This window comes from Callionymus lyra, chromosome 4 (genome assembly GCF_982586985.1).
Source record: "Callionymus lyra chromosome 4, fCalLyr1.hap1.1, whole genome shotgun sequence".
NCBI classification, from domain to species: domain Eukaryota; kingdom Metazoa; phylum Chordata; class Actinopteri; order Syngnathiformes; family Callionymidae; genus Callionymus; species Callionymus lyra.
In genome coordinates, this window is record NC_141821.1 from 38,028,017 (window position 1) to 38,100,105 (window position 72,089).

At 41.8% G+C, this 72,089-nt stretch overlaps 1 pseudogene; it reads right to left on the bottom strand.

Annotated features, from left to right (window-relative positions):
* Positions 1-7,103: 7,103 nt before the first annotated feature.
* LOC148082930 (uncharacterized) lies at positions 7,104-7,868 on the bottom strand (annotated as a pseudogene).
* Positions 7,869-72,089: the final 64,221 nt, after the last annotated feature.

Consider the following 72,089-nt stretch of genomic DNA (forward strand, 5'->3'; position numbering starts at 1 on the left):
CTAATACCCTGGGGTCTTGTCTCAAGTGAGGGAAACAAGACTTCACGAGTCACTCTGAGGGTTCAGATACTACTCTATCATTATTAGAGCAGAGAACAACTTTCAGAATATCTGTATAACACAACTTAAGTAACATAAAAACACAATACAGTAAAGATAAGATGAGGAACTTCATGCATCTGATCATATTTAAAACAGTGTAAATAATGTTCAAAGCAAGAAATAATCAATTGCAAATAAAAACACAGGGAATGTTCATGGAGAGGGAATGGGTATAATATAAGGGGAGATGTAAACTTGAAAACAAGCATATGTGTATCGAGCTGATAAATCACTTTGTGGGACAGTCTGGAGACATAAATAAAACAAAGTCCAATTATAAATGTTTAACAAAGTTTACTAAATATTTCTAAATCAATATATGGAAGAATAAGTGTTACGATAATGTTGATGGTTATATTTAAATATTACATTTAAAGTTGGTATATATAGCATATATGTACAGAGATAATAATAACAAATGTAGAGTGCTAGTGTGTATATTATGTATTTATTTGCCAAGTATATGAATATATATTATAGTATATATTATAGTATACCATGCAGAAGGGTGGGATCCCGAAGGTTCCAGGATGCATCAAGCATACAGGAGTTGTCACTCAGCTGATCCGGGAGGCACGTGAAGTTAAGGAAACCTGGCAGTCCTTTGGCCGGATCTTGCCAACGCCCATGGGTCTATCCCACACAAACTGTAGGAAACCTCACTACAACGACACCACATTCCAGGCAAGATCATGGACCTCATACTGAACTACTGTAGCTGCTTCAGCTTGAGAGTCACCTCTGGGACAGTAACAGCGACATTTCATTATCAGGGACATTATCACCAGATGCACTATTTCGGTGATATTGTTTGCCTTGGTGTATGGTGGTGAAGTCAGCAGAAGTTGAGTGCAGAGGCCCACTCACCAACTTCGTCATGCGGCAGCCCCCCATCAGAGCATTTATGGATGACCTGACAGTGACTACAACATCCCGGGCTGTAGATGGATCCTGCAAGGCCTTGAGCATCTTATCAGCTGGGCATGGATGGACTCAAGCCAGCCAAGTCCAGGTCCCAGGTGGTGATGAGGGGGAATGTAACAGACAAGTTTCCCTTTGTGGTAGGAGGTGTCTGTGAGAGAGAAGCCAGTAAAGAGCCTGGGCAAGATCACCTTAAGCAGCTTAAACGGCAGCGCAGCACTCTGATCCACAACAGAGGAGTTGGGAACCTGGCTCACAGCGGTGGATAAGCCGTGGCTTCCAGGCAAGTTTAAAGGCATCTTGCCACGACTCCCCTGGCCACTGCTGGTGTATGACGTGCCAATGACTACCGTTGAGTGCTTCCGGAGGAAGGTCAGCTGTTTCCTCAGGAAGTGGTTGAGCCTACCACGAAGCCTCAGCAGCACTGCCCTGTACAGGAGAAACAGCAAACTAAAACTGCCATCAGTAGTCTGACGGAGGAGTTTATGGTTACCCGAGCTAGAGAGGTGCTGCTGTACAGGGACTCCACCGACAACAAGGTCTCCTCGGCAGGCATAGAAGTGAGGACTGGCAGGAAGTGGAAGGCTCAGAAGGCTGTCAACCAGGCTGAGGCACGGTTGCGACACAGTGAGCTGGACGGGCAAGTCTCGTAAGTAACCAATTACCTCGCTACAACAAGTTCCAGGGAAAGGAGAGGCGACAGCTGATCCAGGATGAGCTCCGAGCAAGGGTGGAGGAAGCCCGTTGCAGTAGGACAGTAGGGATGCAGCAGCATGGCGCATGAACCCGATTGGAAGAGGCAGCCGACCAGAAGATCTAATGGACAGAGCAATGGTGATCTGAGCCAAATCAGATCAAGATCCTCATACAGTCGGTGTATGATGTACTCCAGAGCCCATCCAACCTCTTCCGCTGGTGCTTAGCCGAGACCCCACTTTGCTCTCTCTGCCAGAAAGCCGGATCGTTGGAGCACATCCTAAGCTGCTGCCCACGTGCAATTAGAGATGGGCGTTACCGTTGGCGCCATGACCAGGTGCTGCGGTTCATTGCAGAGGTCATCAGCACTGGCATCTCCACCAGCAAACATCAACAACCAAAAAGGCAATCCATCGCCTTTGTCAGAGCTGGGGAAACTCCACAGCAGCGCAGGACTCAAGCAGGGGGGCTGCTGGCAACAGCTCGGGACTGGCAGCTGAAGGTGGACCTAGGAAGACAGCGCAAGTCCCCTGATAACATCGCTGTGACCAAACTCAGGCCAGACATAGTCCTGGTGTGAAACAACAAAGCAAGTGGTCCTGCTGGAGCTGACTGTCCCCTGGGAAGACTGGATGGAGGAGGCCTTCGAGAGGAAGAGGGCCAAGTTAGAGGAGCTGGCAGGTGAATGCCGAAGCAGGGGATGGAGGACCGGTGCAACCCAATCGAGGTTGGGTGCAGAGGGATTGTCTGCCAGTCTCTCATCAGGGCACTCAAAATGTTGGGAGTGAAGGGACTGCAGATAAGGAAAGCCACCAGAGACATCACCGACGCAGCAGAAAAGGCATCAAGGTGGCTGTGGATCAAGCAGGGGGATCCGTTGGCTAAACAAGCTACTTAGACACAAGCCGGGGCCTGATCAAACCTGGCTGGGTCACCTGGGCAAGAGTGTCTGTTATGAGACCCGAAACACCCCCAGGATACAACACTAATGATATGTTTGCTGTAACTATATATTTTCTATGATAGATAACATAAGACCAGACAGTTTATTTTCTTGCATGATTGGAATATTTTTTATTAATCTTCTAAAGATTTCGATTTTTTTAAACTAAAAAAAACCATTAAATAACATAAGTAATAAAGAGTTTGTCATACATAAAAACAAAAACAGTCATAAGTGAAAGACAAATATTTTTACTTTTTCCAAAACTTTTGAAGGTTTATTGTGCTATAAGTGCTTGTATCTTTTTATTGGATGGTACTTTTATGGATGTGAAGAACAATTAAAAGTGGTAGCTCAATTAAAAACTTTTTACTTCTTACTACTTTTTCAACAGTATTTACTTGTTTCTTCTTTATATGTATTTATTTGTTTTGTATATTCAAATATTTAAACATTTTATACATAAATAAAATTCATGAATTATTTGTTGTTTCTCTTAGTCGAGGGGAGAATTCCCAGGTCACTTTTTTCATGGCCCGAGTCCAGACGCCCCTCCTGTCCAGTAAGCCTGGCCCAGCCACCTCTTCTCCCCCTGGGCACAAGCGTTCGTGTGGAGTCCATCTGTGGAGTCTGAGCTGGTGGAACTAACCCATCAGTCAATGAGGTCGCTTATGAACACACCCGCCGAACAGCTTGAGAGACTCTGTGTGTGATTGTGTGCTACTGAAGTCACTTATCGATCCGCAGAGCCCCTCGAGGCAACTAATCAAATGAGCCAACACTGAGGGACCTTAAGAAGCCGTTGAAAGTTTCTTAAGTTACACACCAGTGTAACAAACACACAATTAAGTCCAACTGTCAATCATCCACGTGTGAATGGGTCATTCTGTCTAAGATGCTGTGAGTTATTTTTGTGTTTTAATGTGGTTCAGATATGATGAACACACTCCATCTGTCTGATGTGTGTTTGTGTGTATGTGTGTGTCAGTGCCAATTAGTTCATGTTACCAATTTAGTCTCATGACCATAAGCATCCTCATTCGGGTCAGAATCTTCCCAAATGTATCCAAAATGTTTCACCAATGGAAGATATTTTGGCTTAAGGTTGCTTTGACATTATAGGGGGTTGGGGGGTTGTTTATCATCTGGACTGTCTCCAGTGGTCTGGTAATTAGAGCAGTCGGAACGAAAGGACCATTAGAAGACCACCTGCAGCTTCGCCAAGTCGATGAAAGACGTCCAAGAGTGTATCCACCCCAGATCTGTGTCACAAACTTCATTAACTGAAACAAAGACAAGCATTAAATTGAATTTCATCCTAAAATCAAGCAATAAATATGACAAGTTCATAATTTTTACATTTACACAACATCCAAGGGGGGTCATGCAGCACAGCAGATATTTTGGATACCATTTATCAAAACTCAGTGTTTTTTATAAGAAATAAGATTTGGACTTGGACTATCAACCAGTGTTGCTCAAACAAACTTATGAGACTTTTTATATTGACTTGTTCTAGTCTTGAAATAAACAAAAATCAAATTATAATTATTTTTGATAGCCCTGGACAGAAAAGCATTTTATAACCAAATTTACCTAAATTGGATCTATACAAACCGAATTGATTTGATTTAAATTTTTGATTGACTATTAAAAATGTAATTATACTATCAAAACAAATATAACCATAATCATACATAAATAAGTAATCCAGCTCATTTTATTAACCCAAATTGTTTTGAAATCTATTGGCTGTTGCTTAAAGAACCCATTTAACCGTATTCAATTACCCATCATGCTCTTTTCATGGTGTCCCTACTTTTCTCCTTGTGATAAAGGCTGCTTTATATGACAACAGACCAGAATAAGAATATATATAAAGAATTGGACAAAAAAAATGCAAATTAAATTTAACTAAATTTGCAATCTGTTGGTATTACTCCTTGTACTACACACAACATTACGAGTGATGGAGAAACAGCCTGGGATCTTCTCCAGAATAGGATGTTCAGTAAGTATTTTCCTTTCATGTCTCAGATTTAATTGGTTTAATAAGAGGAATATTTTACCTAATTGTAGATAAGTGGGACTTCAAGAAGGGCATTTGTCTTTTGACCACAGAAAATTAAAGATTTGACTGGGCAGGTCTCAAATGACATCTATGTAGACCAGGCACATAATTCATCTCAAGAATTCAGATTTTGAAAAGTCAAAAAGTTGACCACATTAAAGCGTCAATGAAGTTCATGGCGACACTTAACGAAAATATTTCTCTGCCCTAATAGTGTTTTCTTTCTATACACGATTGCCTTAAACTGAAAATCGACCACACAGTAAACACACACACAGTGAAACTGGAAAACAGTCCTAAACTCAATCTGATGAAGCCCATAAGGTCCATATCAAAATATAATACAAATAAACCAGAGTTGAAGATAATATATTATGAATGTCATGATATTATGAACACAGATAATTAAGATAATTTGAGCCTTCAAATATTTAAAGACAACATCACTATTAAGACTGAGATATTTTGGTAAATATACATTTTGTTTGGCCCCTGACCTCGACTTTTAACAGATTCCCTTCTGTGATTTAGTCTGACATCTTTATTCAAGGATATCAGCACCCAATAACTGAAAGTGATCAATTACCCCAAATTCAATCATTTTTTACTCACCCTCAAGTCAACTAAGGGTTGGGATTATTTTCAGAGCAATCCGTTCCTTTTGAGAGAAAGACAAAAACATATGTAAATTTTAATGTAATGACTGGAGCTCAGTCGTCTTTGCTTCTTCTTGATTCAAATTGACCCATGTGGTGCTAGACTGTAACGTAGAATGAAGAACGACAAGTGGGCTCCAGTCCTACATTAAAATGATCACACATTTTTGCTAATAAATCTAAAAAAGCATGTATTACTCAGAAAATAATCCCAACCCTTAGTCGCAATGAGGATAAGTAGAACATGAGTGGAATTTAAATTTTGAGTGAACTATCGCTTTAATATGTATTTTAATAAACAAGCTATTACATTGTTAAGAACAGGTAAGATCATATTGATTTTTAACTTTTTTTAATTTTTTTTTGTCAGCAAATAAACCCCCCAAACTTTCAATTAAATACAGAAGTTTGAATCAAACTTTCTCATCTAAAGGGTGGAGTTGAGAATCCTTTGATCCTGATGCATTAATAATGGAAATATATAGATAATATTAATTTAGAATTTAGCAGATGTTCTCCAACAGCTGATGACAAGCAAGGATGAGAAACAAAAGTAAGAAACCAAGTAAGATAATTGGCGGATGGTTAGAAAGAAAACAAAGCAAGGACGCGTCACCAGATGGTATTTAGTGGATGACTCAGTCCCTCATTCTTCCTCCACATCTCGGCTGCACAGCACAGATTTACAATAGTCCTCAGAAAACAGCCAAGAGTCGCGGAGAATGGCGACACAATCACCGGTGCCACTCTGCCGCCGGGCTAATCAATGACTATACACAGACAGCGAATGAAGCAATGATTCCATATGCCGGCCAAAGAATAGACAATCATTGACTAATCAGGACTTGAAGGAAGCCACTTGGGGGTCGAGGGGGGAGACAGCTGCTGCAGCCCACTGAGCTCCACTGTAATCACATTATATATTATTGATCTACTAAATTGAGGATTATAGCTTCTGATACATCCTTGGAAACAGCGGCAGTTTTCAAGGTCAACGCTGCCTACTGTCAGTGTACACGGGCAAGACTCTTGTTCGGTCTCAACAACCATCTTTGTTTTAGATATCAAATAATAAGAAACCATTAACAACTAGAAATCATTCATTCATTAATTCAATAATTCAGCCTTAAGGGGTCACAAGCCAGTTTCTGGAAGGACATCAGACCTAAATTCGGTGCAAAAACCAAATATGCAAATCATTACCATGACTTGCATATCGGATCAGCCGAGGCCCGGATTAACAACGACCACCATTGGTGCCTATAACATACAGGGCAACAATGGAAATTGGGCTACTGTGGGTAGAAGTCGAAGAAGGAGAGGAGGGAGTTGTGTTTCAGAATCAGAGAGAAAAGAGGAAAGGCAAAGGACTGGGACTTAACTTAACTTGGGAAGCTAGAGAGTTGCTTGACATGATGCAGAGGAGGAAGGTAGATATACTGTGTGTCCAGGAGACCAGGTAGAAAGGTAGCAAGGCGAGGAGCTTAGGTGCAGGTTTTAAGTTGTACTACTATGGTATTGATAAGAGAAATGGGGGTTATCCTAAAAGAGTAGTTCATGAGGGATGTCCTAGAAGTGAAAAATTGTTAGATAGACCGATGAGTCTAAAGCTGGAAATTGAAGGTCTGAAGTTAAATGTATATACTTTGCAAAAAAGGATGCAAATGTCTTTAGTGAATACTTTTTTCCAGAAGAGGAATGAACATAGGGTAACTCACAAGAGTGGAGGTAGGAGCACACGGGTAGACCAAATCTTGTATAGACGATGTAATCGGAAGGAGATCAGTAACTGCAAAGTAGTGGTGGGTGAGCGTGTAGCAAGTCAGCATAGGATGGTGGTTGGCAGCATGAATCTCGTGACAAGGAAGACGAAGAGGACAGAGGCAGAACAAAGGACAGAGTGGTGGAAGCTGAAATGAAAGGATTGTTCTATGGTTTTCAGGGAGGAGTTGAGAAAGAATCTAGGTGGTCAGGGAGAGCTCCCAGATGACTAACCAACTACATCTAATGTAATCAGGGAGACAGGTAGGAGAGTACTTGGTGTGTCATCTAAAAGTAAGTAGATAAGGAGACTTGGTGGTCGAATGGGGAATTAAAGGAGTACTCAAAGAAAAAGAGGTTGGCAAAGAAAAAGTGGGACACTGAGAAGACTGAAGAGAGCAGACAGGAGAACAGGGAGATTCAGCACAAGGTAAAGGTGGAGGTGGCAAAGGCCAAACAAAGGGCGTATGATGACTTGTATGCTGGGTTGGAAAGTACAAGAGAAAACAGAGAGATAGAGATGTGAAGGCAGGTTATTAAGGATAGAGAGGGACATGTTTTGACAGGTGCCACAGAAGTAATAGGAAGATGGAAAGAGTACTTTGAAAGTACTTTTGGTTAGACTATTCAACAACCCCAGGGCTCCACCTCCAGAGCTGCTGCTGATCCAGGATCTTCACCACGTCATCAGATCCCGAGTTCTCTCCAGCACCTCCATTGACTCTCATACACTCTCTTTTTTTTTTTTCTCACTATAATTTCCCTTACTCCTCTCCTTATCCATCTGTCTACCCCCCCATCCTTCCTCCCAACCGGTCAAAGTGGCAGGCCGTCAACAATGAGTCAGGTTCCGCTCGAGGTTTCTGCCTTCTAAAAGGAAGTCTTGAGATAACTTTGTTATGATAAGACACTTTAAATAAAATTGAATTGAATTGAACAAGATCTTAGAGAGTGAGGAGATGCCTGAGGAATGGTAGTGTGGCGGTGGACATTTTACGAATAAGTGAGATGTTCAGAATTGTAGCAACTATAGAGGAATAAATAGAAGGATGTAGAAGGATGCTGGGGTTGGAACTGCCAGGCAGGAGGTCTAAAGGAAGACCAAAGAGAAGGTTTATCGATGTAGTGAAAGAGGACATGAAGTTGGTTGTTGTGACAGAATACAAGGTAAGATGGAAGGGGTTGATTCACTGTGGCGACCCCTGAAGGGAGCTGCAGAAAGAACAACTAGAAATGTATATTTTAGTCATCTATTTGAAGCTGCATAGACTTTGATAAAGGCTAAATGTGGTCTTTTCACCTGCAAAAATCTCAAAATCTCATCTCAGGAGAAAAAAATAAATATGTTAAACAGCTCTGGATTATTAGTAAAAATTCTATTTTCAATGTTTTTTTTCCAACTCCCCCCCCCCTTTCTTCTTATGATATATTTCCATTTAATAAATAAATTAATACGGTAAGTTATTTAACTAAACATTTTTTTTCTCTTTCATCCTCTTTCTATCTGTACACTTACTACTAAAGACATTTAAGATTTAATGGTCATCCAGAGTACCAGGAGGAAACCCTCGCAAGCAGAGATCAACGCATTCACCTGTAAAAGCCAACCAGTCTTACTTTGACTAAAATCTCTAATGCTGTTATAAGTACATGATATGTGTTTATTGGTTTCATATATGAAAGGATGTCGAATTGATCCCCAACTAGTTTATATTTTTAATATTATTATTATTATTGTTATTTGTTTTCCTGTATTGAATACATTTTCCTTTAAGTACATTATTCTTTCATTTAAATATCATTACTTTGTTACATTACATTAGAATTAGAAAAGTTAAACTTTTGATGAAAAAAATACATGCACAAGTCAAATGGAACCCATTTTTACTATATAAAAGTTTCAGAGAGACCAATTAAGACCAACAAGTTTTCATTACAAACATAAACTATTTTCTTGTCATACTGAGTAGTGCTTTGTACATTCTTTACACAAACATATGTTCAATCAAAATCAACACATGCTGAAAATAATTACAAAAAAGGCTCACCAAACTATCCAGAAAAATATATTTTTTTGCCTTAATTATCAAAAGTATTTTATAATTATTTAATCATTTAAGTCAGTTATGTATAGTTCCCTTTTAATTTATAAAAGAAGAAGTATTAAAGGAAAGTAATAAAAAGTCAAAAAGAAAAATGACTGTTCTCACTTTCGCTTTTAATGTTTGATTTATTTCATTTATTAAAATGTCAGATTTGGAAACCACAGGTGTAGAAATGGGTTTAAGAATACACATCCTTAAAAAATTCACACTTTTTTTAAGCATTAGTGAAACATAAATTTGAATTCTCAATGTTTGCATTCTATTGCTGACCATAAACTGATCGTGGGAAGGACATTAATGCAGATTCTAATTTATTTCCATAAATCCTCTTGTTTTATTGTGACAATGCATCTCTTGTCCTATTCAACACATTTTATTTCACTTCCTCTAAAATTATACCCGGGGAAAAACACTAATGGCTGTTAGCCAGTTTTTAGAGGTAGTAAACACCTTCTATGTCTGGGGCCTGTCAGTGATAACCATGGATATTCTGTTCAGCTAGAGTGCTGCTGCCAACTGTCGGGAATCTCTCATTGGTCTATATTTGTTTCCACAATTTTCAGGAGATCAGGCAGTGTGTATGCAGGTGATTGTTATAGCATGTCTGTTTTCTTGGTAGAGCCTTAAAGAGGAGAAACCCGTCCGTACTTTGGATAAGACTGGGCCCTTAATAATGAGACAAAGATGCCCAGACTAGCCTCCAACATTTCTAATTAAGAACAGTGATCAAAAACGTTGATCATTGTTCTGTTGGAAACTGTTTAGTGTGAATGCTATCTTTGTTTTTTATCCAGTGACAGATGTTTTTTTGTCCACGCTAACATACATGGGACTTTTGGAGCTTATCAATGAAAGCCGCTGTTGTAAATAAGTCCTTATGGCACGTAACAGAGATTACGAGTTTGAGAAGTGGCAATAAAGTTTGAGAAGTCCAAAATTTTGAAAAATGTGTCTGTTGATGCAGTTGATATTTAAAAAAGAAAAAACTAGACTCAATACTCAAGGGCTCAATTTACCATATTGTGCTTTTCACCAAGTATTATGTCTTATTAAATCCCTAATGTCTGTATAATAGATTGAATTCCATTTTAGTTCTTGTACTTGCACACAAAACTCAGTGGAATCAAAGAAATGAATGTCATTGTTGGAATGATGGACACTACATTTGGAACAGTAGAATAATCTCTTCCTTGTACTGGTGCATGGTTGCATGGTTAGAGCTTCACAGCAACAAGGTTTAAGGTTCGCTTATGTATTCTCCCTATGCCCTTAGTCCAATACCATGCAGAGAATGATTGAGTACTGTCAATCACTGACCTCAAATTATGAAGTCAGAACGGGTGCATAAGTCCCTCATACCCATAACATGAGTGTGTTCTCTTACTATTAAGTTTAAGCATTGACGTAGCTACTCGTAATCGAGAAGGCACGCACGACCTCTTCAATCTGCATGTGTGAGACACAGATTTTTTGGGTGCATATGTTCCACACACTTGTAGAATGTGATCAGTAGCCATACTTCAAATCTGCATACACGTAAGTAAATATTTGTACGCATAAAACACAAGGCACTTGTACGCATGTGTAATTGAGGACTTGTAGTCGTAAAATACGTTTAAACAATTAAGACTATATTTTTTTAAGTTCATGTATGCTTAAATCTGCTGTCCTCAATCACAGCGAGAAAAAAGACGAAGACGCGTGCACAGTATTGCACTTCTTCAATCGCCACTGCTACTTCTTAGTCGTGTTCAGTAACTTGTACTCGTACACTTGGAAAATATAGTTAATGTTTTTTTTTCTCTTTTTACAACTACAAGTCTTCAATTACGCATCCGTGCCTTCTTGATTACTAGTATGAATATGTAGCTACGTCTATGCATCTTAATAATACGAGTTCACATCTCATGTCACCCGTTCTGACTTCATATATAAATCCCTGGTCCATGTACCGGAATCGTTCATTAAGGAATTTGTTACTGGGCAGTACAGAAAGAAAATTTAATTCATATCATTTCAGTTCTAATAATCAATAGAACAGAAATTATACTGTTTATTACAATCTAAAAGGTGTTTTATTTTGAATAGTAAGTAGTATTTTCTCTGAAGTAACATTATTCTACACGTGATTCTTACCTGTGTGGAAAAGATTGGGGACCCCTGCTCTACATTGTAGGAGTAGAGAATTTTTGTTTGTATCTTTGTACCCTGTGATTGGTTGGCCTCCTATTTACGGTGTCCCCTGCCTCTCATTGTAGGAAACCAGCTGTAAAAGAGTGTCCCTATCCCATTAGCACAATTTCCTGTTAATGTCTTCAACATCTTTTCTGCTGCTTATAAACTTTATAAAAAAACATCCAATAAAACATCCAAAAGGTAACAGAAGGTAAACGCTAATCAATTCTATCTTCTCAAACATTTCCCACACGGTTCAGATTGGGAAATTGCAAATGTTTGATATAAAAAAACTAAAAAAAAACTAAAAAGGTTTTAAGCACACCACAAAATACACAAACACACATAAACACACCAGCAACCCTCCTCCATTTTCGTAGTTGTCGGAGTGAGAAATTACATTTTTCTGATGAGAAATTTCCACCTCCACCCTGACCCCTCTCATTCAATTCATTGTTTTATTTACTTATTTATCAACAATTAGTTTGTGCAGAGAAAGCTAGCTGGTGCGCATCGGAATATTCACAGTGGACTATGATCACAGAAGACACATACAGAGATCCATGGGCCACACGATGCTCTATCGTAAGTGTGAGATGTAGCTTGGATTGGGAGTCTTGTTTTATATGAGGGGTAATAATTGCTCCCGCGACACACACACACACACACACATGTGTGCAGGCACATCGATTAAGATCTGCTGACTGTGTGTGTTCAAGTACTCTCAAAGCTGAGATGTGCAGAAATAAAAATGCTCTGCCAACACTTCAAGGGTGTGTAAAGATGGAGAGTTTGTGTGTAGAAATGTGTGCCGTAGTGACGTATTGCACATTGCAAGATATTAGCAATTAGCTTAGGCAGCAATGTGTTGAGTGGCTGGTGTCGCAATCCTAGAGACGTGATGATGGTGATCCGTTTTCCTTAAAGGGAACCTAATGTGATAATTTAAGTGTCTCATACATTGTTCTAGGACCTCTGCTGTACTCATCAGTATGTTTCTATTTGCACAAAACTCTCATTTAATAAAGATATTTATATTACGCTTAAGCCCCACCCACTTGAAAGGCTCAGTTTTGGCTGAGATGAAATCACGTCCAAGCAACCACGCCCAATGCCCAATGTACACATTACAAAAATAACTAAAGGCAGAAGTAACTCTCACCATGTTTACATACATATTTATTTTGTTTCAGGATTAACATGTAGGTACTTAACTGATTTAGGGCTCCTAGGGGAGGACTTTTCACTAGTGTGACATCAGAATGTATAATCCAAACTGTAATCTCGTTTGGCGAGATTTCAGACGGGAGAGAACTTTATTAAGTAATAACTTCAAAACAGAGCTACGTCATGATGAATGACCTACTGCATTTTGAAAAGGACGACTTCAACATTTACAACATGTGAATAAGGAGAGTTGAGTTTTCACATTAGCTGCCCTTTATTAGTGCAGTTGAATGTTCTCTTGATGCTTCTGTCTGGTTTCCTCCCACAGACCTATCACTCACAGATGCTCAAGGATGACTGAAATATGTGTATCTGAACCCATATGTGTCTTTCATGACTTACCAAGGTGTCCCACTTCCCTCACATGTAGCCAGAAAATTGATGATCAAGTGATCAGTGATCATTTTCAGAATTCAAAGTGCTAAGTCATCCATTGACCTATTGACACACAGTCACGCTCACACACTGATGAGAAAAGGCTGTGACACAGTGCTTCAGCTCAACCATCAGGATCAGCGTCTTGCTCAATGTCCTACCCTGCACCTTCTCAGGCCACCAGCCAACCAATCTCTGAGCCATCAGTCCCCAGCCCTTCAAGTTAGACATGTGATTTGTTTCTGCGGCAGAAAACCATACAAGTGAAGGACAAATATGGACCTACAGAAAGAAAATTACTTTAAAGCAAAAATCAAAAACCTTGTAGAAATATCCTTTTACAGAATAAATACAATTCTCCAATTATTCAATTAATTTTAAACACTTATTCATCACGAGATAACTCATAACTCTTGGGTTCAAACTTCTGTGAACAGTAGCGGCAGATGATTTCTCACCAGGCGCTGACTGAAAACAGAAGAAACCAGAAAAAGGCTGCTAAACCCGAGCTGTTGTGTGATGCTTCAAGTGAGCGGCTTCAAGAGAGCGGCTTCAAGAGAGCGGCGATCAACTGACCACCGTTTGACCTCCGATACGACTGCACATGTACGAAGCTAGAGTCGTAATTGCTCCTGATGTTGCCGTGTGCTATTTTCTGCTGCTAACTGCTCCGTTCTCCAGAGGCCGGAGGGAAAATAACGCTTCTAAATGCTTCTTCAACCTTCTGCTACATATTTTCCTGCTGTTAGAGGCACTCAGAGGGAGAGCAGAAGTCATCCAGAACCAGAACCAGCAGTTAGACTAACTGCTGGTGCGGCTGTATAAAACTTCATTCGGCCAAAAAAGAGGCTTCTGTATTCAATTTTACTTTCAGGAATGGAAGACTGCTTGGTATGTGGGGCAATTCTTGCTTTATGATTGGTGCTAATGTCTGAAGAGCCGCAATTGAGGTACATTTAAAGTGTACTTAACAGTAGATATAGCACTGGAAATCATTTGGGTCTATCAGGGAGGGGGGATCTGGAGCAAATTAAGGTGCGTGTTTTTCACCGCACCAGACAAATGTAGGATGTGACAAATCGAAATATCAAAAGATAAACGGCAAAACAGCTTATTGTGTCTGGAGCTTTAGTTTTGGCAGGGAAACTATTTGACTGTTTTTTTGCCACAGTTTATTGTTGTATATCCAGTTTCAGGGTAGGAATAAAGACCGTAAGCGAATACCTCGGCCAAGCCGCTGGTTTCATGCTGCCAGTTCAGCTCTAGCAGCAGCAGTGAAAATACAGATGAATAGCAACCTTACAACCAAAAAACCTTACAAAATCCAGATGAAACTACAGAACATCAAAAAAATATAGTCACTCTCAATAGGCCATTTCTAAAACGTTTCTTTGAAATATGTTTTTGAGTTATTTGGTGTGACAGATTCTTAGTGAAGGCTTGTTAGACCTCATGAAACAACTGGTTTCATTGAATTAGTAGATCAGATTTAAAGATTATAAATGAGAGAGTGCGATCTAGTGGCCTCTACTATTAAGTCAATGAATCATGATACCTCATCAGCTGTTACATGGGGCCTCATCACGAGCGCTTTTTTAAACGCTCTTTTATGAGTGAACAGAACTTGAACTAAACGAGTTCGGGAACTTTCTACAACACATTCATTTAATTTATATTAACAAAAAGCTAAACCTAAAAAGCAACCTTCATAAGTACATGTGAATATACTTAGTTTTAACAAACAAATATTGTACCGATGAAGACTATTTTCAAAGAGCTGACATGTTGTTACTCTTAAACTAAGAAACATCTTAAGACGTTTCTATTTGTTCAGGCTTTTCCTTGAATTTCTCGAACTCCTGTGTTGTTCTCGGTGTTGTCTTGATCTTTGAAGTATGTACTGTTTTGAGTATTGTTTTGATTGTTAAAGCGCTTTGTGACCCTGGTCTCGAAAAGCGCTATATAAATATATATTACTTACTTACTTACTTACTTAAACCCATCACTACTCACTACGTAACCCGCCGACTAGGTTATTAGGACTTGTCCAACAACAACAAAGTTAAAATAAATCACTAATTCGAAAAGACAATTGATTTAAAGGATAATTCTATGGTGTTTAGACACTTCCTTAGCTAGCATTATAACTGTACTCGATAAGTTATCTTGTTATCTGGAGTTTGATTTCCCTGGCTCCTCATTAGGCAGTGTAAAAGGATCGTCCAGTGCAGACTTTGACCACACGCTCCTGGACGACTCCTCCGCTTTGGATCTTAGCCACATCTCCAAGCAGATTTGTCTGGTTTGTTTGTTTGGATCCACTTTGTGGCACATCAGGCCATCTGGACGAAGTTACCAGGATTACATTTACCATGAAGCTCTCTACACTCTCTACGCTTCTAAACTCTTTGAGCAGAGCTGGGCTGCCCGGGCTCTGTTATTTTGACCTGGCGCGAAGATGATTTAGATGTAGGTCCTCGTGCCTGAGTGGATTTCCTGTGACGGCTCTTTGACGCAAATTGTCCAGAACCAAAAACTGCTGGGTGGGAAAGAAACGGAACAAAGACCATTCTGGAATCAATTAAGTAGACAAATAAAGAGAGAAACAGTCAGAATGAAAATTTAACATAATAATCAGCCAAGAGGAAGACTTTGATACCGTGTTTCGTCATGTTTTCCACTCTGCTCTACACTCACCAAATCTCAGTACACCGAAGAAACTACTTGATGAGATGATGAGGCACAAATATAACATATCCACAATGACAGGGGAACATCTGTGGGTCAGAAAGAAACAACATGGAAGGGCTTGAAATTAGGGAAAATACTTATTTAGATAATGGCAAATCTTCCACAAACACAGAGAGAAATGACCTCCCATCACATCACACCGACCTCCCCGTGATAGTTGTCTATTTTTAGCACTTTCCGTGAAATATTTCCCAACTTGTGTGTGATTGTCCTGCGTTTGCCCTTGAAGCGACCGAGGACAGACACTGTGGAGATCCTTGCAGTAAAAGTGACATTAATTATAAATGCTGGCAGAGCACTAGGACTTCCACCATGAATTATTCTCACATACACATAAAGACACACACAGATACACTCATAAAACTTCATTGAGTGAGCATATATGAACACAAAAGTAATGTCTGTAGGGTTTACCACACAAAGACACAAACGAAAATAAAAAACATACAACAGATCACTTCTATTGAGCGCAGCGTCAGCAGCTGTCACTGTCGCCATGCCAACAGCTCCACCTACTCTCAATACCGAGCTACGGCTTCAAATGTCAACGTCTCCCTGAAGAGCTAAAGCAGAAACTGATCGATTCACATTATTGTTCAATTGACTTTGGCCTCAACTTTACTCCCCCTTCTTCCTTTTCCTTTTCCCTTCCTATTCTCTCCATTGCGGCTTTTGTCCCTCTTGTTTACTTTCTGACTACTTTTCTCCTCTTTCTTTCCATCATCACACTCTCCTCTTTTTTATTTCTATGCCTTGTTGATTTCACTTTCTCCTCTTTTGATCTCTCACTATGGTAAGTCCTCTTCTCTCACTTTAATGCTGACTCCACAATTTCTTTGTGACCATCTCCATCCTCTTTTTTTATTCTTTCATTCATAGCAACTTCCTTTCCTTACTCTTCATACCTTTGTGATGCTTGATTCTTATTTATCTCCTTTTTTTGAGGAAGAGGAACAGGGAGCTGGAGGAATGAGGGGCCATTCCCTCCCTCCTGTCATTTTTTAACCCTCTTTTATTATTTTACTTCTGCTCACCGCTCTCGTGAGATAAGCTCTACTGTGCACCTTTATCTAGCTACCTCTTTTTTTTGTGCTTCATCGCTTCTTTTAGTTTCACGCTTCCTCTTCTCCTGCATCTTACTTTCTCCCTTTAACTTTTTTTATTTTGTTTCCTATTTTCTTTATCCCTCCTTCTCCACCTTTCATTTTTCCTCCTCTTCTTGTACTACATTCTCCCACTTCTCCACATTTTACTCCACGAGCTCCCCACTCTACTTTTTCTTCTCTTACCTGCTGCTCCCTTTTCCTCAGTTTTTCCGTTGACCATTTTAGATACTTTTTATCCAGTAGCAGCAGGTTCCTTAAATCTTCTGCTGGTGTTTGTTCCTCCCTTCAGTAGTTGACATTTACAACTCTCTCAGCCCTCATCATCTGCTGGCTGAAGTCTAGAGGTCAGGGATCAAGTGAAGTAAACCGGAAAAGAGATCAAGAAAGTGACATGGCTGTAAGAATGCCAGTGACCTTTTTGCATCCTCACACCTCACATTAACCTCAGGGTAACCCAAAGACGCCTTCCGTGTGACATCTTCACGGTACTTCTGGAAAAGAGAGAAAAGATGAAAGCTTTCTCGGATGATTATTCCAAGTGTGGGGAAGTTGTAACACCTCCAGGTCTGTTTGATGATGCTGCAGAAGTAGGATTTGGTCTGGAAAGGAACATAGAATTTGACAAAGTTAGACTATAATTATTGTTTAATAATACTTTTTTTCAGTCAGATCAGCCACATAATGTACATATATTTTATGTCATTAGAAATAAAGCTATTTTCATCGTCATCATCATTAGACATATTTATTTGAGTCCCAAATGTCAATGTTCTGGGTATATATTTCTCATTAAGACTCAAATGTATAAAACAAAACATAATTCAAACAATATTTTTCTCTTTTCCTTTCATATAAACTTTTTAATTAAGCTCATTTAAAAATAAATGTTAATTTTAAAATACATTTGATAAAAATCAATTTTTTTCAGGAAATTTTTTATGACCGAGTATTTTATTATAATATAATATGTAATACATTAATTACACGATTAAAATCTACATAAATACATTAATTACCTGGTTAAAGTTATACAAAAATACCTCTTTTAAGATAGTGAAGTTGTACAAAATACTTTTTTTTTTTTCAAGATTAAAGAGATTAAAGTCATACAAAAAAAATAGTTAGAAGATGTGTTAACACTTAAGATACAAAATGCATTAAATATAACTTTTACAAGATTAAAGTTATATTTAATATATAAATCAGAATGCGAAGACTTGAATTGCCAGTGTTTTTTTGTGGTGGCAACATAAGGGGGAGAAGGGTCAGCTACAGAATTGTTGACAGATGCTCTGGTTCTTACCAGGACTTCTCTGTTCCTCTCATTGATTAAACATTGTGGTAAGCATAAGCCTCAGTAAGTGAATGTTGACTTGTGAATGGTGGGCTGGAATGCACCAGGAATGAAGAAGGATCAGGTAAACATCATGGTGGGTGTGACTCAGTGATCATGTGACTGTTTCTGTTTTAAACAAGCTACCCTGCACATGTCCAGCTCTGTGACAACAATAAAACTTCCTATATGTCTTTCTTTGCATCTGCTAATTAGACAGATAAACGCTCCCATGTGCCGGGTTTATTCCAGGCACATGTGGAAGCTGCCTGCGCTCTCATGGCAGAGCTGATGTTAATTAGCATCTTTAGGTTTTGATGTTTGTAAAAAAGGAAGGGGGTGGGGGGGGTAATACATAAAAATAAATCCTGTAAAACATTTTAATTGCTTTAACAGGCTCTGGTGGCGAGAAGGTGTGACGCCGCTAACTCTCTGACCTGCAGCACCACTATGTCGGCCACACGACCACACCCACCGTGGCTCTTGTAAACAATCAGGAAGTGGATGTGTGTGTAGACCTTAAGTAGGGTTTGCTTTTGGAATTGGATCTTGAACCTTGTGAAAAGCTGCGGTTAGTGGAAGGTGGGGCTTGATCAACTCCTGTGTGGCACTGGTATGGAACTTTTATTTGCCCTCAAATAGGTCCAAGATGTCAATTAGGTATTTAGTAACAATGCAGACGAGACGCTTCATTTGCAAGGTTTTGAAGGTTGTATTACACTTTTCCTCTAATGTCTAATGGTCTAATTCTGGCCATTTAATACAGTGGCTTTTGTGAGGGTGCCAACAAGCAAAAATATCGCATTATTTTATTCACTTAAATATTTTTGAGGAACAAAAACTATTCACCATATGACCAAAGTAAAAAAAAAGAAGTATCTATCATGAATCATTGGAGACTAAGTTAATAAATATGTCCATCCTTAAATAGCGACTGAAGCCCACTTGTCTTCGTCTTCATCTTCGTCCAAAAATAATACCTAATACCTCCATACTGCTCGTCTGTAATTTCCCTTTTGTATTGAAGCCCCAACATTAACATACATTTCTCAAATTGGGCTCTGCTTCAATTACCTGATCAACAAACTCTACCTGTAGCCCTGCAAGACGATGAAATATTTCCTTGAAACTTGACGCCAGGGTCAGTTTTACCCGGGAATCTCCAGCCTGGCAATAATCTGAGCATCCAAAAAAATGGACCACCTCTGAATGCGGCGTGTGTCATAACAACCAGGAGAAGCTGCTATAATCTGAACAGGAAATTGCTCTGGAACGCCGGGGTTTATGGGTATAGTGAGGCAGATTACAGCATATTAAAGTGGAGCCGGTGATGCTTGGAGAGTGCAGGAGAAAGAAAAAAAGAACCCAGGGCTGATCTTGGTCAGGATACTTTAATTCCATTTTCAGTGTTTTTATGGATCAGAAGAGGTTTTTCTGACAGTAAACAAAACCTTTTATGTTAAGATACGGTTTAAGGGGGGAGAATTTGTTCTTTAAAATGACTTCTTAGTACAGATGTTTTTGGTTCAAAGTGAAGTCATGCGTTGTTTAATAAGGGCTCATTCTTCAACAGCAACAACAAGTTTAAGTCAAACAACATGCTAGCTCTTTGAAATCATCTTCATTAGTTGCAATATTTGTGCCGTTAGAGCAAAATAAAGTCACATTTCCTTATGAACGCTGACGTCAAGATAATTACACTTAGCTCACATGTTGCAGCCACATTGAATCAGGTCAAGTATGGTAGCATTTGCCACAGCGACGGTGTTTCTTACTTCAGACTTGTGGCTCTATCCAGCTTGAGATCTTTCTTGAATAACTAGCCACCAACTTCATGTACTTACTTTAACTCTTTCGACTTAGTTTGACCATCAAAAGTATTTTGATTTATTAGTTCGAGTTTAAACAGGTTTCATTTGGTAACTTCTCCTTTTTGTTTCCACATAGTTGGACTTAGTCTAAGTTTAAGTCTTTTAATGAAAGTTTGGTTTCAAAACTTGGCAAGGATTTCGTGTTTAAGTTTAATATCATTTTCTATTGCATACTTGTACCTTGACATATGAGTTCCATTCGATTCTTGACCAAAGCTTGTAATTTAATTTCCTTTCCAACATGTTTTCAAAACAAAAGAATGCAATCTATTGTGTAAAAACATCATAAATACAATGCAATAAAATGAAAGGAAACAAACTGATGTTTAAATCAGTGTAAATGATGAGTGTCTTCTCTTATACTCAAGGTATCTCCAACCTCACCTCGTCACCACAAGTCAACTGTACTGACCTTCATGGCTCATTGGTTTGTATCATTTCTGCACTTGCCTTTTCTGGACACATGTTTAGGTAATAATGTTTAAGATGTCTTTCACAATGTTAGATTTTAATTTTCTCTTTTTTAAACAAACTTTTTTCTTCGAAGTTTGCAAGTCTACCCAGCACAACCAAACCTGTTTCAGAGAAAAACTACCTCTCACAGGCAGAAACCTCAAGAGAACCAGAATTAAACATGCAAGAGAGGACATGGTGGAAAAAAATAAAATAAAAATGAAAGTAAATTTTCGTACATTCATATTGTGTTTTATTCAGGCCAGCAAGCTTCAGGCAACTTTGTGTGTTGAATGTATTTCTTCTCTTTTTGCCGCGGTTTCCTCCCACAACTTGTCTGTAGGCATGTGTGAGTGTCAACATGTCCACGAGTCCAGGATGTCCTCCACCTTTCACCTGTTGCAGGTGACTATGACCCTGTAGATAAATTAACCAATGAATTTATTATTTTTTTATATTAAGGGAATCCTCTGCTTCCAAGACCTTGTTTGGAACCATTATTTTTACAGATTGATTTTCAGAAAAAATTAGCAAAAGTAAAATGGCATGACTGGCAAAAAAATATTGAGTGAAAGACCGATGTAACCATTAAACTGTATCAAGAATCTGATGGAAGTGTGTTGAAATTAACTTGACACACATACCTGAAATGTGAGTTTAATCAAGAATATAAGTCAGATACAAGCCTGGATTTTTGTACTTGTTTTCTAGGCATCTGTCTCCATGTTTCCGTCCCCCCATCCCCAAGCAAGAGTGCTGGGATTTCTACCTGATTCCAGTAGCATTTCCCGACCTCAATATTTCCCGACATTTCTTCTCCCACCTGGTCTGCGCTGCTCGTCTTGTGCAGCACAGCAGAGTTTATAGTAAAACTATTTGTTGTCTTTGTAGAATGTGATAAATGAAAGCTGCCTGTGTGTTGGAACACACTGAGCCTAGAGTGTGTGTCGGTGGTACATTTTGTCCCTGTGGGGCTTCCGTCTAAGCCGTGACATTTTCCCACAATATTGCGACGTTGAGCCCCTGCAATGATTCTGTAAGTCAAGCTACAGATGTGTGCGTGTTTTTGTGCACGTGTGGGTGTGGTTTGTTGTTTTATTGCATTTGCATTGTGGTCACACTTATTGGGTTCTGTCACCTGCATTTGTGTGTGTATAAGTCTTTCTCCTGCATGAATAACAATAAAGGTTGTTTTTTTTATAAATCTTCATAGTGTGTCAGTTGCTGTTATACACAACTACATCTCCTATACACAACCTTTGTGACTTTCTAAAAATATGTTTCAGACTTAAATGGTGTTTAAATAGATGAACCCATCAGAGTTGCACTTACTGGATTATAAATAAAACAGGTTTGTTTACCTGAATAAAGATCTATATGACAAAACGACATCCATCCTCACATCAACATTTGTCACAGGGACAAAAAGGTTCAAGCAAATAGAAAAACAAACATGTTTTTATTAAGCCTGTGACTGACGGTTCAGCACTCCAACATTGCCTTTCACAGATATTACTCCGGAGAGTTCCATTTAATATTTTTAGATATCTTATCATGTCTAACCCACTCATCACAAAATAATCAATATTTTTCAGAAATTCAACAACACAAATTTCATCAATCTTAGGCACTTTGCGACACTTTCCATATAGCCCGCCTTTTTTAACTGTATAAAGAAATTGCTCGACCATGTGCTTTTTGCATCACAAAGAAGTGTAATGTGAGAAAATACTTGTTGCCATGTCAATACATAATGCTAAATGATTCATAACATTGTGTATCTTTTTTTAATCTTTTGCTTTATATTCAACAGGTAATAGTAGTAGAGGGGTTGATGGGACATCACTCGAATATCTGTCTCTCAGGATATTTGAGTTGAATTTCGCTGCTATATAATGAACACAACCCACTGTAGGAAAGTTGTAAAAGAATCCTTGAATCCTTGAACAAATGATAACAGAGATAAGTTACTGTATTTGTAGATCTCAATAGTGCCGTGTTCAATTGAACCTGTGAATGATTTATCTTTTCTTTTTCCTTCTCTGCATCCCTCTCCTCTGATGCAGTTTATAAATACATTTTAAAGACTTGTAGGAGTCCTAACTTCATTTTTCATGATGCTAAGACTCATCAGCTGAAGGGATGTATTATGGATGTGGAGGATGCACATGAGGGGGCTTCTACAGTGATGGTTTATTAAAGCCCCTCACCCTACTTCTCAGCAGGTCAAATGTTTGCCCCTACAGAGTTGTCGACACTGTTTGTGAGGTCTCAAGCAACAACTGATGAGGTATCACGATACAGTGTCTTCATTTTGAAAGATCACTGTGTTCGCAAACGATGGCAAGTTTCATTGAATTAGTAGATCAAAGAATTGATGGAATTTTGAATTGTGAAATTAAGAATTTACTTTATGGAAGAGGTCTTTCAAAATGAAGACACTGTATCGTGATACCTCATCATCTTTCATAAGATCTTTCATTGATCCATCACCAGTTTCTACTAACTCAGGCATATGCAAAACTATGGAGGGACATTTCAATTCAATTCAATTCGATTTTATTTAAAGTGTCTTATCATAACAAAGTTATCGCAAGACACTTTACAGTTGAAGTAAGACTATAGTGGATAAGGAAAAACAGATCCCAGCAATTCAATTCAACAACATTTGTGGCCCTAAAAGATTTCAAATGGCCCTTGAGCTCTGTTACAAAATGCAGAACCAGAGAGAATGCAAAATACACGTTTTTGAAATTTTAAGATCCTGTGAGTCAAATGAGGAGATCACACAACTGGTCTAGAAAAGCACTCTACAAATATTACTTACTGACTTACTTACTTTTTTTTGATGGATCTTTAACCCTTTTATGTCGGAATTATTTGAATAGACCTGCAAAAAGCAAAGATAAATAGCATGACCTGAAAAAATTAACGTTACGTCTCTAAAACTACATCTTATCATAGCGCTGAATTAGCGGGAACCCCTGTCGGTTTTTTTTGTAATGTGACAGAGAATGTCAACACGATGTGTCAAAAATAACACTAATATGACTTTGGACTTTCAAAATAAAACACCTTTAATGCAAAGAAATGACATTATTTATTTTCTCTTTTTCAGGTCCCTGGAACGGGAGTTGGGCACCATTCTTGTCCCGGCAATATGTTTCAGGAGTGTGTGTGCATGCAAAAGCTTTTTATGGAAATTCAACTTTCTTTGAAATACTAATAATAGAATACACATGTTTTGATGTGTTCTCCCTCCTGTGACCTCTGCTGCACAAGTGTGTACTTTTGTGTGTTGTGTAATAACCAGTTAGTATCGCTCATGACTGTTATGAAGGTTATTGAGAACACAACATGTTATTTTGCTTTTTGTGCTGCAGTTGTGTAGCTAAAGTGTGTGTGTGTGTGTGTGTGTGTGTGTGTGTGTGTGTGTGTGTGTGTGTGGGGGTGTGTGTGTGTGTGTGTGTGCGTGGCACATGTGCTGCTTTCAAGTTCATTATCAAAAGCATGTTGAAATGTTAACCTGTTGCACTGAATATCAATTTTGAGTGCGTGTGTTTTGTGGGTACGATGAGATGAATGTGTGTATTAATATTCAAGACAAACGGCTGGAGTGACAAATGTAGTTTCCTTCCCAGATCCTGTCATCTGCATCACAACCTCACTTATTGAACTTATTTTCCATCTGTGTGTGTTCTCTCTCTCTCTCTCTCTCTCTCTCTCTCTCTCTCTCTCTTTGTCTGTGTGTGTTGTGTATGCGTGTCTCTCTGTTTGGGTCGTTGTCTCTGTGTAATTGACTCTGTGTGTGTTTCTGTGTGTGTGTGTTTCTGTTAGCGTGTGTGTTTGCCTGTGTGTGTGTATGTTTTTCTGCATGTTCATGTTTGTCTTTGTGTTCATACATGTGCGTTACTGTGTGTTTGTATGTCTGCTGTGTATGTGCATTTCTTTCTTTGTGTTTTTGAATTTCTGTGCATGTGTATGTTTTTCTGTGTCTGTGTTTTTGCATGCTTCTGTGTAGGTGCTTGCACACATATGTGTCTTTGTTTGTTTGTTTATGTGGTGTGTGTGCTTGCCTGTGTGTGGTGTGCGTGTTTCTGTGTGTGTTTGTGATTCTGCTGTTACCTACTAAACCTACTATAGACATAGAAAATATTCTCTGGAATCAAGACAAGTTAAAAGGAATACAAAATAAAACTCCAAGTCTAAGTTTGTAGACCCCAATGAGCTATCAATAGAAAATTCAGCCTCTTTCTTTGTTTCTTTGTGAAGTCCTCACCCCTGCAGGTCAGGATTGATAAAAGGAGCTGATGAAAGAATATACAACAGGCAGCGAGAGTCATTAAGTGAGCATTGATCAGTGAAAAACTCGACCATGTTCAGGTATGGAAGAACTTCAACGCTCTCTGCAATCTTGTCTTTTCACATGGAAAACGTTTTGTACGGTGAAGTATTAACACCAAAGATCACCTTTTGAAAGCTTATACTTTGAACAAGTGGACATTAAAAAGCTCCCAGAAGACTTAATTTCACACGTTCTGGTAAATTGCTGAGAGACAGACTTTTCAGAGTAGTTACGGATCTTTAGGAATCTTCCGACAGACAGAACATACGGTAAAAATATGGAGCCATATTTGTGTCAGTTTATTTGTAACTTGTCAGAGGGTGAACTGTAAATAATAAATAGTTGCGTGTGTTGTGATATCAAGTCATATTTGTGACTTGTATATATACATTTTTTATTTGTAAATATATGATTTTGATTCACAAACAAAAAAAACCCACATATAAAACCCCTGAGTTATGATCATAATCTCGGGTTCTACGAATTGGTGCGAACCCTTCTAACCGCTTCGCTATTGGTTTATCCTTGAGGCCCTGCCTCGTCTCTGAGAAAGCTTAATGAACTCGCCACCTGGCTGGATGCGGTCCACTTTCTATAAAGGCGGGAAATACCCGCCACACCTTCTCCAAATGAAAACTCAGCAAGAAAGGCAGCTGCTGGGCGACGAGGTTAGAGGGCTTCTCACCAATTCGTAGAACATGAGATTATGATCATAACTCAGGGGTTCTACTTCATTTGATGCTCTGCCCTCTAACCGCTTCGCTATTGGTTTAAACCCAAAGCGAAGCCTGACGGGATCAATGTACCCCAAACTAGACTCTGCTCCTGAGAGTAGGATCACTAGGGCCCCACAGGCCTCGAGGGGATAGAATCGCTCAAAAACAGTATAAGTTGCTGATCCTGTCGCCACATCGAGGAGATAGGCTCTAGTGAAGGTTGAGGTGGACGCCCAAGAAGTGACCGAGCAAATGTCTTCTGCTGCAACACCCGCGAAAGAGCCCCAGAAGCTGCCACACCATGGGTTGAATGTGCCCCTAATTCGCTAGGAGCAGCTCCACCTGCAGCCTGGTAGGCCTGGATAATGGTCGATTTCACCCAAGGAGAGACCATTGAGGGGTGACTGACTCACCTAGCCAACATCTACTGTGGCAGATGAATAAGGTGTCAGACCTGCAGAAGGAGGCCAGGTGCCGCAAAACAAAACCCTCACAGGACAACAGGTGAAAGCTGTCCTGACCTGGGTCCAAGTGGGGCGGTGGTTGGAAGGCCCACAGCGTGAGAGTTGTTGCCCGGAAGGATGAGCTGAGAACCTTCGGACGGAACACTGGGTTCGGGCGCAATGACACCTTCTCCTTCTCCTAACCTATAAAGCCTTACATGGTCTAGCACCAACATACATTAAAGATTTAATTCAAACTTACCAACCCTCTAGGACCTTACGATCCTTAAACTCTGATCTATTAGTTATACCACAAATCTCTAAATGTAGATTTGGAGCCAGGGCCTTCAGTTTTCAAGCCCCTCTTCTGTGGAACCAACTACCGGCTTCAGTCCGGAGGGCAGACACCCTCTCTATGTTTAAAAACAATCTTAAAACCTTACTTTTCGATAAAGCCTATAACTAACTTAACTGTTTATCTTTAGCTGCTATAACTAACTTAAGTGTTTATCTTAGCTGCTATAGGCAGAGAATGCTGGAGGAGTGTTAGACACTGAGCTCTGTATATCCTTCTTTTCTGCATTACATTCATCACCTGTGCAGTTTAAACCCACACCTTTTTATTTCTTTCCCGGAGCCCCAGGGCTCCACCTCCAGAGCTGCTGCTGATCCAGGATCTTCACCACGTCATCAGATCCCGAGTTCTCTCCAGCACCTCCATGGACTCTCCTACACTCTCCTCTTTTTTCTCACTATAATTTCCCTCACTCCTCTCCTTATCCATCTGTCTACCCCCCCATCCTTCCTCCCAGCCGGTCAAAGCGGCAGGCCGTAAACAATGAGTCAGGTTCCGCTCGAGGTTTCTGCCTTCTAAAAGGAAGTTTTTCCTCGCTCACTGTGTGTTACAGTGTTTCGCTGCTTGCTCTTTGTTGAATTGCTGGGATCTATTTTTCCTTAATCAACTATAGTCTTATTTCAACTGTATAGTGTCTTGAGATAACTTTGTTTTGATAAGACACTTTAAATAAAATTGAATTGAATTGAATTGATGTCTCCTTGACTCAAAAGGAAAGACACTCAGGGCTAATGGGGAGAGCACAAAGTGGGACTCCCTCGACTCACCAGGGCCCAACAACCTTCTTCTTCACATCATGTTGGAACGTGAGCTTGTCGAGTGCACCGCACAGGAATGCTATGTTGTTTGCGAGGGAGACCCTTATTAAACAACATTGCCGTTAACCTGTCTCGATCATAATCATGATCTCTGAGGCGGCGTGGGTTGACCAGCCTAGAACGCTTCCCGTCGCTGTCAAGTGCCGTGGGAAGCGCTCGGCAGGCCACATAATCAGCCATCGTGTGATTTGGGCCTAGGCAAACGAAGCAGAAGACATGTGTGCCCCCCTCCTTTCCAGGGAGGCTTAGCACATCATGCACACACATTTGTCCACTTGAATATTCATTCACCATCATTACATTCCACTGTGATCTTTTAGCTTTTCACTGTCAGGAGCTTTCTGCTGAGTTGAAAAGGAGGAAGTTCAGTGGGTATTCCCCACCTTTATAGGAAGTTGACTGCACCCAGCTGGGTGGCGAGTTCATTAAGCTTTCTCAGAGACAAGGCAGGGCCTCAAGGATAAACAAGTAGTCTTATTTTACATGTCTTGCAATTACACGGATCCGCCACTTGCAAGTCTTGTCTATTTTCAGGCAATCGTAGTACAAAATCTGCAAAAATCTGTCACTTGTAAGTCTTGCAACTAATATAACAGCCACATTAAGGCCATCAGAGGCGTTATGACAGAAAAGTATGGTAGCCGTGAAGAACAATGAGGAAATTTCCAAGAAAAAAACATTCTAGTTATATAAATGTAAACGAAAGTAAAATTATGAATATTTTATTCAGGTTTCTACAAATCTAAACAGCTGAGAACCAGAAGAGCCTGGTTCCTGCCTTTGGTATTGATTTTTTTTTTTAAATAATTGTAAGTAAGTAATTTTTATTTATATAGCGCTTTTCCAGACCAGGGTCACAAAGCGCTTAAACAATTAAAACAATATTCAATAAAGTATATACTTTAAAGGTCAAGATAACACTGATAACACAACAGGAGTTCCAGAAAATCAAGGAAAAGCCTGCATGATTAAAAATGTTAAAGATGTTTCTTAAAGGAGTCAGTAGACTCCATCAAGCGCAAAGATAGAGGAAGATCATTCCAAAGCTTAGGAGCAACAGCTTGTATTAATTGTGTTGAACTACAGCAGCAAACTTGCCATCCATTCACAAGTTTATTTTTGTTCAGTGTTGAGGCATTATTTATGTATTTTTCTATTTAGCCAACAACATAAAGTCGACAGTAAAAGAAAATATCTGAAAGTGCCACCACGCCCCCTCAGTGATCACGACGGTCAAGCTATCACACTTTGAGTTTTCGCTGGTCAACTGAGCCGCTCTTTAGAACTGATACTGATACTGTACGCCTTGCAAAAGCATGTGACAAACCCCCGGTTTCAAAATAAGAACTGCACATCAGCGCAACGCTCTGCGTAATTTCTTCATTCTTCTTCACGGCTACCGCAATGTCATTACGCGTCTGATGGCTTTACTGTGATCGCCTCATCTAGTGGCTGTTATATGGGTTGTAAGACTTACATTTCACATATTTTCGCAGATTGTGTGCTACTGTTGCTGTTGTCTGAAAATAAAAGAGACTTTTAAGTGGCGAACTGTGTAGTTCAAAACTTGTAAAATAAGAACTTTTAATACTTTTAATTGCTGATCCACAAGTAAAATTTAGATTCACACGCAGAATTATAAGTTTCACAAGTTTTTTTTTTGTTTCGTAAATTAAAATGATATATTTACAAATACAATTTTTTTTATATACAAGTCACAAATATGACTGGATATCACAACACACAAGCAACCATTTAATATTTACAGATAACACTTTCACAAGTTACAAATATACTACCATGTGAAAAAACTAATCCAATTCACTTTATACAGTATATGAATCTACTTTAGTGGAGATTGAAAGCAGTTAAATTACCATTTAAGGGTCAATATGTTGATGTTTTTAGGATATTAATACTAAGCATAATATGTAGGAATGTTCATAGATCAATTTCAGGTTTGACAGCTTGAGATAGTTTATACCTTTAAGAAATATATAGCTTAGTGTTCAACTATTAAAAGACCACAAAAAAAAAAAATATTCAAAAAGAAAAAACGTAAAGACTCCTGTAAGACACTTTTAGGAAATTTCTTCCTGAGTTCCCTCATGTTACTTTAACAAAAGTAGGTAAATATGCTGGGGCTCCGGGTCGAAAGTTGAGAGAGAATTTGTTGAACACCTTTATCTAATGCATGAAATATAAATATATATATAAATAAAAAATAAATCAAATACTTGCATTTTGTCATAATTACATCTATGTTAGATTTTTGAGCTTTACTGCAGACGTTGCAAGAAACAAAGGTGCTGGAAACACATTGAAGTAGCTTCCATATTTTACCTCAGCAGTTTGTAGTTTGTAAGATCATGTCTGTATTGATACAGATACATGTAAATATGTTGCTTTTAACAATTGGGTTCAGCACAGCTTTCAACAGACCAAGTCTCTAGGGAAGATATAAAGGAGGTTTCTGAATAGAGAGAGAAGTTTTCACACACACTTATACCTATGGACAATTTCCCAATCAATATGGTATGTTTTTGGACTGTGGGAGGAAACCAGAGTGCCTGAAAAAACCCACGAATGGATCTCTTTCAAGGGTAAAAAAAAAAAAAAAAATGTCTGTGTGGGTTGATTACATTGACAATCAAAATTAGCTTCACCAAAGCACTTAATGAAAAACCCAAAAGTCTGTTGAGCATTTCAAATGGGCAAGAACACCAAGTCAACACTTTTGCTTCCATGTCTCTTTCACAACTTCTTCCAAACCCCATTTTTCACCCGAGACTGTGTCCAATCCTAGCAGGAGCCTCCTTATTGTTTTACGTCCTTCTCTGAAGGGTCCCCAGCAGCTCCCCAGACCCCCTGCTGCTCCTATTTTTACTCTCCTGCTTCACTCTATTTCACATTCCATCTTTAGAACTTGTCTCTGTGTGTGTTTGGACTCAGTCCTCCATACCTCAACAGCCATGAATCATTCCTAGTCCTGATCAGACAGACCCAGCTCTGGGGGAAGCTGAGCAGTGTGAGGGTCTTTTTCAGTGATTGATGTGGAGAGTTATGTAGAGATGAGGTCATTACCATCCTGATGTCCCGCCTCATACATTATTCCTATAATTATTGACACGGTAGTTGAAAGGAATGTTGGAGAGACAAATAGAACTCCCTCCTCTTCCACCTAGCTGCTCATCGCCCCCCTCTGCTGGCAGGAAGCACACCTCCCTCCCCACCACTTGTTGCCAATCAATCACTTATTTATTTTCAGTATTGATTCCTCCGCTGTTGCTGACAGTCCGCTAATCCACAGTGTTGGGGTGTGACGGATGGAACACAAGAAACATGCACACACACACAAATCCAGGTGAGTGTGTGTGTGTGTGTGTGTAGTCTCATTCATGTGCAAGAACAGGAGAATTTGTAATAATTACACTCAGAGTGTGACAAGATGAGGTGTTCACTGATACAAAGAAATACACCACAGGAGCTTCACACAGGTGGGACAGACACACACACAGACACACACTCACGGTACAGATGGATTATTCTGTGTCAGCCTTGTCTGTCGTCAGTCACTTCCTGTGTATTTTTAGCGTGTGTCTGCATCTGTGCGCCTCTGCCCCATTTCCAAAAGCGTGCTTCAGACAAGACAGAGAGGTGGTGGGGGCTTACACACTCCAAAAATAAGGTCAACGTATTTCTTATTAAAGACTAACAGATGCATTTGATGCGGAAATAAAGTCTGGAAATGCTCCAGCTTAGTGGTCCAATGATCAGCCTTTCACGGCTACAGGATGCCCCCCTTCCCTTATTAAACATGTTTTGGGATTTCCATTAGAAAAGACAAAGAATGTTTCATTTCATAAATTTCAACAAAAAAAAGCAAAACATTTTATCTCAAAATCCTGTGAACCAGCTCCACCCAATGATGAGGCCTCAGGATACATACGATGAGGTATCATGATACAGTGTCTTTGTTTTAAAACGCCACTAGTTTGACACTCTGCTTTGTAATATTTGGCTCTACTAATTCAATATAAACTGACATCATTTTCAAACTTAGAGTTCCATCTAGTGACCTTTCAAAATGAAGACACTGTTTCATAATACCTCATCAGCTGTTTCATGAGGCTTCATCAGCACATCACATCCAGACACTCACAGAACCCACAAAGAGGTTCGCTCCGAACACAACGTTGGAAATCTCATTCCTACTTGCTATGATGTCCACAAGGACAAACCAACCTTCGAATTTCCCCCAAAAATGTTTTTTTTGTTTCATCGTATTTTAGCAATGGCAAGTGATGACATCACACCGAGAGATTCACTTTTACGGTCTGGTTTTAATGCGACTTCTTGTATAGAAAAGATGAAGTGCTTATATATTAAGAGGCTTTGCCAAGCCATGTGCAGCTCTTCTACAACCAGAAGATGAACTCATAAATTCAATTTACAGCGTCTTGTCTGCTTGTGTTTGTGTAAGCTGAGGACCAGGTTTTACTGTGCTTTGACGCCCAAAGAGTACACCCCTGGGAGCAGATAACCCCTGAAAGAGTGGCCTCCTGGGAGCTCTTTATTCTGCTTTTTTATGATAAAAATGTATTTTTATGTCGGCGCACAGAGGTTAAGGCTTAGGACTTGTCTTTACTCGTGAGTTAAAATATGCCTGTTTTCTTTATTTAACAGAACTACGTGGAGTTGAAGGTGTTTTTTTCATTTCAGTGGGGAAAGTGAAAGGAAAAGATTGTGAAATACACCCCTCATCTTCAGTAGACGAGACAAAGGTTTTGTCGTTTCAATTACTACCAAAAAAGCCTTAACGTGTGCCACTTAAGATATCACACAAGTGGCTTCTAGAAATCAGTGCTGAACATTAAAACTGAAATAAACCACCAAAAGGAATGAACTAGCGTTGTTGTATGATCCACCTTATTTGGGATCCGCAGTAACACTTCAGCCCCTTCAAGCATTAGGACCATACAAAGGAGTTTATGCCTTGACGGGCCAGACAGAGAATGGATATTCATTGGATATTGACTGGAGTCCCCTTTTTTGGGGCCCTCTCAGGTAAGAACTAAAGCCTTTGAGCATTTTCGCCAACAGCTGTGCCCATCCACCACTCTTGAGATCAAGCTCATCCCCTGGGCTTTTATCATATTAAAATTACAACAGTGAACCTTTCTTTTTCTTTCAACTCTTTTCCCTTTAGCTTGTTTTACAGCTACTGTCATATATCGTTTTGGAAAGGTCCACTTGCATCCGTCACAAAATTGAAATGTGTTGGTGTTTTTAAACGAGTGTTACTTTTTATTATTCAAGCGCTTTGTGACCCTGGTCTAGAGTGTAATTTAAATATATAATATGGCATAGTGTTGCCCACGTTTTGGATCCATTTTAGCATGCTCAATTATGATTGGGCAAGTTAAGTTTAGTTGAGGCAACCACAAACTGTTTCATGCAAATTCAAAGAAAATTATGAACTTGAATATAATGAGAAGGGTAAATCACTTCCATTCTTGCTTGCACTCTCACTAGGGGATCAGGCGACAACTGGAGATGTTACAGAGACTGCAAAATGTCTCTGCAAGGTCTCAGTGAAGTCGCTCGACTTCTGTGCGAATTGGTTGTGACCTTGCCAGGAGATGACGCCTGAAGATATTTCAGTCTCCGAGTTGCAACGACTGATAGATAAATGTAATGCAGGGTTTATAACATTGTTTTCTCTATCTTCTTTTTCTAGTACTTAACCTAATAAGGCGTTTGAGCAGCGACAGTTTGAAGCCATACAGGCGAATTATACATCTGAGGCAGAATTATGATATATTAAATCTCCTATCAACAACAGATAATTAACAAAAAATATATTGTTTGGATCACAATCGCATTGTTTTAAACTGAACAATGTCAAACCAAAACCAAAATGATGAAAGAAAAGAGAATCTCCGAAAGAGAAACATTTCATTAGAAGTCAGTGAATAAAAATCCTTGTGGGTATAAGAAGTGAAATTTCCACGCAGGGAGTGGATAATATTTCTGATCATTTAATTCAACACCCCATGGCTGACAACGGAACATTCAGGGTCAGTGAGAATATTACCCGGACTGAATGATGCAATAATAGTCTTTTCCATTCAGAGAAAGTGATCACACTCCACTTGGGATTCCATCAAGGACAAATGCTTGTTCAGTTGCATCAGAAAGGGACGTGAATTTTCAACCAAATAATAGATTTCCCCTCAAGCTAACAAGGAAATATGATTTGTGAAATATATATATTTTTTAAATATAGTTTTGCCTTATTGTATTTGGTTTATTTAAAACAATGATATATAAATAAAATTGTGTATTCGCCATAATGATATCAATGAAAAAAAATGCATAACTGTATGAACTAGTTTGATTTGCTAAAAAAACATTTACTTAATAGATGAAGTCCACAGCAAATGTGAAAATCAGTTTTGGATATTTGATCCAAACCTTTTAGTTTTTTAGTGTTTTGAGAATTTTTGATGGGTTTCCTATTATTTTGGGAAATGTTTGAGGTTTTTTATTAGTTCTATCCTTACTGTATTTGACACAAACAAAGATGGAGTCTTTTCGTTTTTCACTTGTTTCATTGGCAGTTTTATTCCCATGCATTACAAGCAGAACTTATCTTGTACTAATATTTTTTACAATTTGTATTAATTTTATAATTATTATTATTGTATTATTTTGAAGTGGCCTTTTACCCTGTTTATATTGAATTGTTTATCAAAATATATATATATGTCTTTATGTACAATTATTTTTATTTTTATTTTTATAAATAACACATTTGATGAATCTGTTAATTATTTCATGATATTATTTACACAGCACCTTCTTATCGACATCAAGCGATGACATCATCTCACACAGACAGAATCATTCTTGAGAATCTGCATTGATAAAAGGAAGCATTGATTGAACATTAAATCTTCCAATACGTCTCAAATGAAGAACAGCTCTTAAACGTGACATTTAATTGTGGGTCAGCTGTTTAACAGAAGGCGTAATTGTCTAATGTCCAATCAAAAACTGCTCGATGGCCTTCACAAGAGTGGAAAGCTGAACCTTGGCCAGGGGATTTGTCATAAACGTGAGCAGTGATGGACCTCGTCAGCGCAGCGTTCTTCACTAGATGGACTGAGCTCTGAACTTTTATGGTTCTCAGAGAAGCCGACACACAGACAAGCCGGTTATTTTTGGACAGTAAGTGAAATACTTGCTTAAATGCCAGGATCTACTAACCTAGTGCGGCTTTAAAACACAATAACACAACAAGGTAACCAACATTTTCCATCTCCTCTCTCTTTGCGCTTGATGGATCTACTGACTCCTTCAAGAAACATCTTAAGATGTTTTTATTTATTCAGGCTTTTCCTTGATTTTCTGGAACTCCTGTTGTGTTCTCAGTTTTATCTTGCCCTTTAAAGTATATACTTTATTGAATATTGTTTTGATTGTTTAAGCGCTTTTTGACCCTGGTCTAGAAAAGCACGATACAAATAAAAATGACTTACTTACTTACATGTCGGGCGTCACATCAGAGTTTCATTTAAGCCATATGTGTCAATATGATCCGCCAAGTCATTTTTTGATTCCTGTCCAACAAAATAAAAGGTAATGTTCAGGTTTGTGTTAAATGTAGAGAACCTAACTAAATGTACAATGTTAAAGATAAGATCCGTCCCTTATCTTATCTTGAACACAGGTCACCAAGATGATGGATGTGAACAAAAAAGTCCAACTGGTGTTGAAGGAAAGACATTTGCTTGATGAAGGAGAATGAACACAGAGATAATTTAGAGAAATTGAACTGCAACAAATAAAAGGAAAACCTCAAAATCTGACTCCTGCTTCTTATTTGGTAAATAAACACTTTGTTCAACTTGGAGAGATAAAAGATTTTGGCCCCTTGACTGATTCAGTTTGACACTGATTTAAACAAAGCTAAAGGGAAAACAGAAGCCTCAGACGAACACCTCCTCCCGCAGGGTGATGCAGCAAATCGGCTCTGGTCTCTATCTCATTATATTTCTCATTATGGCTTCACACACCTGTAGAGGCGTGATCGAGCTTTTCCATCTGTCCACCTGTCTGCCCCTCGTCCACCACCGTTACCAAGGAGACTGTTGCCATTGTGTACCCGGTTGCCATGAAACCAGTCGCTGTGGAGTTGATCAAGAATTTAAAGTCTCTTCTCCTCCTCCTCTTGATAGATAAATTACCTTTTTCTTTCTTTCTTCTCTCCTCAGCTGCACTCCTTCCTTCCAGGCCATGAATGCTGGCAGATGAAGAGCGTGGCGACCTTTAAGGGCTGCGTAGCAACAATGGAGGTGCAGGATGGATGACTACCTGTTTGTTTTTACTTTCCCTCGCTCTGTCTCTATTTTTCTTTCACTTCCATCCATCTCCAGTCCAGCTGCCCACTTCAATAACAAATTGGCCGGAGTTCTTTCTCATTGTCATTGCCTCCTGTTTGATCACACCCAAATCTTCCCCATGTTTATCCCCATGTTTATATTAACGACAAGATGAAAACATGATGAGTAGAATTATCAATGATTATTCCTAAATATTGAAAATGTTTTCTCTAATCTAAGTTGAACTGGTTGAATATATGAAATATTTTATTTGTATGTGGCTGAATGAGAGTGAATGAGAAAGTTACATTTGACCCTCACTTGTGTCAATCTAATATGACCCCCAAAAAAGTTTCCTGGTTTAGGTAGACAAATTATATTTTTTATATATAATATATTTTACACAAGATTGTGCAAGTAGCATCAAAGTAACTATTGAAGTTTACGCAGTGAAATATTTAGAATATTCAGGAAAGTTTGATTTTTTTGACATTCAATTCAGAAGCAACGTAAATGCTCTACAATGATGTTTTATTTATGACAAATAATACAATAACATGATCTAAAATAACATATTTTAGTAGCCAGTTGCATTTTAAACTTCATCCATTAAATCAGTTACCCATTTATTTAACTTGTATTTTTTACAAATGCCCTTGTAGAAAAATATAATCAACAAGCCAATTGGTTTATGATGAGGAATGACCTTAGTGAAATAGAATGTATCATCTATAATTATATATCATATTATTTCAGAAGTGTGTACCAGACAAATGGTAGCCCTGACAGAGTCATTGGAGCAGTTCACAGTTGCAAAAAGGCTGGTGACCCCTAGTGAACATCAGGGGCGTCAAACTCAACTGGCCTTGGGGCCACTCCTCAAGTTATTAAAGTGATAGTTCACGCTCATTTACTACTCACCCTCATTGCAACTAAGGGTTGGAATTACTTTAAGACTAATCTGTTCCTTTTTATAGTTGTTGAGTTAAATGTATTTCCATTTTAACATACAAAACCCCCACAGTAGCAACTGGAAATTATCCCAGCCCTTAGTCAACTTGAGGGTGAGTAGATAATGAGTCAAGTTTGAGTTTTAGGTGAACAATCCCTTAAAATTTCCATGTAATTCTTTAAATAAATATTTCATATCTTATCTATATCATCAAAGCTATATAAATTAACATTAAATAAAAACATTAAATGCAGGGTTACATAACATCAAATATCAGGCTGCAAATGGCCCGCAGGCCACAGGTTTTACACCAATGATCTATGGTGTTTTACCTAACCTAAAACGAAAAAGTATTTTTTTTGTGAATGTTTGGATAGACAGATGGAATTTAACACATTTTTTCATTCTTAATGAAAAAAACTGTCGCTATTTAAGATTGTGATTGAAAGGGATCATTGATTATAATTGTATTTGTTGTTTTCGTGTTCAGCTATTTTAATAATCTGGATGATAAATCAACAAATATTTGGAATATGTGTGCAAATATTTACAACATTCAACATATCCGTAGAAAAAGTCATGTCATTACAATATTTAAAACATTTTTTTAACATATACATGTTTTTCTATATATAATCATGTCTGGAAACTAGATCTCTCTCAGTGGAACTTAGAGACACCGTAGATGCCATCTTCTTGAAGGTTTGCTCCTGCAAGAAAAACAAAACAAATCTGTTCTCTGCTCTTCCATCACCGTTTGGTTTGGCTCGACAAACTGCAACTGGAATGCAGAAAAGATAAAAAGCTCAAAAAGACAATCACAAGAGGGTTTATGTTGTCACCAGATGAAGATTCATCGTTAGAGATAAAAACACATTTTTATTTCCCCCTACAATGTTTTGAGGTCATGAGTCACTGAAGAGAACTTAACTAAGAAGTTACTTAAAGGTGCAGCAACAGTGAAAAACGCACACAAACACACAACGCTAAAAGAAAAGCTCAATGAGGAATTTCGGCTGACAGACAGCTGTGTGTGTGTTTAATCTCTGGATCAGGTAGGCAGAGCAGCTAGTCAGGAGGTGTTGAGGAGGAGATTGCAGGAGGAGCTTAAATCTGAAGCTGTAAATCACTTAACCTGCGGCTAATGGGCTTATAGGCAGCACCACTCACACACACACACACAAGTACACACTCTGAGAAATGACGACATTCCTGATATATTGGATCTGAAGGGCCTCGACATGTCTCATCAGATATTAACGATGACATCATGTTCATGCAGAACATCGTATTATCATCCGACTGATTAAATACAGTGATCACTGCGTGTGTGTGTGTGTATGTGATGATGTGTGTCTTCGTTCAATGGGCTCGCTCAATAATGTTGCACCGGTGTGGATCAGTGAGTGAGGTGCATTATCACCACTGTGTCTTTATTATCCACTTTTGTGTGTCAACAAGTATCCACACACACACACACACACACACACACACACACACACACACACACACACACACACACACACACACACACACACACACACACACACACACACACACACACACACACACAAACACACACACACACACACACACACACACACACACACACACACACACACCACATCATCCAGCTTCTTAGACAAAAGCAAACTGCTGTAGGGATAAAAGAAAAAGAGGAGAGCAGCAAATAATTGCCCCCCCGCCCGCCTCTCCTCACCTTCTCCCCCCACCTCCCTCCTCAACCCCCAACCTGCTCCCCGTCTCTGGACCTTGTATTTGCTCCTCTATTTCAAAGGAACAAAGGAGGAAAATGGAGTGAGCGACAGCGAAGAAGCAGCACCCTCACTCACAAACATGTGGGCAGTATGATGGGGTGGCTGCCTCGTTGCCATGACAACACAGAGGGAGTCGAGGGGCGAATGATGGTGGCGGTGAAGAGAGAGCTTGTTATTCACCTGTTGGTCTCACAAAGATTTGTCGCCCCTTTTGTGCTCCGGGGGACTATTTAAGCGCCGCACATGTGAACAAAATATCAGCTGTGTTCAAGTCTGACTCAACCCTGTTTCTGGTCCATCTGGCTGGTCCTGAGCAGTAATGATGACCAGATAGTTCATCAACAACAATGTCCTGGAAGATGAGACTGAAGCAGAGGACAAGTCGTGACTCTGAGGTGTGAGGATTGCGGTCGTCTTGCCTCCAGGCAGGAATTTAAAAATGTGAAGATTGAGGCAAGTAGAATTAGATTTTATCCTGAGTGAAAATAGGGTACAAGTGTCATGGCAACAGACCCCCAGTCTCAGCACAACATTAGATGTACCGTAAATTCCGGACTACAAGCCGCTACTTTTTTCCTACACTTTAAACACTGCGGTTTATACTACGGTGCGGCTTATTCATTTTTTTTCGTGGTGGGAAAAACATTTTGCTCAGCAACAGTAGACCAATAGCATGAATGAGTAACTTTGTGTCAGCAGCTCCCTCCCGACTACGAGGAGAAATTTACTTCATTCCGCACATTCACTCAAACAAAGATAGCGGAGAATTCCATCGGGCCAGATGAAATCATAAATATGGATGAAGTACCTCTGACGTTTTGTAACGGACCTTCTCACATTACTCCTCGAGAGATCGTCACACACACATTCTTCATGGGGCGGAGCTCTGGTGCGGACTTGGTGACGCTCCAGAGTGACAGCATTAATTATAACAACACTGACCACACATGAAGCCGTTATAGAAGTTAATCAAAATATATTTACTTAATAACATTTAACAAAAAGCGCTCCTTAAAGGAGGATCAATCAAACATGAACAAAACAACGAACACCCACGACACCCCACAGTCAAATCCCCGCGATCAGTGTCCAATGTTCAAGTCCATTATTGTCCAGAAAAAAGGCTGCGTTAAGTGAATCCTAGGTGAGGCGCAGAGACGCAGGACGGCCCGCCGTGAAGTCGCGTTTATCCGCGCAATCACTGCGTTACGATCAGATGGAAAAAAGCAAACACACTCATCCGTGTTGCCGGCGTGATGAAGAAATAATTCCCCGGTTGAAGGACACGGACAGTTTGTCCACCTGCCTCGTGCTTTTGTCGCTGGTTCCTCGGACTGTAAATATCTGAACAATGCTTAAGAAGAATAACACAGTGCTTTATTTATTTAAGTGTAAGAAATGGACATGAATTACCGGTAGTTCATTTTTTTGGCTGTTTAAACCTGCAGCTTAAAATCCGGTGCGGCTTGTATAATTACAAAATTGATTTTCTTTCTAAAATTTGAGCATGCGGCTTTTAATCGGGTGCGCTCTGTAGTCCGGAATTTACGGTATATCTAGATTAAATAATTATCTTTCCAATAATAACAAATCAAAGTGAAAGCAAAAGAAAGAGAAAGAAAAAACACAACTAAGTGTAAAATGAAGCGCATTTATGCTTGACTCTTATCAAGCAAATGTTGTTTATCTTAAAAATAATTTTAACTTGATCTTTAAACCACCTTATCTTTTTCAAAACCTTTTCAGTAAAATAAAAACCCAAACAAAATAATAATAAATAACTCAATATGATATCTATAGTGAAGAAGAATTTAAAAATTAAAAAAATTAAAAAATGTCAGTAACCTTTCAGCGTGATCAGTCGTGAGGCCCATGTTAATATGGTCAAGGGTTCCCCTTTGGCCCCTAGGCCGCACTTTGCTCAGTTCCTGTGTCTGTACCTTTTTTTTAATTATTTGAAAGATACTTAAACCATCTATTCAAGTTTTAATTTGTGTTATTTTAACTATTTTGTTATCTCATGTGACCCTGTGGCCTGAAATAAAATGTGTTGGTTGTATCCCTTGTGTTGTCTCTATATAGAACAATTCTATTAAATGTACTATTTTAGCTATTTACCAATAAAATAATTCAATAATAAAGCAAATATAATGAATAATTTAAAAGTAAAACCAACACATTTTCATGAAGTTCTGGTTCTTGAACAAAAGTAATCTCCTGGTCAGTCAGAAGCTCAGCCAATCACGGACATGAAACGTCTCATAGCAACAGATGTTTAAATAATCCGTGGTTGCTGCTTTGTAACCCTCCTGGGTGGATTTGTGTGTGACTCAAAGGTTAAACATTATAAGATGCTGACATGTACAAAGACATGAAGAGTCACAGCATTCACTCATGTTATTGTATTGTTTCAGCCCCCCCGCTGACTCCACAGGGGACAATGCCCCCCCACCCCAGCCTGTCCCTCACACCTCTCCAGGTGAGAAATCAGCTCAGGAGAACTAGGACAACAAAGGCCCCTGGACCAGACGGCATCGGTGGCAAAGTACTCAAGACGTGCTCTGACCAGTTAAGTGAAATTGGCACCGTTCCTCTTTTCACTGTACACTGCAGACTTCCAACACCTGTCTCCCACCAGTCACCTGCAAAAGTTCTCGGACGACTCCGCCATCGTCGGCCTCATTAAGGACGGGGATGGCGGGTCGTACCGGGGACTTGTCCAGGACTTTGTTGACTGGTGCCTGGAAAACCACCTCCAGATCAACCCCAGCAAAACAAAGGAGTTGATTGTGGATTTCCGGCGGTGTCCCTCCATCTCCCCCTCACCACTGAACATCCACGGACAGGACATTGAGATTGTCACGTCTTACAAGTTCCTGGGTGTTCACCTCAACAACCGCCTGGACTGGGTGGATAACACTTGAGGTCGTTTGGTGTCCAGGGGCCACTCCTGAAGTCATTCTATGACTCAGTAGTAGCCTCTACCATCTTCAACGGTGTGGTATGCTGGGGGAGCAGCATGACAGCAAAGGATAGGGCTAAACTGGACAGCCTTATTAAGAAGGCCGGTTACGTCCTAGGGCGCCCCCTGGATCCTGTGGAGGAAGTGTCTGGGAGGAGGATACAGAGCAAGCTGGCCTCCATGAGGAAGAACTTATCTCACCCTCTCCAGCACACACTGAGGGCATTGAGGAGCTCCATCGGTGAGAGGATGCTCCATCCCAGGTGTGTGAGGGAGAGGTACCGCAGGTCCTTCCTCCCTGCTGCCATCAGACTCCACAACAAGAACACTGCCAGATAATATTTAACAGCACCTCTTCTTGTTATTTTTGTAAATCAGATTTCTATTTTATTCAGATTTCTATTTTATTCTACAGATTTCTATTTTATTCTATTCTATTTAGATTTTTTCATTTTATTTTTATTTCTGGGTGTTTTTATTTTTTGTATATTGCTCTGCTGTTTAAACCGAATTTCCCCTCACGGGACAAATACAGGATTCTGATTCTGATTACTGTAAATATTTTTTCTTTATGTCACATTTGAAGGAAATGCTTATTTAAAGCTGTAATTAAACTTAAGTTTGATCTGTTGAAGCATCGTGCTTTGGTACATTTTGCAACTGTGTAGAACATATTTGAAGATGTACACAATATAAAAAATGGAAACAAATTGTTTCGTATTACCACAATATACAGTACCTCCAAAAAAATGAAATCTCATATGTCCTGTCTAGATTATATTTATTTGTTTATACACTAAGAGCCCCTTAACATCAGATCAGAGTTAATGTTGAATGTGCTCCTGTTCTTCACACCACAGTGTCAGACGTGATGTCCTTCAGCCTGACATACTGTGGTCGATCAGTAAGATAGTCCGTGATCAAGGAGACCAGGCCAGGGTCCACATGCATCTTTTTCAGTTTGTCCTGCAGCAGAGTGAGCTGGATGATGTTAAAGTCACTATAAAAGTCCAGGAACAGGATCCTTACTGAGCCGCTTCCTTTATTCAGGTGGGAGTAGGTCTGATTCAAGGAGGTTTTGCGCGTGCTGAACTTGTGGACTGAGATGTTTGAGAACCAGCTGCTCCAGTGTCTTCATCAGCTGTGAAGTCATTGCCACCGGTCTGTAATCGTTCAGCTTGCTCGGCCGAATCTTTTTTGGGCCGGGAACAATACAGGAAGTCTTCCACAGGGTTGGTACTTTCCCCAGCCGTAGACTGAGGTTGAAGACATGCTGGAGAAGCTCAGCTACTTCAGCACTGCAGGTGTTTAGCAGCCTAGCAGACACCATGTCAGGACCAGCAACCTTCCCTGGACGAATCCTCTGAAGTACATCGTGTACCTGGAGTGAGGTGATGCTGGGAAGAGGTTGTGTGGAGCTGAGGAAGACATTGGAAGGTGGGCAGGTTCTGAAGTGGGCAGCAGTGAGGGTGAGGTGACCTGCTGAAAAACGTGTTGAGACCGTTTGCCTCATCCACCGTGTCCACTGCAGTCAGAGAGGACTTGGTCTTGTGTCCAGTGGTTTTTAACACCATCTCAGACCTCTCACCTCCTGTAGGTGTCCTTTGCCTACCTCAAGCATCACTTCACCTCCTGCTGTGCTGACTTATGGTGTCCCTGTCCCTGCTCCTGAAAGCCACCTCCTTCCTGTTAAGGACATCCTTGACCTCCTTTGTTACCCACGGTTTATTATTAGGGTAACAGCAGAGAGTCTTAGCAGGGGCGACAACATCTAAGCAGAAATTTAAATAATCCGTTAAACAGTGTTTCTGACCCTCGATGTCGTCAACATGAGACTTCAGCAGCACATCCCAGTCTTGGTTTGTCGCAGCAAAATATAAAACATGCGGTAAAGTAAAACAGTAGCATTAAATTACTACTTAAAAAGTTGTGATGTTTTCCAAATGAGGATTTTGACACCAGTTCTACACATGCTACTATCCTAGTACACAAGTCAGTCATAAGAAATCAATATAAAGTTTTACATTTCAAAAACTAGAAGGTAAAAAGCATTTGTTTTACTTCTGAATACAAACAAATGGACATCAGTACTGGCAAAGAAACTGTTTCTGAGGAGATAAATACAAACACAAAAGTTAAACAACAGTTCATTTTAGTCTTTTTTTTAATTCCGATCGAGTAGAGCGGTTGTTGATGAGGAGTCGTTAGCAGTGATCTATGCTGCCTTCACTGACTTCACAGTGATGTACTGGTCGGTCCAACTGAGAGGCGGGGCTGGCTGTGTGTTTGTTAGGGGGGGTCATGTATAATGTCTGTCGGACCGCTATCCATCTCCTGTCCAATCAATGTCGACACCCGTCCAGATTCCAGCCAATCAGAGCAAAGCAAGCTCATAACTTAAAACTCATGTTTTTTTTCTCATTTTCTACTTACTCTCACGTTGACTAAGGGTTGGCGTTATTTTAAGAGTAATCTTTGTCTCTTTAGTGTTACAGCCAGAAATACACTGTATGTCCGTATAGCGGTAAAGAACAGAGCTCAATTTCTCCGTCCTCCTCGTCCAAAAAAGACACACTTCAAAACATCCAAATAGCTCCGTGCTCGTATAAAACGTCCCTCTTTTTAACATTGTTTGTAGCAGAAGCTAAAAAGCTAACATGTATCATAATCATCGTTTGTGACTGTCATAGGGACATACGGTAGATTTCTGCCTAAAACTTGAAAAAGACATGTATAACTCCTAAAATAATCAAAACCCTTAGTCTACTTGAGGATGGAAAATGAGTCAAATTCGAATTTTGTGTGAAACATGAAACATCTGATGAGGTATTATGATACAGAGTCTTTATTTTTAATATCCTCTAGAGGGGCACTGAATAGAGCAGCTTATAAATTATACCAGGTTTCATTGAATTAGCCGATCAGAGTCAAAGATTGTTCATCTAGTGGCCTTTCAAAATGAAAACACTGTACAAGATACTTCATCAACTGTTTCATCCACATGTCACTATTCAAAAGTTAAAATATGGGCATTTACATCCCAAAAAGTGAAATGTACTTTGTCTTAAGAACGCATCTTGGGTGAAATCATGGGAAGAGTCTGGCGTGGAAACTATTTTGGATAATTAAAAGCCCAGTAATAAGAAAGTCATTGGAAGATGATTTTTTTCTAATGCTGAAGAATTTCCAACACTTGAGTCAGAAACTGGGTGTCACCGCCATTTCTCCAGCAGCCAGATTTCATTTCCTGCACACGTAATTAATGAAATTTCACACTAAAACCACAAATGTAAAACCTGCTGGTGGCTGAATCATTACAACATTTCATCCTCCAAATGAAGAAATGACGCTTTGTTCTATTTGGCAGCCACTTTCCAAATTTCCCCTCTCGGCTGCTCTAAATGCACCATCCAGGAGGAATAATAATAATAACGAAGGCCGGAGCTCTTATGGCTGCATTAGTCCCCGAAACCTCCAAACTTCCCGTGTTCGAATGTTCATGTGAAGTAAATGTGATTTTCACTTAATGGACTCAAATGTGCAAAATTGCCAGCGTGGCCTTTTAAGCTAATAACGGAGCTGCGAAGCGTTGCTGTCAATCATCATCCACGGCTTTTATATTATTCATGGGAAAGTTTTCGTGTTATTTATTTTATGTGATTTATTTGGTGGTTAGCTGAGAGTGTGTGTCGGTGAGCGAGAGAAAGGGAGCAGTGGAGAGATACGTAGGTGTGCTAAGATGTGCCTTGAACCTAAACCTGCCTTAGATCTAAAATAACAACAAACAAAAAATACATAAATAAATGCAAATATTTCATCACATTTTTTGAGATTACTAATCGTCCTTTAAGGTAAAAACTAAAACATTTCCTTTTTCTAGTGTTTTTTGTATTTGTTTTTACTATTAATTATCTTTTCTGGATTGTATGAAGATATTTACTTAAAAATTTACCAAAAATAAATCCTCAACCACAGCCTCGGCACAAAGGGACAGCAGATATTCCACACTTTCGGACCCACGGACACATAGTGTTAACTCTGCTTCTCCACAGAGTGTTATCATCCGACGTATTTTCTTCCACTAGTGCCAACAACAGTCAGGTGAGCCAGTTCACCACTACGTCACCTACCTCCGGGGTTTAGCCGGCCAACTGTAAGTTTGGAACTCAGGAAGATGAAATGATATGTGACCAGCTTGCAGTACACACAACTGACAGTAAACTCTGTGATAAGTTGCTCCAGATGACATGCCACCTTCAAAAGCTCTGGAATTAGCCTTTCAACTAGAGTCTGCTGAACAGTTAGCATCAAGGCTACAACTTGACAACTTTAAGACCACTCGCACAGAGTGCGACTCTTTAGTCCACCGACCCCACTTATCTTCACAAAGACATGGAGGTAAACTACTTTTCCAGAGTGTCAACCACTACGCTGGCTGCCACTCGCCCTACGCAATGACATCCCAGCTTAACTGCAGAAGCTGCTTGATGCAGGTATTATTGAGCAGGTCGACGCGTCTCCCTGTATTTCTACCCTGGTGGTGGTGAAAAAGAAGTTTGGAGGCCTGCGTCCCTGTGTTGAAATGAGGCAGGTTAACAAAGCAGTGATTCCAGATAAATAAAAGAGCTGTTCGCCAAATTCCACGACTCCAAGGTCTTTTCCAAACTTGACCTTTGCCAGGGTTATCTGCAGGTTCCCTTACACCCAGACAGCCGCAACCTCACTTCTGTTGTGATACACAAGAGAGTGTTTAGTTATACGTGCATGCCTTTTGGCCTCAGCTCTGCACCAAGTTGCTTCCAAAAGATCATGGCCACATTCTTCGCCGGCATCCTGGGTGTAGTGGTCTACCTGGATTACATTGTGGTGCACGGCGCAAAACAAACTCTGCCCAACGACCGTCTTAACAAGGTGTTTGATGTTCTCGCCCATTACAACATCACACTCAACGAAGAGAAATGCATCATTGTAGCGTCCGCCATCGAGTTTGTGTGTTTCCACCTGACCACTGACGGCCTGAGTCCTCTCCAGTCTAACGTAGAAGCTGTGTTGCGCCTTCCTGAGGCCTCCTGCCCTGCTCTTGTCATCATTTCTTGGAATGACAGCCTTTTACCTACGCTTCTTGCCCTGGAACTCAGAGACCACAGCCCTGTTTCGTGCGCTCCTTAAAGATGATGTGTCTTGGTCCTGGACCCCCGCAAGCATTGCTGCTATCTGCCAGCTCAAGTCTCAACTAACTTCCCCACCTGTGCTGACTCATTTTGACTTGTGTAGTCCGAGATTTGTAACATGTGACACTTCCAACATAGATGTTGGTGCAGTGCTCTCCCAGCTTCTACAAACTGTCCAGTGGCTTTTGCATCACGGTCACTAGAACCAACTGAGCAGAAGTATTCGGTTGGAGAGAGAGAGGCCCTGTAAAAGGTTGCACATGTATGTCTATGGAAGACATTCCACCCTAAGGATGGACCACCAGGCACTGACTGCTCTATTGGCCACAACGGGTGCAGGCCTACAAGTTCACCCCTGGGAAGGAAAATGTTTTAGCTGACTTTCTCTCCAGAGCTACACCAACTTCACAGGTGGAAACTTCCCACGAAATATCGAAGCCGGAGATTGTTCTTATGCTGCACACACCACTCAAAGCAGCAGTCTCTCTCAGGGAGCTGGAGGCAGCATCAAGACAGGACCCTGTGCTCACCCAGTAATGCACCATTATCCGGGAGAGCTGGCCTGCAAAGTTTCCGGCTAAACTAACACCCATCACTGTGTCAAGATTCAATGAGCAGCTTTATTTGCCAGCATATATAGAATAGAATAGAATAGAATAGAAAAGCTTTATTCATCCCCAGAGGGGAAACACACTTTCACAACAGCGCAGTTGGAAGAAAATAAAGTGCAAGGAGAAAGAAATAATAAAAGAGATAATACAAAATAAAATAAAAACGATCTTAAAAATATACAAATTATTTACAAAATTAGAAATTGACACTATTAACAAAATAAAATAGAATAAAAATAAAATAAAATAGAAAATAAAAAACGGAAAAAAATAAAATAAAAAACACACGAGAAGAAAAACACACTACGGATTAGCATCAGGATATTTAAAGTAGAGAGTTAAATATCCTGACACCAGTTGGGATGAAGGACCTTCTATAACGCTCCGTCCTACACTGGGGGTGCCTGAGCCTGCCACTGAAGATTCAAGATTCAAAGTGTTTATTGTCATATACATCGAGAAACACGTTTCCCTATGCAATGAAATTCTTTCTTTGCCGTCCCTCCACAAATATCGGCGTAACAAAAAAATAAAAATAAATATAAATATACATAGCAAAAAAGTCAAGATGAAATAACAATAAAAAAAAAAAAAATAAAAAAAAATAATAATAATATAAGAAAGGGAGGGGAACTGTACATGAGATGGATTTAAAGTGACAACAGTGCAGTGTTCAGCTGTTCATGATTCTTATTGCAGTGGGGTAGAAAGAGTTTCTCAGGCGTGTGGTCCTGCATTTTGCACTCCTGTACCTGCGTCCCGAGGGCAGGAGTGTAAACAGTCCATGTTGTGGGTGGGAACTGTCCTTGATGATGGTGGCAGCTCTCCTGTGGACTCTGTGGTGGTAGATGCTGTGCAGAGAGGGCAGTGGAGACCTGGTGATCCTCTCCGCTGTCTTAACCACTCTCTGCAGACGTTTGCGGTCCATGGCCGTAGAGCTGCCGTACCACGCAGTGATGCAGTTGGTCAGACTGCTCTCCACGACACAGCTGTAGAAGTTTCTGAGGATCTTTGTCGACATGCCAAACTTCCTCAGCCTCCTCAGAAAGTACAGCCGTTGCTGTGCCTTCTTGACCAGCTGTGTTGTGTTGGTGGCCCACGTTAAGTCCTCAGTGATGTGGACCCCGAGGTACTTAAAGCTGCTCACCCGCTCCACTTCAAGATCCCGGATAAACAGTGGTTGGTGAGGTCTCCTCTCCTTCCTCATGTCCACTATCATCTCCTTTGTCTTGTCTGTGTTGAGGGTGAGGTTGTTGTCCTCACACCAGGAAACCAGACTGTCCACCTCTGTCCTGTAGGCCGCTTCGTTCGCCGCGGTGATGCATCCTATCACTGCGGTGTCGTCAGCAAACTTTAGGACGGTGTTGTCTTTGTGGGAGGCGACACAGTCATGTGTGAACAGGGTGTAGAGGATGGGGCTGAGGACACATCCTTGTGGAGTGCCAACGTTTGTGATGATGCTGGTTGATGTTCTCTTGCCAATCCTGACAGTCTGGGGTCTGCCAGTCAGGAAGTCAAGGAGCCAGTCGAAGAGGGTAGGGTGGATGCCAAGTGTGGACATCTTGTGGGTCAGTTTGTAAGGGATCACTGTGTTGAAGGCGGAGCTGTAGTCCACAAAGAGTATCCTGATATAGGACTCTTTGTTTTCCAGGTGGGAAAGGGAATGGTGGAGGACAGCTGAGATGGCGTCGGTGGTGGACCTGTTGGGTCGATAAGCATACTGCAGGGGGTCCAGTGAGTCTGGGATGCTGCTCTGAATGTGAGCCAGCACCACTCTCTCGAAACACTTCATGATGATTGGAGTGAGCGCTACTGGTCTGTAGTCATTCAGGCAGGTGGGTGGGCTCTTCTTAGGGAGGGGGACGATTGTTGTAGTTTTGAAGCAGGTGGGAACGGTGCTCTGGCTTAGGGAGAGGTTGAATATGGAGGTGAAGACGTCAGCCAGCTCGTTGGCACATGCTTTGAGTGCAAGGCCAGGGATGTTGTCTGGTCCTGCTGCCTTGTGGGGGTTGATTTTCTTCAGTACTTTGTGTACCTGTCCTGAAGAGACTTTTGGTGGTGGTGAGGGGGGTACGGCAGTCCAGGTGTGTGTGTTTGTTCCGGTGTTGTTGATTGTGGCCTCAAAGCGTGTGTAGAAAGCGTTGAGGTCGTCTGGCAGGTTGTCCGTAGAACTGATGATGCTGGTGCTGGTCTTGTAGTCTGTGATGTGCTGCAAGCCCCTCCACATCCGCCCAGAGTCAGCAGTGGAGTAGAAGCTGTCCAACTTCTCTCGATACTGTCTCTTTGCTGTTGTGATGGCATGTCTCAGTTGGTACTTGGCAGTTTTGTACTCAGCTTCGTTGCCAGATTTAAAAGCAGTGGAGCGAGCACGCAGCATGCTTCGTACCTGAGTGTTCACCCAGGGCTTCTGGTTGGGGAATGTCCTGACATGTATGGTGGGGACGATGTTGTCAACACACGTGCTGATGTACCCGGTCACATACTCAGCGTAGTCCTGTACGCTGACAGAGGAGTCTTCCAGAGTGGCTGCAGCTTTAAAAACATCCCAGTCTGTCGTAGCAAAACAGTCTTGCAGGATGTTTTCGGTTTCTGGGTTCCAGAGTTTGATGTCTTTTATGGCTGGGTTTGATTGTTTTAGTCTTTGTCTGTAGGCAGGGTACATAAACAATGATATGTGGTCAGAGTGTCCAAAGTGGGGGCGGGGTGCAGCCCTGTATCCACCACGAATGTTGCTGTAAACATGGTCCAGAGTGTTCTTTTCACGGGTGGGAATATTCACATGCTGGTGGTATTTGGGGAATACAGTCCGTAAGTTGCACTGGTTAAAGTCTCCAGCAGTGATGAAGACAGCGTCGGGATGAGCCGTCTCCAGCGCGCTGATGACGTCATGGAGTGTGCCGAGTGCAGCGTCAGAGTTTGCCCGTGGGGGGATGTAAACAGCGGACAAAAACACAGCAGTAAACTCCCGCGGTAGATAGTAGGGTCGGCATTTCAGTAATAAAAACTCCACGTCAGGTGAACAGTGCTTATAAACAGTCTGTATGTCTCTACACCACGCGTTGTTAATGTAAACACACACACCCCCTCCTTTTGATTTACCCGAGGTTGCAGACCGGTCTCCGCGATACACAGAGTGGGTAGTCAGCTGAATGGCACAGTCCGGGATTCTGTCTGAAAGCCAGGTCTCCGTGAAAATGAGAGCACAGCATTCCCTCGTTTCCCGTTGAGTTGAGATCCTGGCTCGAAGCTCGTCCAGTTTGTTGTCCATTGACCGCACATTGGCGAGTAGGAGGCTGGGTAGCGATGGTCTGCTAGCGCGAGCTTTTAGCCTAGCGTGTAGCCCAGACCTCCTCCCCCGCTTACGTCGCCGTCTCCGGAGCACCTCTCTGGGGTCGGCATGCACACTGTAGCTCGGGGCTTCGGAGCCTGCATGGGGGTGGTGGCGGCGGCTGCGAGAGCGAACAAGCTCCGGTAGCTCCGGTGGAATATAAGGAGTTAAATCCTGGTGGTTATGTAAGCTACCAATGTCCAGAAGTGCCTGCCTGCTGGAAGTTACCAGTGCATGGCATTTTGAAGAAAAAGAAAAAAAGAAAACACACCAAAAAACAATAAAAAGCCGGTATCTGAGAGCGGAGCGAGCAAACACGTCGGCCACGGGGGGCGCCATGTTACTGCATGTTACTGAGCTGGCCAGCTCCTCCACGGTCAGGTGCAGTGGGTGAAGAGCGTTGTCCCTGATGGAGGATAGTCTGGAGAGTGTCCTCTTCTCTCCCACCTCCTCCACCGAGTCCAGCGAGCGGCCCAGGACAGAGCCGGCCCTCGTGACCAGCCTGTTCAGTCTCTTCCTGTCCCGGTCCGTGCTGCCTGCTCCCCAGCAGACCACAGCGTAGTGGATAGCAGAGGCTACCACAGAGTCATAAAAGGTCCTTAAAAGTGGTCTGCACACTCCGAAGGACCTCAGTCTCCCCAGGAGGTGGAGGCGACTTCGGCCCTTCTTGTACACGGCGTTGATGTGTGTGGACCAGTTCAGTTTATTGTTGAGGTGAACCCCCAGGTATTTGAAGCTGTCCACCAGCTCAATGTCCAACCCTGGATGCTCACCGGTTGATGTGGTGGGGACTTTTTCCTGAAGTCAATCACCATCTCCCTTGTCTTACCGGTGTTTAAGCAGAGGTAGTTGCTCTCACACCAGTCGACAAAGTCCTTGATGACTGACCTGTACTCCAGCTCGCCCCCCCCAGACACGCAGCCCACAATGGCCGAGTCGTCAGAAAACTTCTGGAGGTGACAGCTGCTGGAGTCGTAGGTAAAGTCCGCCGTGTAGAGGGAAAAAAGGAAAGGTGACAGCACTGTCCCTTGAGGCACCCCGGTGCTGCAGATGGTCACCTCAGACCTGCAGTCCTGCAGCCTCACATACTGCGGCCTGTTGGTGAGGTAGTCCATCGTCCATGCTGCCAGCTGTGTCCCAACTCCTGCGTCCTCAATCATCTTCCTTAGCAGCGCCGGCTGGATGGTGTTGAAAGCACTTGAGAAGTCAAAAAACATGACTCTCACAGTGCTACCGGCGGCTTCCAGATGAGTGCCCAGTGCTGCAGGTAGATGACGGCGTCGTCCACCCCCATCTTTGGCCTGTAGGCGAACTGCAGCGGATCCAACGCAGAGCTCACCGTCGTGCGTAGCTCGCGGAGTACCAGCCTCTCCAAGGTCTTCATCAGATGGGAGGTCAGGGCGACTGGTCTGAAGTGGCTCGGCTCCTTCGCGTGTACTGCCTTGGGAACCGGAACCACACAGGAGGTCTTCCACTGGACCGGGACCTTCTCCAGTTTGAGGCTCAGGTTGAAGATGTGTGTGACCAACTCACAAAGTTGATCAGCACAGTCCCTGAGCAGTCTGGGGCTGAGTCCATCTGGTCCAGCAGCTTTCCTGATCTTCAGTCGCCTTAATTCTCTCCTCACCTGTTCAGATGTAACAGAGAGAGGTGGCTGTGGGGGGTTGGGCAGCTGAGGCAGTAGGGCGTGTTGGGGGGGAGAAAGGTGGCTTGGAGGTGAGAACAGTTGGGGGGAGGGGGCTGAAGCAGGGGAAAAACAGCTTTGTGAAGAGTGGGGGCAGAGGTGGAGGGGGGAGGGGGGCCCTGATCAAACCGGTTGAAATACTGGTTCAGTTCAGTGGCCCATCTTTGGTCTCCCCCTGCTGTGGCTCTGGCTCCACTCTGGCCATGACCTGAGATGTTCTTCAGGCCTTTCCACACATCCCTTGTGTTGCCCTGCGCCAGTTGCTCCTCCAGTTTCCCCTTGTATTCGTCCTTGGCCATCCTGATCGCCTTCTTGAGTTCATGCTGGACCTCCTTAAGCTCCTCTCTGCTCCCTGAAGCAAACACCCTCTTCTTCTTGTTCAGCAGAACTTGAAGTTGAGGGGTCACCCATGGCTTGGTGTTGGCAAAGCACCGCACCTTGCGGGTCGGCGTGACGTTGCCCTCACAGAACTTTATGTAATCCGAGGAATGGTCATTGAAGGTGTCGATGTCATCACCATGAGAGAACACGCTCCAGTCTGTAGACTCAGGCAGTGGTCGGAATCTCTTAGAGCTGCTCTTGGGACAGCATGGTTTGCCCCTTTAATTTGTTTTTGTCTCTGGTGGGACAGATGACATGTTTAAAACTTAAACTTTGGCAGTTAATGGGTTAATCTCACTCTGTTGAAGTCTCCCATGACAATAAAGAACGAGTCAGGGTGCTTTCTTTCCACACCGAGTATTTGCTCTGTGAGATTCTGCAGCAAGTCATTCATGTTGGCTTGCGGAGGAATGTAAACAGCAGCCATTATGAAAGACGCAAACTCCCACAGCGAATAAAACGGCTTACATATGATTACAGGTTTGAACTGCAATGTTGTGACAGAAATGGGATTGCGTCACTGAGTCAGGTTTCAGTGAAGCACAGGGCACCCCAACTTTGCAGCCTCTCTGCCAAAGTTGCCATGGTCTCACCTCCAGTAGGACATCTGCGGGGAGCTTCATGGTGTTCCTCAGCGATTCCTGCTGGTCTTGTTTGACCTCCAATCAAAGTGGCCTGACGTCATCAGCGGAAGTGTGTTTGTTGTGGATCCGGTTAGCATAAGAAAAGAGTGGATGACTGAACGTTACTCCTGTCTGTGAGTTATTTATAAACACAACACTTATATAAAAGTCTTAAATTACTTACTATGTACTTAATGTATTTACAGGCGTACAGTGTTAACCAATTACAGAAATAAAATGATTAAAACATCATTGTAGACGTAAGCATTCTCTAATCTCATCCAGCCATCTGGGATTTTGTCCCACCAGGTACCTGGTCTTCCAGGTTCTGCCCAAAAAATGCCTCACAGTGCAGCTTAACATTGGTGGAGAATATGTTTACATGTTTAGAAAACAATGCATCCGACACATAATGTTAACGAATACAGTCAGAATCTCATACTTTCTCATGGCACATGTATTGTTTAGGAGTTACTGACCAAAGTCATAATAGAATACTGACCAGCTCTAGTAGGATAACTCATATTAGCCCAATCCTTAAAACTGCATTGGCTGCCAGTTACTTTCAAGATCAACTTTAAAATTCTGGTTCTTACTTTCAGAGCTATGCATGGTCAGGCTCCACTTACATCAGTGATCTGATCCAGCCTTACACCTCAGATTCACGATTAGCTCTCTGCTTCAGACTCATGAGTGAAGGAAGGGCTTGTTAACAAATCACTATAATAAACAAAGAAAAGTTAGATGTGCTTGTTGTAACTTTCTACCAAACAGTCACCAACAGCATTTAACGAAAACATTGGTAGGGAAACAACTTTGGTTTAAACACTTTCTTCCCCTCGTCAGTGCATCAATATCCAAACCCACTCAAGCAAACACACATTCTATTGTGTGCTTTTTTTGGTTCCCAAGGTTATTTCAATAAAGGTCTCAGTTCTATACACGCTTAATAATCAACACGCAGACTCACAAATGTGAATATTTCAACAAAAACACACACAAACGCACATCCATCACTGCCAACACAGTTCTGATTCATCACATGGATGTGTGTTTTTTGGGCAGAAGAAGGGTAGAAATAATGAAGCGAAAACAAACACTCGAGACAAATGTTTGAAGAACCTCATCACGGTCCAAATTGAAGCTGACAAGTGCTGGCAGCAGGTATTAATGGACTTTACATTTAGTTGCTAACGCTGTGGTGTGGTGCGTTGTGCTCATCGGTGCTGAAGAGAAGCCTGGACGCTATAAAGGACATTACTGGAATATTTTTTACATACAGGTGCTAAGACAGTTTTACTCAAATTGAGCATTCATTGTCACAATTTTCTCATATATTTAGCAAAATATAAAAGCCATTTTAATTATATGAAATGTACAAATAAAATCAAAGGCCAAGTATGAATAACGTCAAAATGTGGCTGACTTGCTGACTGAATAGATATATTTTTCTGTTAACTTCATGTAGTAACCGAAATATTTTTAGATATATTTTCTGTTGTAAGGGGTATTGCTAGGTTGATGATGCCTCAAGAAACAGCTGATTATGTATCTTGATACAGTGTCTTCATTCTGGAGGCCACTACATGGCATTGCTTTATAACATTAGGCTCTGATCTACTTATTCCTTAAAAACTGGCATAATTTTCAAACTTAGAGTGCGACCTAGTGCCATTTCAAAATGAAGACACTACATCATGATACCTAATCTTTTTATTTCTTGGCACTCTTATTCCCTCCTACTATTCAGAAATAACGGGGTTTGCTGGTGCAAAAGAAGAATAAGTAGTAATAGTTTATAACTTTTTTTTTCTTTTTTTTCTTAATTTGGATCTTCTCCATATTCACACATGTATTACAAGCTGAACTGTAGAATGTATTCATAACATTGCAAACTGCACAATTCTGTGGTCGCATTTCCAGTAAATGGTTTCGCAATCAAGCTAAAGCGGGAAGCGGGTTGATGATTGGCGTCACAGGACACACGGGTTGAACACGATAGATTTTTTTTTTTTGGTGCCGATTTAAATAAACTGAAGCTGAAATTGAGGTGGCCAAACAAAAGAGTGGTCGGGTTCTGATGAGGTCCAGACCGCTGTGGCACTATCTGCATTCACACACAATGACCACTAATTAGTAATCACTGAACATGCAGCTGCTTGGAGCGAATACACACACACACACACACACACACACACACACACACACACACACACACACACACACACACACACACACACACACACACACACACACACGCACACGCACACACCTACACGCACACACCTAAACACACACACACACACACCCACACACACCCACAACCACCCAGCCACACACACACACACCCTCACACCCCCACAACAACCCACCCACACAGACACACACCCACAACGACCCACACACACACACACACACACACACACACACACACACTCATACAACTGTGATTAATCAGTCACAGCTCCACACCTTGATCACAAAATAAGTAAAATGAGTTTAAGGACACGTTTCTCCTTCTCCTCACCCCGCCTCACTCTTTTTCTCCTTTTCATTTCCTTTGTCTACTAACTGGGCGCTTCAAGGTTGCCGCCATGATTTGGGTCACTTGGCTCGCTCTCATTTCAGCAGCACACAAAACAGAAGAAGACACACACACACACACACACACACATATTTACACACTATATCATTCACAAACCCAGAGACGCACACACTCCTTCCTGAGTATCACCTGAAAACACCAGGTGAGTGAGAGTCTATTGCTGCGGTGACCTCTGACCCTGGTGGAACTGGTCAGCAAACACCACTGTCAGAAATCGAATCTGTTTGGGGTGTGTGTGTCTACTCTTACATTAATAAATCCACATTATTCGCTCACACGTCTTACTGGACTGATCCCGATGATGTCAGAATAATTCATATTGTACTTTCTGAGACTCCTGTGTTGTTCTCAGTTATTTTGACCTTTTAAGTATATATTTATTTAGTTTTATTTTGATTGTTTAACAGTTTGTGGCCATAGTCTGGTAAAGTGCTCTACAAATATAATTTACTTACTTATATTCAGTAAAAAAGTATCGATGCTGCGCTAGCTTCGCCCAGAACCCACTCATATCGTTTTCCTACGGACTATTTGCCAGGAAATGAGTCCAAACATTCATCAGGTTTGTGTAAATGATATATGGGGTTCTGTTCAATATTCAGACAGATGAAGGTCAGAGGTCACTTCATTAAAGTTTATTTACTCACTAGCCGCTCACAATATTTGGTTGGATTCTAGGATGATTAAAGGTCTGCATTATGAGTTCGAGTAATGAAAAAGACTGCTTTATGCATTTGAAATGTCAACTTTTGCCTGCTTTAATGCTTCACACCTGATTTTCTAGAATAATAGACGCATGCAGGTTTGCATTTCAAGGCAGCAGTAACAAGACCAGGAACAAATAGAAGCACATTAAGGCAACAACTACACGTAAGGCGAGAACATTTTGAAATTCTCAGCCACATTGAACTGAGGGTCCCATTTCCCAGGCAGGACTTCATCTTTGCTGTGTGATGTCCAGACGATGAGAAATGATGGAGAAACAAAGATGTGGCAGCATCCCCCTCGGCCTCTGTCTCTGCTTTATGAAAGAACCCCCAAGCTGCCCACCCTGATGTGGAACCCAGACGAGAGCAGCAGTGAAATGTTGGCTGATCAGGAGAGTGTGTGTGAAGCTGCGGGCTACTGCTGGTCGAAGCGTAGAAAAAGACCCCCCTCTAGTTTTCTAAATTTGAACTCCTTCTACTCCAGGGCGGTGGTGGTGGGCGGTACTGGAGAGGGAGGTGGGCGGGTGGGGGGTTTCCTCTGTGTGTGTTTGTGCGCACGTTTTGTGTGTCACTTGAATGTATTTGATATCTACAGTTGTTAAACAAGACGAATCCTGAAGCATGAATATTTAACGCTAACATGTCCCACATGGAACATCCGCCCACTTCCACACATGCTGTTACAAATCTTTAAAAATAACAACATTTATTCCTCAATGGGGGACACAATCCTTTTTGAACTGTGTGTAAGATCTGAAGTGGATTTTTTCTTCTCCAGGCGAGTATTTACTTGCATTAAAAATACCTAATGGTTAGCAAAACAAATGCTGCTTAAACATACTGAAGGTATGTTCCAAACCGGTTGAGCTTTTGATCAATTTCTATTTTAATTAAGAAACGATGTGCCCCTTCTGCTAATGAGATGTTTGAGACTTAGAAAAGTGAAGACAAGAGGTATCAAACTGAGAAGCGAGAAAAATAATAAACACTGCTGGAGTGTTTATTATCAGATTTAAAACATTTTGGTTTACATTATTTTACTTTAGGACAGGATAAGCAACAGATCAGCAACCTTTCCAGGGTGTCTGTTGACAAAAATTGGCTCAAAGGGATAATGAAGCTACGGAAGTGGAAGTTAAACTTAACTTCAGTGAATAAGTTGATCTATCCAGACTTGTTTAATTTAATCTAATACATTTTAATAGCTTGACAAAATATTTTGGATAACAATCATTAAGGATGAATTAAATGTATGAGTTCTAGTTTCAGTAAAGTATATTTAAAATAGCCTAGATAATCTATATAGGAACGCACATCATTCCAGAGTCAGAAAAAAAGCGTGTGTGACTGTGTTTGTGTGTGAGTGTGCTTGTTTCTGTGTGCGCCTTACCAGAACATCAATAATAGTAAGAATTCTTATGCAAAAGCCTTTCTCGAGGCAACCACAAACCCAGGTTACTAAATTATTATTAACTTTGTACTTTTATCAAATTAACTTCGAAGCAGGACAGTTTTTGACTACATCTGACTTAATTTTCAAGATCTGTTTCATAAAGGTCATAAATTCATAAGTCATAAGATTCTGCGTGTCCCTTAATGATTGTTCCTAGAACATCGAGAAGTCGACTCTCAGTCCTCTAAATATTTGCAAGTGCCCACACATGCTTCACACACACACAAGCACACACACACGCTTAGCGCACACCCACACCTGTCTCTTCTTTCCTCCTCCTCTCGATGCGTGTTGAGTTGACATTTTCCCGGCGACTCCAGCTTGGTAATTTCCCCGCTGACTGTCTGCTATCTCCTATCCCCCTCTATCTGTACTCTCCTTCAATCACCACTCTTTCCTCGCTATGACCTCAATATAGTGTGTCCACCACGGGAGCTTCCGTCCGAACGTACAGTAAGTTCCTGTCTGTCTCCACTGATAACAATTTATTATTTGTGTTGACCTCCTTGCACTGATACGGCATTACTGGACAAGGACTGAACGATGGTTTCCCATTAATGATTCAATATTAAAAACAACAAGGGCACCGGCCGGTAGCCGACAGTCCGTCTGCCGAGGTCAGCTGAAACCTTAACAGAACATCACTAAAACGACTTTTATTAGTTTGCAAATTTTACCTGATTACTTTAAATGGTTTTATGATGTTCAAGTCAATAAAAATGCGTAGTGATGAGGCATGCTCCTTGCTTGAGTCAGTTTTTAAGTTTGCTTTGTTCTTGAGCTAGGGCACAATTGTCTAACTCATGGACTGGGGCCATTTGGTTATTTCTTCACGAGACACCATAGTATTACTCCGCAAAGCCATATAGTATTAATCCGTTTGGATCAGTATTTTTTTCACAAGGCTCTTTACTATTACTCCAAAAGGCTCTGTAGTATTACTCCATAACGCTCCGTATTATAACTCTCCAAAGTTTCCTATTGTTACTCCATTAGGCTCTGTAGTTATACGCTGCAAGGCTCATGAGTATTGCTCTACAAAGTTTCGTATTATTACTAAGTATCCGCAAGGCTTCGTGAGGCTAAGTATACTGCAACACATCCTCACACTCAAGACGTGTTGAAGTCTAGTATAAGTCTATGAGGCTCCGTCGCACCAAATGAATACTACAAGCTGCTACAGCTGTCAGTCAAGGCTCTCAGTCACGCAGTGGAACAAATTACAATGTATAATCTGATGCGTTTTATGGTCCGAAAATGTTTATGTTGTTATGTTACCTATAAAAATACTATTGATAAGGCTAAGCTAAAGAAACTGAGGCTATTAATGCAAACAATTATGCAGACACTTACAATAACAGTAACACAGGGCTTAGTGAAAAGGAATTAGTATTGAGATAAGATATTACCGGTTACAGTTGGGTAATAATTATTATAAATATAAAGCATGTGACCAGAAGTGCTAAAAGATTTCGGCCCCTTGAGTGATTGAGTTTTACACTTCTGAGTTTGAGAGCTTGAGACTCATCTAAATTATACAAAAAGGTTTCCGACCTTTTTCATCTTCAACTGAGCCTCAACGTCCAAGTTTGATTGGATACAATGTTCTGTTGTTTGTCATCTGTTTGTGTGTGTGTTCATGCGTGAAGGTGTGTGTGTGCGCAGCGGTAATGTATTCAGTCCTAATTAACCTCTGTCACCTCACCACCCAGAAGTGTTTTGGCTCCCGGATCTAATCCACACCTTAACTCACACATACATGGGCACGAACACATTCACAAAATAATATATATTATTTATATCATGCATCATGCAAGACGAGTGTGTTCGGAGGGATCTACACCTGTGCTCACGCTGCATCTCACACATGAGTTGATGTCATCCGTGCAAAACGTCCAATCACCCTCGGGAACACTAGTATGAACACACACACACAGACGTCTGCAGGGTCTGGGAGTTGTCTGGCTGTCACTTCAGCTTTTTGTGCCAAAGAAAGTGTGCACTTACGCAACGCTCACAGGAGACTCTATTGCTCATAGACACTTATATATAAGCACAAAAGGGGCTGCAGGTACAATTCTGTCTCTCTGTAAGGATCCATTCTGCCGGAGCAAACGCCAACTCAGATGCCAGCCAGAGTGTATATTTGTTTGTTTGGGCAAGATAAGAGTAGTGGCCACAATGCGCACATAGCGCGAGAATGATTAATTGGTGAGCAAACATGTATATATATACACAACACACTGACATCAGTCGTTTGTAAGTCTTTTATCGGCACAATGTTCTTTTCGACTGTTTAAATGGCGTCCAAAAAGTTAGGTGTTTGCATACTTTTGTAAATGACTGCCGCTTTGTGTGTGATTGTGCCATTTCAATCTGCACACTTGGACGCCCACAAAACAAAAACGCGTGTCCTGAAAGAGTCCTGCTGTTGGTGTGATTGTTTTATGGCTGTTTCCATATTTGGAGAGATTCAATATTCAGTTTTGGGCCGGCTATCCTGCCAGCTGCGCCTTTTGCTTTCCCTGCCTGTCGTTGTGGAATTCTCGGCTCGGTCAGACCTAAACACTGATCATGCTAAAAGGCCAGAGAATTAAATCTTAAACAAATACATTTCCATCGCCCAAGTTCAGGGGGAGTATGAAAATATGTGACCCTAACACTCCCTGCTTTATGCTGTTATGAGCTCAGCTGGCAGCAGGAGCCATTTTATGGAGACCATAATAGTGTTGGACGCAGATCAGGATGTTATTGAATGTGTGTCTGGAGAGCTAAATCCCTTCACTCGATGACGGAGCCAATGCCAGCTCAAAAAAGTGGATCTCGCTGAGCCCCGGATCTCTCTTCACTCAATTTCACTTCATCTGAGAGCCACAGCAGCAGCATTCTTCATCGTGGACGAGACAGAATAAAGAGGAAGATTTGTGCTGATCATCTCGCCTGCTAAAAAAAAAAGGAGAAGAAAATGTGAAAATTAAGAAAAGGGACTCGTCCTCCTATTAACCTGTGTTGACCAGGATAAATGTCTGCAAAAAAAATGTGCTCACTGTCAAACTTATTTGCCTGAAAAAAGTTGACGGAAAAGTCAACATAAAGGAATATAAATATTGAAATCATGCGAGTTCACGAAAGGTATTAAAGTTAGGATAGTTGATGATAAAAAATAGTTTACATTTTGAATTCTGAAGTCCCAGCCCCTTTTATTAAATGAATATATGTCCACTCTATTGAACAAAGTAATTTAATCTTTAATTAATGTTTTCCATTTGTATAATGTATGCACTACAAAAAAAAAGTGTGTTTTTCTAACACAGTTTCTAATTTTTATGATGTTATTGTGATTTGTTCTCTTAACAAAAACGGTTGTAATATATGAGGGTTTTATGGTCTTAATTGTAACATTAAAGTAGCCAATCAGCGGCTTTGTCACATGTAGCTCGGCCACTTCCGTTGCTGTCAAAGTCACACTTATCGTCAGACCAGGAAATGAAAGAACGGAAAGTGACAAAAGTTGACAAAGATCGTCTTTTTGTCAATATAAACGTTTTATGTGTGTATCATGTATCATGTAAAACGTTCTGTTGTCATTTCTTTAACCCATAGAAAATATTTGAAAGAGAGGTTCGCATATGCAGCGTGTGACGTCATCATGTCGGAAGTGGGGGGACCAAAATTGTAAAGGGGACCGAAATTGTACCTTCACTGCCTCACCCAGCCGACATCTACTGTGACAAACAAGGCATCAGAGCTCCCGAAAACCGTCACCCACCGCAAGTAACAGGCCAAAGCGCTCACAGGACAGGTGAAGGCGTTCTTGACCCAGGTCCAAGTGAGGTGGCGGATGAAAGGCCTGCAGCCTCAGAGTCGTTGACCGAAAGGAGGAGTTGACAAGCTTCGGACGGAATGCTCACTTGCTCTCTTCATGGATGTCAGTGCCAGAAGGAGCGAGACATTAAAAGACAAGATGTCACTACTTTGCAGCAAGCCCATCCGCAACGCTGTGTGAGCAGCCACCATGAGCCCCAGGAAGGACATAACAGCGCCTTCTGACCTCAAAAAAAGAAAATGTTGCACGGGACAAGCTGGACCTGGATGTTATCCACACGCAGGAGAGTGCCCGGGCCCCATCTACATGTGGACCAAGCACCTCTCCAGATAATCGACCAGCAGGGGAGGTAGCTCACCACGTCCGTTCTGCTGCCATCCATGGCGCCGGTCTTTCTTGACAACGCTGTGGGGGAAGGAACACCTCCCGTCAAGATAGACATGCCCGTTCTGTTTTCACTGACCTCATCAGCTGTCAGACCCCATTGAATCGGAACAAATGTCAACACAGAAGTGAAAGAAAACACAGCTGATTAAGGGAGTAGTTCTGCGACCTTGCAGGATCCTAGGATGGCATGAAACCCTTGGCGCCATGACACAACGTTCCATGGCACGCCGGCCCAGAAACACCGGGACACCAAAACCGTCTTACTTCGACACTCTTGAGGGGAGAAAACAGCATAGTGAGTTTCCATTTTCTTCCCTCATCAGCTGACAAAACCCACAGCTGATTGAGCAGGTCTCACAGAAATCTGTATCTTAACGGGCAATGAAAGACACTGATCGGGTTCTGTCCCTCATCTGTTTGGACAAACTTGGCTATGAAAAAACTGACTATGGTGTTAGATAACAATTTAAGTTTGTGGTAGTAAAACCTTCTCTGCTCTGAGCGGCAGATCATGATAGCTTACCATTAGCAGCTTAGACTTCAAAACATGCAACACAGTCTCACCCTGAAGGCGCAACACACCAACGCCCCAACAGCAGCCCCCAGCGCCCCCCGCTACGGCATCAGGAAGACCGACGAGGGCCAGGCAGCGAACGACAGTGTTGTTTAACAGGGGTCTCCCTCACAAACGACATAGCTCTTCTATGGGGTGCACTCGACAAGCTCACCTCCTCACTCATCGGACATATTCCTGACACCTCAGGCAACATATAGACAAAACTCACCACAGATGTCGATGTTTCAGCCAAGCAGCGTCCTCCAGGAGAGCATATGCACGCATCATCTTGAGGAGGGCCGCTTCTGTGGATCTCCGCTACCTCATCTGCAGTACACAGTAGAAGTGAGCCTGTCGAGTGCACTGCAGGATGGCCATGTTGTCTGCAAGAGATACTTGGATCGCTCACGCATACCTCGCGACCGATCTCCATGTAGCGGAGCTGCGTTGTTAAAACACCTGTCGTCCTCCTCGTAGCGGTCTGTTCATGATCCAGGGACAACTCATTTCAACTCATCAGGGCTCAACAACCTTTTTATTCTCATCATGTTGGAACATGAGCTTGTCGAGTGCACCCCACAGGAGAGCTATGTTTGTGAGGGAGACCCCTGTTAAACAACACTGCCGTTAACCTGTCTCGATCTTTTTGCTATTCACTGTCAGGAGCTTTCTGCTGAGTTGAAAAGTAGGAAGTACGGTGGGTATTCCCTACCTCTTATAGGAAGTGGGCTGCACCCAGCTGGGTGGCGAGTTCATTGAGCTTTCTCAGAGACGAGGCATGGCCTTGAGGATTGACCAATAGCGAAGAGGTTAGAGGGCGCAGCACCAAAAGAAGTAGAACTCTTGATCTGTTACACTGGTCTTGAGGCCGAGGGTTCTACGTCATTGGTGCTCCGCCCTCTAACGGCTTCGCTATTGGTTTACCCCGAGGCACCGCCTCGTCTCTGAGAAAGCTTAATGAACTCGCCACCCAGCAGGGGGCAGTCCACTTCCTATAAAGGCGGGAAGCACCCGCCGCACTTCCTCCTTTACAACTCAGCGAGAAAGCTCCTGACAGTGGAATGGAATGATGGCGAATGAATATTGAAGTGAACCATGTGTGCACGAAGACTCCCTGAAGAGGGGAGACACACATGTCTGCTTTGTTTTCCTAGGCCCAAATCACACGTGATGATTATGTGGCCTTCCGAGCGCTTCCCACGGCTTTTGACAGTGACGGGAAGCGTTCGAGGCTTGTCGACCCACGCCGCCTCAGAGATCATGATTATGATCAAGACAGGTTAATGCCATGTTGTTTAAGAAAAACAAACAACATGGCAGTCCTGTGCGGTGCACTCGACAAGCTCACGTTCCAACGTGTTGGACCCTGATGAGTCGAGCTGAGTCGTCCCTCGATCATGAACAGACGTCGACGAGGAGGACGACTGGCTCGCTGCATGGAGTCGACCATGAGGTATGCGACAGCGATCAGGTAAGTATCTCTTGCAGGCCACATGGCCCTCCTGCAGCGCACTCGACGGGTTCACTTGAGAGAGGTGTTAGTGCGCATGTGTTTCCGCCTGTGAGTGTGACGTATTCACAGGCGTCATTAGAAACTTTCGCCGCTAATGCTAAGCTAACATGCTCCTCCGTTCATAGACGGCGAGAGTTTCCTCTCAGAACACAGTTTGGAGGAGGTTTTAAACCCCTTCGTCCGGGTCATGCCGAGACTGTAATAACGGAGTCTGTCCACACGAATGAAGGGCAGACTCAACCGTCTGTGTGTTTGTTTCCAGATAAGCAAATGTCCACGAGACTGGCTTGATCAGCTGTGTTTACTCCACTTCCGTGTTGACATGCGCTGACGGGGTTTGACCGCCGATGAGCGTTGTCAAAATAATCCCGGCGCCATGGATGACGTCACGTTTGGTGGAGAAACGCCATGGATGACGTCACGTTTGGCAGAGAAAATGCCATGGATGGCATCACGTTTGGCGGAGAAACGCCTTGGAACGGACGCACCGTGGAGAGGAATGGCCCGACAGGAGGCGGCGCAGCTCCGCCATCACCTACATGGGCGTGATGACGAGGCGTGACGGGACGAATGGGGTCTGTCCGAGGCAGTGGCGAGCGAGATCTGGTCTCATTCGAGGTGGCCAGTCTACTGTTCGCCTTCCCTCCTCCGCGGCTCCTTCTCCCCTTGGTTCGGAGGGCGAGGCGGGAGGGGCTGAGGTTAACACTAGTAGCACCAGACTCCCCGGGGGCGCTCTGGTTCCCAGAGCTGATGCGCATGGCGGTCGGGGCCCTGTGGGCCATCCCTTGGGCCCCCACTGCCCTGTGTCAGGCAGGGGGGACTCTGTCAGCGCCCCCGGTGCTGGGCCGGCCTCTCAAGGTGTGGCTCCTGCACGGGACGAGCTGAGCGGGACTTTGGACCCGGGCGTTCTCCACACGCTGGAGAACGCCCGGGCCCCGTCAACACGCAGGCTTTATGCCTCAAAGTGGGGGATTTTCTCCTGCTGGTGTTCAGACAGGTCCTTGGACCCCAGCTCCTGTTTGGTCTCCGCTATCCTGTCTTTCATGCAACATTTGCTGGATAACGGACGGACTGTGGCGACACTGAGAGTGTTTGCATCAGCCATAGCGACAAGGCATGTCGGGTTTGAGGGTGCTTCGGCTCGCGCCCACCCTCTGGTGGCACGTTTCTTGCGGGGTGCCTGAAGGCTTCGACCTCCTGCAAGGCCTTCCAGCCCTCAGTGGGATCTCCAGTTGGTACTGGACTCTCTCACAGGCCCGACCTTCGAGCCTCTTGACCAAGTCCCACTGGATATCTTGTCTTTCAAGGTATCGCTCCTTCTGGCACTAACAACCACAAAGAGAGCGAGTGAGCTTGTGCCCTCTCCATTAGCGTCTTCCTTTGGCGTCGAGGAGTCTTCGGTGTCTTTGCGTCCTAACCCAGCGTTCCGCTCAAAGATTCTGAGTTCTTTGTTCCGGGCGACGACCTTCACGCTGCGGGCCTTCATCCGCCGCCCCACTCGGACCCGGGTCAGGAACGTCTCCACCTGTTGTGTCCAGTGAGGGCGTTGGCCTGTTACTTGCGGTGGGTGGCCGTGTTTAGGCGCTCTGATGCCCTTTTTGTCTGCCACGGTAGATGCCGACGGAGAGGCGATCTCCTCCCAGAGGTTATCTCATTGGGTGGGATCGGCCATTATCCGGGCCTACCAAGCAGCGGGTGGATCCGCTCCTAGCGGTCTGAGGGCACATTCCACCCGTGGTGTGGCAGCCTCAGTGGCTCTTTTGCGGGGTGTGGCAGCAGAGGATATCTGCTCAGCTGCCTCTTGGGCGTCCACGTCTACCTTTGCTAAGGCCTATCTCCTCAACGTGACGCGGGATCAGTAGCTCATACGGTTTTGAGCGCTGCTGTGCCCCCCTCAAGGCCCACGGCTCCAGTGGACTTGGATCCTGGGCCGGCGGGGCCCTAGCAATGCTGCTTCAGGAGCGGCGTCCAGCCCTCTAACGGCTTCGCACCAACTCGTAGAACCTGAGGTTATGATAGATAACTCAGGGGTTCTTAAGCTGCTGGTGATTGCTGATCAGCTCCAGCTCTGTGCCATTAGTCAGGCTCATGTGGGAGGAAGGGAGAAAACAGGAAGTAACCAAACCAAATTAAACCACAATAAAGGAGAAGCATAACACAAACAATCTTCAAATAATAACAATATAATTATACAATAATAAACAAATCTAACCATGATGTCATTCATATTCATCCCTCTGCATAGTCATGAAACATTATAATGCATTATAATGTTTAGAAGTTTAGTGTGTCACTTCATAAAGATCTAGTGTGTTACATTAATAATTTTCTTCTGCGGAGACTCACGTTCCATTGTGTGAAAAGAAAAAACACAATGGAGAGTATTTGAAAGCACTTATCCACTCAGCAGCAATGCTCATCTTTGCTGTTAAACATTGTTACTGAATCTCAGAGCCGGCATTTCGAGGAACCCACTAACAGACACTTAGTCTGAGAGCTCCGGCTTGTTAACAGGGTCACACACGTACATATCATACTTTCTCTTTCAATGCTTACATTGTGATCCCCTGTGTAGGTGTGACTCTGTCACAACCTGTGTGTGTGTGTGTGTGTGTGTGTGTGTGTGTGCGTGTGTTTGTTGTATTGCAAATGTTTCCATTGAACAATAATTTTCTTCAAAAGTTTTATTAGACATGGTTATTAGAGTAAATTGGGTCTTTCATATAGGCGGGAGACTTTAAATATTTGACAAGTGTGACAAATAATGTCTCAATCAAGGTGTGCGTTTGTAATTATCTGCAGGTAACACACAACCCTTAAGACACACCTGTGCAGGTTTTGCATCTGCAAGCCTGAACTCCCACACGCGTACCAACAGTTGTTTTTAAGCTGAGTAGCCTGGGGCGTGGCCTTTTTTGGGTTCTTGAGACAAGCCAGCCGTTCTGAAGTTGTCTTTGGTAAGGCAGGAATCAGAATTATAGGAATATTATGGTTCATATTCCAGGTATGTGAGCTGTGGGAATTACCTTCACACACATCTCCATGGCGACAGACTGGAGGCGGAGTCCACGTCATCAGCACACCTGGTTCACTTGACAAAAAGGAGAACTTGCAAAAAAGAAAAAAACAGTCCTTGAGCTGCTCCCTTGCTTCGCTGGCTCATTTATGTGTGTTTGTTTCTAAGTGTGTGTGAGAGTCTCAAGGTCCTTGTTTCTTGTGCATGGCTGCTCTAAATCGATGCCCTCTATCTGGTTTCAATGGGAACATTTGCATGATATTCCATTTGGACCACATCAAAGTGCTCATGAGTACCCACAACACATCCTGTAAAGATAAAAATGTTGTGTCGACGCAACATTAATTACAATTTTGGCATTTAAAAAATAGCAGTGGATTGAAGTTAGGAGACGGATTGATAAGTATATACTTTGAAAAGTAAGTTTGTCAACAAATCATATCACAGGGCAATAATTTGGCAATTTCTGTTGAATAGCAAAATTATTATTATTATTTATATTTTTCAGGTTAGCCATGCCGTTCGCTCCCAAATAAATTTAATTTTGCGCTTTGAAACATGAATAATAAAGGTTTATGAATAATTACTAGTTTCGTCTTCTTCTAGTTTCTGTAACTTATCAACACAGGCTTCTTGACGTTTCCTAAGGTAATACCCATCCATCATTCATGGTAACTTGTCCTAACTCTTTGGGGCAAGAGTTTTTCTTGCCTGACCTTCTGTTCTCATTGTAATGATGGTCTACCAGATTCTTTAGTCCTGCATAAGCAGACTTCCTCTTTAACAGGTCTTATAGATATTCAAGATCAATGGATGGTCACAAGAACCAGAGGAGGATTAGAGCAAAAGGTGAAATCTCTCAAGTGAAGCAAGTGCTCAAATAGCTCTGTTTATAGATTATTTTCTTGGCCATGACTTGAAGGTTGGAAGAAAAAACAGAACGAATACAGAGATGAAGAGGAAGAGTTATGGTGTTTCAGACCAAAGGTCTCAATTCAGATCAGGTTCTTTTAGACTGCAGTGAAAAATCCAAATCCATGTGTGTGAGGCTCTCTTAGTATAACCCTGTTGAACTTCACTAGTACTCCATCACCCTGTGACACGGATGCCTTGATGCTGGTCATCTAAGGATACTACCCTTTCCTGCAATGAATTTCTACCTTTTCTTTTAACTCTTATTATGGGGTTTGTTTGCTGTTTCTTTGTTTCTAGTTTTTAGGGGAAAGGCTATCTGATGGTTGATGAAGCCTCATGAAACAACCAATGAGGTCTCATGACACAGTGTCTTCATTCTTGACCACAAGATGGCATTTTAAGGTAGAAAATGATGCCAGGTTAAATTTAATTAGAAGTTAAAGAGTGCCCCACCTCCCCCAAGAAATAGCCCACAATGAATAATGATAATAATAATTATTTTTTCAATCACAAGCCCCTTTCAGGAGACACAAGAACATTGGATATTCACAATGAATTAGATAACTGACACAAATGCTACTTTGCATTTGTGTAAAATTTGCAAGCAAAACGTGTTTTGGTTTGCCCCTTTTAATAAATCACATGTCTGACTTAGACACCCTTTATTGTCATTCTAGTATTCAAAGGTGTATACAGAACGAAGGCTAGAAGATAAAGTAGAGACATTAAAAATATATGTGCAAAGTGCATATCTACATATGTACACCTAATAATAGGTACAAGTGGCAAGAAGCGGTTTAAAAATAATGTTTTGTGAGAATTTAAAATTCAACCTAGCATTCACCAGAATAAAAGCAGAATAGGAATAAATAAAAACAAGTTAAACTGGAATAGAGGAGACAGTGATTTTGTTTAAAAAAAATGTATGTGACCAATGTACATCAATATACCATGGCAGTGAAATTCCAACATACTTCATGATTTGTTAAAGTTTAGCAGTCTGATTCCCTGCGGGATAAAGGTGCTCTTTTCAGAGGCCAGCAGGGAAAACAGGCAATGATAAGGATGTGTGGAGTCTCAAAATTTATTTTTGGATAACTGAGATTTCCTGAATGGAGGGAAGAGTGGTACTTGTAATTCTCTCCGCTGTCCTCACCACTCTCCTCACATTTTTCCAGTCCGAGGCGCTACAGCCACAGCCCCACACAGAGATGCAGCTGATGCAGAATACTCTCTATGGTGATCCTATAGAAAGCAATGAGGATGGGCGGGGGTAGACGGGCTCCCTTCATCCTGCCCACGAAGTACAAGCGCTTCTGTGCCCGCTTGACCAATGACGTGGTGTTCACAGACCAGGTGAGGTTGTCCGTGGTCTGCATCCCCAGAAACTGGAGTTGCTGACCACCTCTACAGCCATGCTGCTGATGACAAGTGAAGCATGGGTAGGCTGGTTCTTCCTGAAGTCGACAATGATTTCCTTTGTTTTATCTACGTTTAGGATCAGGCTGTTTTCTCTGCACCAGTCCACCAGCTGCTCCACCTCCTCTCTGTAGTCCTGGTCATTATCATCCCTGATGAGACCCACCACCATCGTATTATCTGCGAACTTAATGATATGTTTGGAGGCATACATGGGGATGCAATCATGATTCATTACGGTGAACAGCAAGTGGCTCAGGACACAGCCTTGGGCCTGTGCTGAGGGTGATGGTGCTGGAGGTGTGTTGTCCGACCCGCACTGATTGTGTTCAGTGAGGAAATCAAGCAGCCAGGTCCCAGTTTATGTACCAGGCGTTGTGGGATGATAGTAATCAATAAAAAATGTCTGTTAGAACACAAGTCAGCCCATCTGCACATTCTCTGAGCACCCGCCAAGGATGCTTCACGTCAGCAGTGTTTAGACAAAGTGCCTTTTCTTCCTGATGGGGAACAGCTTTTATCACAGGAGTGATATGTAAAACCTCAAACCTCCCAAATAAGTTATTTAGTTTGTTGAGGAAATCAGCATCAACTTCACCCACCGGAAGGGGGGTTGACTTTTGCTAGTCTGAAGGCACGATTCAAGTTGGCTCTTGCTGACACCTTTCCCTCACCAGACTTGAAGGCTGAGTTACAGGCTATTAGCATTCTGTGTAGTTCCTCAATCATCCTGGATTTTTGGTTAGTGTGGGTAATGATGTTACTAGTGGTGCGTCCTGAATGCATTTATTGATTCTGACACAGACATGGCATACTGATCGATGTCACAGCATTGCTGGTAACTATGGTCAACTCCTTGGGCAGGAAAAAAGGTCTGCAGTTAACAGTCCAGAGCTCGATGTCCGATGAGCAATAACACAAGTTACTATTGATGTAGATGCACCAAACTCCCCCTCTGGATTTACTGCTGAGTGCGCTGCTCCTGTCTGCACGAAAAGTAGCAAGCCCCTCGAAGCTAACAGCATTGTCCAGGATGGAGGAGTTTAGCCATTTCTCTGACAGAATAAAAACGCAGTAGTTCTACATCTCTCTTCTTGATAATGATTCCATCTGCAGATGCTCCACTTTATTGTCTAGGGAATGAATGTTGGAGAGGAAGATGGATGGAAGCAGCGTTGTGTACGGGTTAGCCTTTAGCTTAGCTGTTAGCCATTCTCGGCATCCCCACATTGGTCTCTGGTCACATCGCCTCCGCTTTCTCCTCCCTTGGCATGTGCTGCTAGGCCTGTCCGAGGCTCTGTGTGCAGATGGATCTTTCCTGCATAGCAGTTTAAGGCTACGTAGACTGTCCGGAACTGATGATGTTATGGAACCCGAGACACAAGATGATCGTAGTTTCAGCAGATGTAAGCGATCATATACTAACTTAATATTAACGTTAGCTGATTTTAGCAACATTTTGGCCATTAATATTAATTTTGTCAGTATCTTTGTCGTGAGCCGATGCAGCCAGACAGGTTAAGACAAGTCTTAATTAAAGCACTTAAAAAAATTTAAATTAGAATTTATATGATGATTCAACTTTAAAAAAATATCTAATGTTGGAAATGAGAAGCCAAACCTGTGGGAGAAAATGTTAAACTTAAGAGGAAATGAATAAAGAGATGCGACGTCATTACGATGGACAAGTTAAACATAAAAAGACATTAAGATAAGATTCTAAAGAAAATGAAACATTTGTTTTGATCCTTTTTAAGAGTTTTCTGCCTCTCTGCAGCTCTGCGTAGCACAGCAGCATCAGTCAGAGCGTTGGATGTAACAGCAGCAATCATTGTCAGAAGCTTCACTCCTTGAAACAAACACATCCCCTGAAGTGTTGAGGTCATCCACTAGAACATGGCGGACAGTAGAAATTACAGAGCGCCACCGCTTTTTCTTTGTGATTGCCACTTCAGCTCAAGCATCCACCACAATTGCAACATATATATATATATATATATATATATATATATATATATATATAAATCATTAAAAAAGAAATACGATTTAACAAGCAGAAGTAAATCCTTTCTTGTTTTAATTGATCTGCATGGATTATGACAAGTTCTTCAACCCCTCCCTAGCTGGAATAGTTTATTTGGTGTCAGAATGGATGTGCCGCTGGGTGAAGGGCTAGAACATGGATTGAAGATGTGGACATAGAAAAAAAAAAGAGGAATGAGTGGTGTGTGGAGCGGGGGTGGCAGTAGTTGTAGAAAGCAGATGGGATGATGAAGGAGAGAAGAAAAGAATTGAACATGGAAAGGCGTCTGGAGAAATGAGTATAGCAGGCGGCTAGCCTCTGGAGCAAAGCATTGTGGGAGATGTATGGAGGTTTTAAATATGGTGGCTGGTCTGGTGGTCTGCTCTCCCCCTTCAACTCCCTCTTGTTATCTCTATTAGCACCTGCTGGGCTAACGAGGGCCTTGCTCTACGTTTCCAAGGCAACGCCTTGCCACCCTCCACTCAGACTTACTTTGCATCACACACACATGCACACACACTCTTTTTTTTCATTACCTGGAGAAGAACTGGTGAAGGGGAGGCGGGCTA